At 43.6% G+C, this 72089-nt stretch overlaps 1 protein-coding gene across 2 annotated transcripts; it reads left to right on the forward strand.

Annotated features, from left to right (window-relative positions):
* The first annotated feature begins 24985 nt into the window (after nucleotides 1–24985).
* Nucleotides 24986–42020, forward strand: TMEM215 (transmembrane protein 215). Of its 2 annotated transcripts, XM_070066112.1 has the most exons (3): nucleotides 24986–25632; nucleotides 25874–26570; nucleotides 41853–42020. In XM_070066112.1, the coding sequence occupies exons 2-3, from the start codon at nucleotides 25921–25923 to the stop codon at nucleotides 41911–41913; spliced, it is 711 nt and encodes a 236-aa protein (XP_069922213.1). In that variant the 5' UTR covers nucleotides 24986–25632; nucleotides 25874–25920; the 3' UTR covers nucleotides 41914–42020. The 2 variants fall into 2 exon arrangements, with proteins under 2 accessions (XP_069922213.1, XP_051687446.1); XM_051831486.2 differs by lacking the exon at nucleotides 41853–42020 and having other exon boundaries at nucleotides 24989–25632; nucleotides 25874–31375.
* Nucleotides 42021–72089: the final 30069 nt, after the last annotated feature.

The following is a 72089-nucleotide window of genomic DNA, read 5'->3' on the forward strand; positions in this document are numbered from 1 at the left end:
TAATCATATCTTCCAAGAGGTCAGCTTGTAACTTCTGAAATTATCAACACAACCTGAAATAGGAATTTGGAGCTTCTCTCACGAATACTGAACCTCACCTTAAGTTAGTATTATGCCTTTGTACAATGGTGGTACAAAGCCAGCCCAATTAGCAAGAAATTTTAAAACATTGTATTACTTTATGTACTCTTTTTATTTTCAATGTTATGTATATATCTAAAACACGTAATATTTCAGCAATGGAAAGCTTTGGAAGCCAGTCGCATTGATTACTGAGGAGCTACCCACAATTCATTAGCCCAGGGCTTTGCTTCTGATAGTGGCACCATGGGGTAACAGGGGATAAATAAATAAGCTCTAAACTAATGGGGATCCTTTCAAATGACAACCACAATGTATCAAGACTAGGTTAGGAACATAGAAGTCAAGCAAATAAATTAGTGGGAGGAATGGTGCCAATTATAACTAGAGGCTAAGCAGGAACCAGGCTGGCCAGATGCCAGCACAGGCAGAAACAACTGGTCCCTTTCAATATCAAGAATCCCAGTTTGGTTCTCCCTGCAGTTTACATGAGGAGTGACTGATAGCCTGGTTGGCTAAGAATCAGCAAAGCTATGGAGCAACCACAACACCTGTGCACTACTCAAGTCAGGGTGTCGACAGGAAGACTGCTCTGGGCAGGTGACTGGATCGGCTAAAGCTGATGTGCTGCATGACTCTGACCCAGTAGTTTCCGCCCCACCCCCACCCCCACCCCCACCCCAGGTGTAGACACAACAGAAATCTGCACACATTTCACCAAAACACATGTCTGGAAATGCTGAAACAACACTATTCATAATAGTCCGAAGCTGGAAACAACCCAAATACCCATCAACGATAGAATGGCAGAGCCTTGCCACCATGTGTAGGAGCCCAAGGCAAAAGAAAATGTAATGAAACTGATGTGCATGGCTGATTTTTTTTTTTATTTTTTGACAGGCAGAGTGGACAGTGAGAGAGAGAGACAGAGAGAAAGGTCTTCCTTTGCCGTTGGTTCACCCTCCAATGGCCACCGCGGCCAGCGCACTGCGGCTGGCGCACCGTGCTGATCCGATGGCAGGAGCCAGGTACTTATCCTGGTCTCCCATGGGATGCAGGGCCCAAGTACTTGAGCCATCCTCCACTGCACTCCCGGGCCATAGCAGAGAGCTGGCCTGGAAGAGGGGCAACCCGGACAGAATCCGGCACCCCAACCGGGACTAGAACCCGGTGTTCCAGCACCGCAAGGTGGAGGATTAGCTTAGTGAGCCGCGGCGCCAGCTGCATGGCTGATTTTGTATGCACGCCAACTCCTTTTAGACCACAGTACTCAGATATGTGGTCAAACATTATTTTCAATGTTTCCATTAAGGTATTTTAAGGTGGGATTAACATTTAAATCTACACAAAGGGGACTTCCTAAAGTTCATGGAAATTTCACATTACCTTTGAATTCCACTTTCCCAAGAATTTTTGAAGCTCCATCATAGACTTTGAGAAAAAGCACTAGAATATAAGAATGGCTCCATACATGATAACTATGGTAAAGGTCTAAAGAGTGATTCTTGAATGAAATATACTCTTTAGCTAGGAAAATATGAGTATCAATACAATATTATTCCCTCAACCTGAAATTTTATACACCCAGCAATCACCAATCACATAGTAAATAGATTTTAGCCCCCGTGGTACATCTTGTGCTGGTAGAAATAAGCCATTTCTTGTGCAGGGTCCAAGACAAAGGAAAAATCTGAGACACACAGAATGACACCATGTGAGCTAAGAACAGAATTTAGGCCTCAAATGTTCTCACAAAGCCCACACTTTAATCAATGCCAGAACAAAAATAATGATCTGTGCAACAAAAACACGGCCTCTTCCATCTCTTTGGAGGAGAATTTGTATGCAATAAATGATTGACTTCTCAATGATGCACATGAAACAGATGAGCAGAGAAGAGAAAAAGGAGACAAAGAAGATTAGGGGGTGAAAAAGAGAAGGAAGAGGAAGCAGGAGAGAAAGGAGACACAGCACCATGCACATGTATCCTGGGGAAACTTTCGAAGTCCAACCTTCTCCAGGTGTTCTTGGGCTCCACTGCGTGAGCTTCCTGAACCTAAAAGGGCTTTGGTGGTGGGTAATTTTATGTGCCAGCTTGGCTAAGCTATGGCACCCAGACATTTACTCAGACAATCTAGAAGTTGCCATGAAGGTATTTTTTTAGGTGAGATTAACACTTTAATTGGTAGACTTTGAGTGAAGTGGATTATCCTCCACAGTATGGTGGGTGGGCCTTGTCTAATCAGTTAAAGGCCTTAATAGAGAAGCAGTGACCTCTGCAGAAGAGGAATTCTGCCAGCAGCCGGCCCTGGACTCCAAGTGCAGATTAGCACTCCAGCCTGTTCTGCAGAGTTAGTACTTGCTGGTCGCCACAATCAGTGTGCCAGTTAAATCTCAGTGGTGGTGATGATGATGATGATGATGATGATACATACAGACATGCATGGATGGGTTCAACCTATGGTTTTGTTTCTCTGAAGAACCTTGACTTATACACAGATTCTGCTTTAGTTAAATCTTTGATACTTTGTTCATCATGGAATTTCTGTGTTAATTTTGAGTTCTTAAAATACCACTCTGAAATGTTCATCTATCACTGAGGACTCAGCACTCTCTTGAACCTTGCACCTGAAGCTCTGCATCTCTTGCCTCACCTTAGCCTGACTCTTCATTTATGTGAAGCTTGATAACAGGCCAAGCTAGTTCACGCAGCTACAAGTCAACACAATGATTCCTTGCAGGGAGTAGGGAAGCAGTAACAATAAAGGCATGGGTGGGGTAGGGGAGTTTTTGGGGTGCTGAAATATTCCCCTTTCTGATTTGATTTATGAAGGCTCATTCAGATGGGCACTGATGATTTGTACTCATTTCTTTATGCCTTTAATACTTCAGTAAAAATTAATGCAGGGGTCAGCACTGTGGCATAGAAAGTTAACCTCTGTCTGCAGTGCCAGCATGCCATATGGGGCCAGTTCAAGTCCCAGATGCTCCTCTTCCAGTCCAGCTCTCTGCTGTGGCCCAGGAAGGCAGTGGAGGATGGCCCAAGTCCTTGGGTCCCTGTACCTACATGGGAGACCAGGAGGAAGCACCTGGCTCCTGGCTTCAGATCGGCACAGCACGCAGGCCATAGTGGCCATTTTGGGGGTGAACCCACGGAAGAAAGACCTTTCTCTCTGTCTCTCTCTCTCACTGTCTAATTCTGCCTGTCAGAAAGAAAGAAAGAAAGAAAGAAAGAAAGAAAGAAAGAAAGAAAGAAAGAAAGAAAGAAAGAAAGAAAGAAAGAAAGAAAGGAAGGAAGGAAGGAAGGAAGGAAGGAAGGAAGGAAGGAAGGAAGGAAGGAAAGAAAGAAAGAAAGAAAGAAAGAAAGAAAGAAAGAAAGAAAGAAAGAAAGAAAGAAAGAAAGAAAGAAAGAAAGAAAGAAAAGAAAGAAAGAAAGAAAGAAAGAAAGAAAGAAAGAAAGAAAGAAAGAAAGAAAGAAAGAAAGAAAGAAAGAAAGAAAGAAGCTAGTCTTCATGGGAATAGAAATATGGGCATCTTTAAAGGGCACCCAACAACTGGCATCCTCTTCTCTATGTGGTGCTAAAGAAATTGAGGAACAAAGCAAAGGGTGGCCTATGGGGGCCAAAATACTCTTTATTACAGATGGACACTAGCTGGAGGATGTGGTTCTCAAGCTCTAAGTTAAAAATGTTGCTAACTCCAACCTCTGAGATCAGCTGATTCTTTTTCACTGCATTCCAAGAACATTTGACCCAGGAAGGCCCATCTGGAGCAGCAGCAGAATAAATCTTCTATGTGAAAGGAGAAAGCAGAATCTTGTTCCTAAGGGCAGCTCACTTCCAGGAGAAAGAACAACGCAAAAACACTCAGTCCCTCTTTCCAGATCTTCCAGTTAGATAAATAACATGCCTTCTGAGAGTGGAGAGGGACCAAGATTGTGTTAGGAAAGAGAAATCCTTCATCACAGGAACCAGGAATAGGAACAAAACCCTTTCCCTCTAAGGCTGTCATTGGCTAATTAAGAACAATCGGAACTGCGGGGCCTCCCTTTCTCGCAAGGTCTGTGTGCTCTCTCATCCCAACTTCTCTCAACACACGGCTTCCTCCTTTCTTCTCTTCTCCCCTGGCTTCCTTCTCTTACTGTTAATGTTACACGCGGTCTGTCTGACATGGCGGCCTCACTCCCAGGTGAGCTCAGTCAGCTCACCCCTGCCCCCGGCAGACACACTTGCCCTCCCAGTGAGCCACTTCAAATTTACGGAAGAATACGAATGCCTACGCTGCCGGAGATTCAAGCCAACAGCCAATCAACTCATTCAGGTACTCAACCATATAACAAAGCTCACAGGAGACTTCTATATAAGCCAGGAAGCTACTTCACTGTGTTTCAAAGGAAGAGGTTACTTTCTAGTGAGTCAAATATTCCTGTTGTGGGGTGGGGGGTGGGGGGGACGATATAGGAAGGTAAATCAGTGACAATGAGAAATTGTCAACAATACGGGGCAGATGTTATATGCAGTGGGTAAGATTCCCCTTAGGATAACTGCATCTCACATTGGGGTGCTGGGCTCTAAGTTCTGGCTCTGCTTCCAGTTCCAGCTTCCTGCTGATGCACACGCTTGGAGGCAGCGGCTGATGGTTTAGGGACTTGGGTCCCTGCCACCTGTGTAGGGGACTCATATTGAATTCCAGCCCAGCCCTGGCCATTGTGGGTAATTAGAGAGTGAACCAGAAGATGGAAGATCTCTGCTTCTCTGTCTTTCAAATAACACAAAAATAAATAAATTTTAAAAATTCTTTCAGGGACCAGCACTGTAACTGGTTAAACCATCACTTGCAATGCCAGCATCCCATATGGGTACCAGTTCATGTCCAGGCTGATCTACTTCAGAAGCAATTCCCTGCTAGTGACCCAGGAAAAGCAGCAAAAGTTGGCCCAAGTGTTTGAGGCCCTGTCACTCATCTGAGAGATCTGGAAGAAGCTTCTCGCTCCTGGATCTTGGCTTCAGTATGGCCCAGCCTGTTGTAGCCACCTGGGGAGTAAACCAGTAGGCATAAGATTTCTCTATCTCACTCTCTATCTCTCTAATTTATTATAAAATAATTCAGGATGAAAAATAAAGTAGAAAAGTGAAAGGGACATCCATTTTGGTAAAGAGTTTGGCAGTTTCTTAAAAAGTTATAGACAGAGGTACCACATGACCCAGAAATTCTACTCCTAAGTATCTACCCAAGAGAAATGAAAATGCAGGTTCTCACAAGAATTTGTACACAAATGTTCATAACAGCATTATTCATAATAGCCAAAAAATTGAAACAACCCAATGTCCATCAACTGATACATGAATAAACAAAATGAGGCATAACCACACAAAAGAATACTATTTGACAGTCAAAATTACCAAAGTACTGTCTGCACCTCAATGTTTATTGCAGCTCAATTCACAATAGCTAAGGCATGGATTCGATCTAAATCCCCATCAACAGAAGACTGGATAAAGAAATTATGGGATATGTACTTTATAGAACACTATACAGCAGTAAAAAAAAAATGAAATCCGGTCATTTGCAACAAAATGGAGGAATCTGGAAAACATCATGCTGAGTGAAATAAGCCAGTCCCAAAGGGACAAATATCATATGTTCTCCCTTATTGGTGACAACTAACTGAACACCAAAAAGGAAACCTGTTGAAGTGAAATGGACACTATGAGAAACAGTGATTTGAACAGTCCTTGTCTTGACTGTCGATGAACAACTTAATACTTTATCCCTTTTAGTATTTTTTTGTTCTACTTAATACCATTGGTTGAACTCTTTAATTAACACACAATTATTCTTAGGTATTTAAATTTAACTGAAAGTGATCCCTGTTAAATATAAGAGTAGGAATAACAGAGAGAGGAGATGTACAATTTGGGACATGCTCAATCGGACTTGCCCCAAACGGTAGAGTTAGAAACGTGCCGGGGATTCCAATTCAATCCCATCAAGGTGGCATGTACCAATGCCATCTCACTAGTCAAAGTGATCAGTTTCATTTCACAACTGATCATAACGATAGGATTAAGAGTCAAAGGGATCACATAAACAAGACTAGTGTCTGCCAATACTAACTGATAGAATTAAAAAGGAGAGAACAATCCAATATGGGAAGCGGGATACAGAACAGACTTATAGAATGGCAGATGTCCTAAACAGCACTCTGGCCTCAGAATCAGCCCTTAAGGCATTCGGATCTGGCTAAAAAGCCCATGAGAGTATTTCAGGCATGGAAAGCCAAGACACTCTGGCAAAAGATCTCTGTGAGTGAGATCTCAGTGGAAAGAACAGGTCTTCAAAGAAGGAGGTACCTTTCTCTGAAGGGAGGAGAGAACCTCCACTTTGACTATGACCTTGTCTAAACAAGATAAGAGTCGGAGAACTCAGAGGGCTTCCATAGCCTTGGAAACTCATGACTGGAGCATAGGGAGATTACTGATGCCATAGACAGGAGTGTCAATTGGTAAAGTCAACAACAGGAGTCACTGTGCACTTACTTCTCATGTAGGAGCTCTGTCCTTAATGTGTTGTGCATTGGGATTTAATGCTATAACGAGTACTCAAATAATATATTTCACTTTGTGTTTCTATGGGGGTGCAAGCTGTTGAAATCTTTACTTAATGCATACTAAACCGATCCTCTGTAAAAAAAAAAAAAAAAAAAAAAAAAAAAGAAAAGAAAAGAAACTATCAACTCCCAACTTGACTCTCACTGGGATTAAACATGACAATAGGTCTGATCTGATTTCATCATCATTAAAAAAAAATCATCTATTATTTTACACTTTATGTTTCTGTGTGGGAGCAAACTGTTGAAATCCTTACTTAATGTATACTAAGCTGATCTTCTGTATATTAAGATAATCGAAAATGAATCTTGATGTGAATGGAAGGGGAGAGGGAGTGGGAAAGGGGAGGGTTGTGGGTGGGAGGGACGGTATGGGGGGGAAGCCATAGTAATCCATTATTCGTACTTTGGAAACGTATATTCATTAAATAAAAGTTAAAAAAAATATTACAAATAAGAAAATGGTGATGTTCAAAAAAAAAAAAAAGAAAAATAATAGTTGAAATTTTGAAAGCATCATAAATATATAAATAAAATAATTATATCTACATCATATTCTACCACCTGGAAGTAACCACTGTTAATATTTTAAGAGCATTTTTTCAGTCCCCTTTTTTATTATAGTTGTTTTAGTAAGCAAGGTTCTAATATATATAGAATTTTTTATTATGTGATTTTTTTATTTAAATATTGTATTGACACTATTTTCCCAGTTGTAATTTTACAGCTCAGTAGTATTCCCTCAATTCAACGTGCAATATTCTATCCAAAGATGCACTGACATTTTTCTTGCTGCTAAACATTTCAAGGTTTTCCAGAGTTTTATAACTGTAAATTATTATTTTACATAAGGGTTTGGCTCCACTGATTACCCCACAGGAGAAGTTGCTAGAATCTTAATGCTTGGGTCAGCTAGATCACAATAAGCCCCACAGCTCAGCACTCTCTGATAGAATGTTCTGTGGTAACAAAATGTTTTAAACCTGCACTGCCCAATACAGTCCCCAGTAGCCATCTGTGGCTACTGTTCACTCAAAATGTGGATAATATAATGAAGAAACTGAATCTTTAATTTTAATTCATTTTAATTTAAACACTCTCTTGAGACTAAGGCCTGCAGTATACAGCTGGTCTTATTTATTTAGCTTCTAGGGACTTCCAGAAAATGATCCCTCATTCTGTTTCCATAGACCTGGGCTCAAGAATTTACTCAAATGACTTGTGTGTGAGTCCGTGGAGTCTCAGGACCTAATGAGGGTCACGTTTTTGCCTCAGAAACTGCGCCCTGATGTCACCTAGGGCAATCTCCGCAGGCCTAAGGCCAGACCATGGCCAGGACTTCATTCTCCTGTACTGTATTCCTTTCTCCTGGGGCCGGTGCTGTAGCGCAGGGGGTAAAGCTGCTACCTGCAGCCTTAATAATCCCATATGGGTACTGGTTCGAGTCCCAGCTGCTCCACTTCCAATCCAGTTCCCTGCGAATGTCCTGGGAAAAGCAGCCACAGATGACCCAGGTGTTTGGGCCCAAGCCAACAGTTTGGGAGACCTAAAAGCAGTTTCAGGCTCCTGGCTTCAGTCTGGTCCAGTGCTGGCCACTGCAGCCATCTGGAGGGTGAACCAGAGGATGGAGGACCTCTCTCCATCTCTCCCTCTCTCTCTAACTTTAACTTTCAAAGTAAATAAAAATCTCTAAAGAAAATAATTCCTGGGGGCCAGAGCTGTGGCATAGCAGGTAAGGCCACCACCTATAGTGCCAGCATCCCAAATGGGCACCAGTTCAAGTCCCAGCTGCTCCTCTTCCAATCCAGCTCTCTGCTATGGCCTGGGAAAGTAGTGGAAGATGGCCCAAGTCCTTGGGCCCCTGCACCCAGAAGAAACTCCTGGCTCCTGGCTTCTGATTGGCACAGTACCGGCCATTGAGGCCAAGTGGGGAGTGAACTAGTGGATAGAAGACCTCTCTCTCTCTCTCTCTCTCTCTGTAACTCTTTCAAATAAATAAATAAATCTTTTAACAAAATAAAATAATTCCTTTCACTTTATCTTGTTGTATCCGCTACAGTTTTTTTCCTTGTGATTGCCACAAGACTTACATAAAACATCTGATAGTTATAAGTGTATTTGAAACTGATAACAACTTAAATTGCATCAAATCTAAAAACTCTATTTTTTATAATTATCTAAAGATTTATGTATTTGAGAGGTGGAGTTACAGACAAAGAGAGAAAGAGACAGAGAGAGAGAGAGGTCTTCCATCCATTGGTTCACTCCCCCAGATGGCTGCAACAGCTGGAGCAGAGCCAATCTGAAGCCAGGAACCTCTTCCGGGTCTCCCATGTGGGTGCAGGTCCCAAGCACTTGGGCCATCTTCCACTGCTTTCCCAGGCCATAAGCAGAGAGCTGGATTGGAAGAGGAGCAGCTGGGACACAAATCGGCGCCCATATGGGATGCCAGCCCCTCAGGCAGAGGCTTAGCCCACTACACCACAGCATCAACCCCCAAAACTCTATACTTTTCCTTCTCCCCATTCCACAATTTTGTTATTAATGTCACAATTTTTTTTTCATTTTTATTTGAAAGGCAGAGAGAAAAAAGAGAGAGAAAGATTTTCTGTTAGATAGGAAGTTAGAAATTAGCCTATGTGTGTGAGGGGCCTGAGGAGAACAAAGTTTCTTTGGAAAACAATGCAGCAACCTCAGAAGCAACCCAGTGTGTACTCTACAAAGTCCTGCCCAGACCCGAGGACTTTCTAGGTGGGCCCAGCCCTTCCCCCAAGGGACACTCCCCCAGGACACTCCTCTCTCCTCACTCCCAAATGGGTTACCTGGCCTGAGAACATGGAGCAGTAAAAACTCACAGCCTTCCAGCCAGCGCCACAACTCACTAGACTAATCCTCTGCCTTGCGGCGCCGGCACACTGGGTTCTAGTCCCGGTCAGGGCACCGGATTCTGTCCCGGTTGCCCCTCTTCCAGGCCAGCTCTCCGCTGTGGCCCGGGAGTGCAGTGGAGGATGGCCCAAGTGCTTGGGCCCTGCACCCCATGGGAGACCAGGAGAAGCACCTGGCTCCTGCCATAGGATCAGCACAGTGCACCGGCCGCAGCGCACCAGCCGTGGTGGCCACTGGAGGGTGAACCAACAGCAAAGGAAGACCTTTCTCTCTGTTTCTCTCTCTCACTATTCACTCTGCCTGTCAAAAAATAAATAAATAAATAAATAACATTAAAAATAAATAAATAAAAAACTCACAGCCGTGGGCGGAGCCAAGATGGCGGAATAGTGAGGGCGCGCACCGATAGTCCGGGAAATTTTAGTTTAATAAAAGGGGAGTTATGGTAGCCTCAGAAAAAAGAACCAGGAAAATATTGCAGAGGAACCCCTTCTGGATTGAGTGGTCGTGAATCGGAGGACCTACTGGGAGAACAAGGTCGCCCACCGTGCGGAAGCCGAGCCGCGGGACCGAGCTGCGCAAGCCGAGCCGCGGGACCGAGCCGCTGGAACGCGAGTGAAACATAAAGAAAAGATCCTAAAATGTGAAGAGAGAAACGTCAGATTACTCTCAGGGGATCTCCAATCAGACTCACAGCTGACTTCTCATCAGAAACTCTACAAGCTAGGAGGGAATGGCAAGATATAGCCCAGGTACTAAGAGAGAACAACTGCCAGCCCAGAATATTATATCCTGCAAAGCTATCATTTGTGAATGAAGGTGAAATAAAGACTTTTCATAGCAAACAGAAATTGAAAGAATTTGTTGCCACTCGTCCAGCCCTGCAAAAGATGCTTAAAGATGTGTTACACACAGAAACAAAGAAACACGGTCATCAATATGAAAGAAGGTAAAGGAAGGAAACCAAGGAAGGAAAGCTCACAGCAAAAGATCACAGGGAATTCAAAGCATATATTAGAACTTATCTTTGGCAAATGGCAGGGCAAAGTTACCACTTATCATTAGTCACATTGAACGTGAATGGCCTGAACTGTCCAGTTAAAAGACACCAATTGGCTGATTGGGTTAAGGAACAAAACCCATCTATTTGCTGCTTACAAGAAACTCATCTTTCCAACAAAGATCCATACAGACTGAAAGTGAAAGGCTGGGAAAAGATATACCATGCCAACAGAAATGAAAAAAGAGCGGGCGTAGCCATCTTAATATCAGACAACATAAACTTTACCACAAAAACCGTTAAGAGAGACAAAGAGGGACACTACCTAATGATTAAGGGATCAATTCAACAGGAAGATATAACAATTATCAATGTATATGCACCTAACTACAGGGCACCGGTTTATCTAAAAGATTTGTTAACGGACTTAAAGGGAGACTTAGACCCCAATACAATAGTACTGGGGGACTTCAATACTCCACTCTCAGAAATAGACAGATCAATAGGACAGAAGATCAACAAGGATACAGTAGATTTAAACGACACTATAGCCCAAATGGATCTAACAGATATATACAGAACTTTCAATCCTACAGCTAAAGATTTTACATTCTTCTCAGCAGTACATGGAACCTTCTCTAGGATTGACCACATACTAGGCCATAAAGCAAGTCTCAGCAAATTCAAAAGAATTAGAATCATACCATGCAGCTTCTCAGACCATAAAGGAATGAAGCTGGAAATTAGCAACTCAGGAGTCCCTAGAGCATACGCAAACACATGGAGATTGAACAACATGCTCCTGAATGAACAATGGGTCATAGAAGAAATCAAAAGAGAAATCAAAAACTTTCTGGAAGTAAATGAGGATAACAGCACAACATACCAAAACTTACGGGATGCAGCAAAAGCAGTGTTAAGAGGAAAGTTTATATCAATAGGTGCCTACATCAAGAAATTGGAAAGGCACCAAATAGATGAGCTTTCAATTCACCTCAAGGATCTAGAAAACCTACAGCAAACCAGACCCAAATCTAGTAGGAGAAGAGAAATAATTAAAATCAGAGAAGAAATCAACAGGATTGAATCAAGAAAAACATTCCAAAAAATCAGCCAAACGAGGAGCTGGTTTTTTGAAAAAATAAACAAAATTGACACCCCATTGGCCCAACTAACTAAAAAAAGAAGAGAAAAGACCCAAATCAATAAAATCAGAGATGAAAAAGGAAACGTAACAACAGACACCACAGAAATAAAAAGAATCATCAGAAATTACTACAAGGACTTGTATGCCAGCAAACAGGGAAACCTATCAGAAATGGATGGATTCCTGGACACATGCAACCTACCTAAATTGAACCAGGAAGACATCGAAAACCTAAACAGACCCATAACTGAGACAGAAATTGAAACAGTAATAAAGGCCCTCCCAACAAAGAAAAGCCCAGGACCAGATGGATTCACTGCTGAATTCTACCAGACATTTAAAGAAGAACTAACTCCAATTCTTCTCAAACTATTCAAAACAATTGAAGAAGAGGGAATCCTCCCAAATTCTTTCTATGAAGCCAGCATCACCTTAATTCCTAAGCCGGGAAAAGATGCAGCACTGAAAGAGAATTACAGACCAATATCCCTGATGAACATAGATGCAAAAATCCTCAATAAAATTCTCGCCAATAGAATGCAACAACACATCAGAAAGATCATCCACCCAGACCAAGTGGGATTTATCCCTGGTATGCAGGGATGGTTTAATGTGCGCAAGACAATCAATGTGATACACCACATTAACAGACTGCAGAAGAAAAACCATATGATTATCTCAATAGATGCCAAGAAAGCATTTGATAAAATACAACACCCGTTCATGATGAAAACTCTAAGCAAACTGGGTTTGGAAGGAACATTCCTCAATACAATCAAAGCAATCTATGAAAAACCCACAGCCAACATCCTATTGAATGGGGAAAAGTTGGAAGCATTTCCACTGAGATCTGGGACCAGACAGGGATGTCCACTCTCACCATTGCTATTCAATATAGTTCTGGAGGTTCTAGCCAGAGCTATTAGGCAAGAAAAAGAAATTAAAGGGATACAAATTGGGAATGAAGAACTCAAACTATCCCTCTTTGCAGATGACATGATTCTTTATTTAGGGGACCCAAAGAACTCTACTAAGAGACTATTGGAACTCATAGAAGATTTTGGCAAAGTAGCAGGGTATAAAATCAATGCACAAAAATCAACAGCCTTTGTATACACAGACAATGCCATGGCTGAGGAAGAACTTCTAAGATCAATCCCATTCACAATAGCTACAAAAACAATCAAATACCTTGGAATAAACTTAACCAAGGACGTTAAGGATCTCTACGATGAAAATTACAAAACCTTAAGGAAAGAAATAGAAGAGGATACCAAGAAATGGAAAAATCTTCCATGCTCATGGATTGGAAGAATCAATATCATCAAAATGTCCATTCTCCCAAAAGCAATTTATAAATTCAATGCAATACCAATCAAGATACCGAAGACCTTCTTCTCAGATCTGGAAAAATTGGTGCTGAAATTTATATGGAGGCACAAGAGACCTTGAATAGCTAAAGCAATCTTGTACAACAAAAACAAAGCTGGATGCATCACAATACCAGATTTCAGGACATACTACAGGGCAGTTGTAATCAAAACAGCATGGTACTGGTACAGAAACAGATGGATAGACCAATGGAACAGAATTGAAACACCAGAAATCAACCCAAACATCTACAGCCAACTTATATTTGATCAAGGATCTAAAACCAATTCCTGGAGCAAGGACAGTCTATTCAATAAATGGTGCTGGGAAAATTGGATTTCCACGTGCAGAATCATGAAGCAAGACCCCTACCTTACACCTTACACAAAAATCCACTCAACATGGATTAAAGACCTAAATCTATGACTTGACACCATCAAGTTATTAGAGAACATTGGAGAAACCCTTCAAGATATTGGCACAGGCAAAGAGTTTCTGGAAAAGACCCGGGAGGCACAGGCAGTCAAAGCCAAAATCAACTATTGGGATTGCATCAAATTGAGAAGTTTCTGTACTGCAAAAGAAACAGTCAGGAGAGTGAAGAGACAACAGACAGAATGGGAAAAAATACTTGCAAACTATGCAACAGATAAAGGGTTAATAACCAGAATCTACAAAGAAATCAAGAAACTCCACAACAACAAAACAAACAACCCAATTAAGAGATGGGCCAAGGACCTCAATAGACATTTTTCAAAAGAGGAAATCCAAATGGCCAACAGGCACATGAAAAAATGTTCAAGGTCACTAGCAATCAGGGAAATGCAAATCAAAAGCACAATGAGGTTTCACCTCACCCCGGTTAGAATGGCTCACATACAGAAATCTACCAACAACAGATGCTGGCGAGGATGTGGGGAAAAAGGGACACTAACCCACTGTTGGTGGGAATGCAAACTGGTCAAGCCACTATGGAAGTCAGTCTGGAGATTCCTCAGAAACCTGAAGATAACCCTACCGTTCGACCCAGCCATCCCACTCCTTGGAATTTACCCAAAGGAATTTAAATTGGCAAACAAAAAAGTGGTCTGCAGCCTAATGTTTATTGCAGCTCAATTAACAATAGCTAAGACCTGGAACCGACCTAAATGCCCATCAACAGTAGACTGGATAAAGAAATTATGGGATATGTACTCTTTAGAATACTATACCGCAGTAAGAAACAACGAAATCCAGTCATTTGCAACAAAATGGAGGAATCTGGAACACATCATGCTGAGTGAAATAAGCCAGTCCCAAAGGGACAAATACCATATGTTCTCCCTGATCGGTGACAACTGACTGAACACCAAAAAGGAAACCTCCTGAAGTGAAACGGTCACTATGGGAAACGGTGACTTGATCAGCATAGCCCTGACTGTTAATGAACAACTTAATACATTATCCCTCTTAGTGGTTTTTTTGTCTGTTCTACTTAATATGACTGGTTTAATTCTGTAATTAATACACAGTTATTCTTAAGTGTTAAAAATTAACTGAAATGTGATCCCTGTTAAACATAAGAGTGGGAATAAGAGAGGGAAGAGATGTATAATTTGGGACATGCTCAAGCTGACTTGCCCCAAATGGTAGAGTTAAAAACATACCAGGGGACTCCAATTCAATCCCATCAAGGTGGCATGTACCAATGCCATCTCACTAGTCCAAGTGATCAATTTCAGGTCGCAATTGATCATAATGAAAGGACTAAGAGTCAAAGGGAGCACATAAACAAGTCTAGTACCTGCTAATACTAACCGATGGAATAAATAAAGGGGAGAGTGATCCAACATGGGAAGTGAGATACTCAGCAGACTCATAGAATGGCAGATGTCCTAAATAGCACTCTGGCCTCAGAATCAGCCCTAAAGGCATTCGGATCTGGCTGAAAAGCCCATGAGAGTATTTCAGGCATGGAAAGCCAAGACACTCTGGCAAAAGATCTCTGCGAGTGAGATCCCAGTGGAAAGAACAGGTCTTCAAAGAAGGAGGTACCTTTCTCTGAAGGGAGGAGAGAACCTCCACTTTGACTATGACCTTGTCTAAACAAGATAAGAATCGGAGAACTTAGAGGGCTTCCATAGCCTTGGAAACTCATGACCGGAGCATAGGGAGACTACTGATGCCATAGACAGGAGTGTCAATTGGTAAAGTCAACAACAGGAGTCACTGTGCACTTACTCCTCATGTAGGATCTCTGTCCTTAATGTGCTGTGTATTGAGATTTAATGCTATAACGAGTACTCAAACAATATATTTCACTTTGTGTTTTTATGGGGGTGCAAACTGTTGAAATCTTTACTTAATGTATACTAAACTGATCCTCTGTAAAAAAAAAAAAAAAAGAAAAAAAGAAATTATCAACTCCCAACTTGACTCTCACTGGGATTAAACATGACAATAGGTCTGATCTGACTTCATCATCATTTAAAAAAAATCATCTATTATTTTTCACTTTATGTTTCTGTGTGAGAGCAAACTGTTGAAATCCTTACTTAAGGTATACTAAGCTGATCTTCTGTATATTAAGATAATCGAAAATGAATCTTGATGTGAATGGAAGGGGAGAGGGAGTGGGAAAGGGGAGGGTAGTGGGTGGGAGGGACGGTATGTGGGGGAAGCCATTGTAATCCATAAATCGTACTTTGGAAATTTATATTCATTAAATAAAAGTTAAAAAAAAAAAAACTCACAGCCTTCCTCCAAGCCAGGCACCCTAAGGGAAGCTCCTCTGCCAGGCCCCTAGGGAGCTCCCCAAACCTGGGGAGGAATTTTCCCAATTTACACTCAGCAAACCCTCTGTCCTGGAGGAGAAGGGGGAGGGGGTGAAGAGAGCCGGCAGAAAGACTCCCTTAAAGATCGGGAGCCTGAACAAAGACCACAGGCTCAGCTCTCCACCCTCCACTGAGCTGTCCGCCTGCCCGGCCTGCCTGGTGCATTCTCCCCATTCAACCATGCAACCTTGCCCTCCCCGAGTCTGAGTGACTGGGCACGCTCACTCTCTCTGTCCCTACTGTTCTGACGGATACTCTTTCCCCAATAAAAACCCAGCTACTTTGCTCTCTGTCTCACGCCTGAATTCTTTCTCGCGCAAAGACAAGAACCCCACCACTCACCTCCGCCAACACTTCCATCTGCTACTTCACTCCCCAGATACCTGAAACACCCAGGGGGCTGGGACAGGCTGAAGTCAAGAACCTGGATCTCCCACACTGGGGCCAGGGACCCAAATACTTGAGTCAACATCTTCTGCCTCCCAGAGTCCACATAAGTAAGAAGTTGGATTGGAAGCAAAGGAGCCAGGACTCAAACCAGGCACTCCAATGTGGGATGTGGGCACCCCAAGTGGTAACAACCAGTACCCCAAACAGCTGCCCCTACATCTTTTATATTATGTATTCATTAATAAATTATTATAGTTATAGTTATTTTAATACATTTGCCTTTTAATTTTCATATTAGATTTGAAAGTGATTTATATACTATTATAAGATTAAACAACATTAAAGAGTTCTGGATTTGACTATACCCCCACTTTCAGCAGTGAGTTTCATGCTCCTATAGGTTTTCATTTTGCATCCTCTTATTTCAACTTAAAGAACTTTCTATAGTATTTCTTGTAGGGAAAGTCTGGTAGCCATGAGTTCTCTCTGCTTTTGCTTGTCTAGGAAAGTCTTTTCTCTCCATTTCTGAAGGACAGCTTTGCCAGGTAAAGCATTTTAGCCATCCGGGACTTTTTTCTGCACTTTGACTATTTCATCTCGTTCTCTTCTGGCCTGCAGGCTCCTGCTGAGGAACACACAATGGTCTGATAACGATTCCCTTGTGTATGAGATAAGTCATTTTTGCTGTTTTTAAAATTATATCACTTATTGATTATAACGCATCCTTACAGTCAGTCTCTTTGGAGTTCATTGGGCTTCGTGGATTTTGATGTTCACAGTCCTCCTCAGATTTAAGACATTTTCTGTTACTCTTTCTTTACAGTAAGCTTTCTGCTGCCTTCTCTTTCCCTACTCCTTCTTGAACTTCCACCTTGCATATGTTGGCTCCCTTTGTGCTGTCCCAAAAGTCCCACTTGCTTGCTTCATTCTTTTTCATCCCTTTTATTTCTGTGCCTCTGATTCCAAATTACCTATCTTCTTGCTTTTAAAAAAAGACTTTAGCTTTTTTAAAAAATGTGCCAATACAGAAGTTATAGGCACCAAGAAACAGAATGGGGGCAGGCATTTGGCAGAGCAGTTACAATGTTACTTGGGACACCTACATCCTATATCAGAGTACCTGGGTTCAAGTCCTGGATCCTCTTCCTCATTTGAAGAGTACAATGGATCTCTCTCTCTGGCCCTTGCAGCCAATTAGTGAATGAACCATGGATGGAAGACTTCTTTCTTTCTCTCTCTCTCTCTCTCTCTCTCCCCCTCCCTCCCTCCCTCCCTCTCCTCTCTCTGTGTAACTCTTTCAAATAAATCTTTTAAAATAAATAAATAAGTTTATCTTTTAATTCTTTTTTTAAAGATTTTGTTTATTTATTTGAGAGGCAGAGTTACAAATAGTGAAAGGGAGAGAAAGAGAGAAAGGTCTTTCCTCACTGGTTCACTCCCCAGATGGCCGCAAAGGCTTGAGCTGCGCCAATCCAAAGCCAGGAGCCAGGAGCCTCTTCCTGGTCTCCTATGAGGGTGCAGGGCCCCAAGGACTTGTGCCATCTTCTACTGCTTTCCCAGGCCACAGCTAGAGCTGGATGGGAGGAGGAGCAGCCAGTTCCGCAGGTGGAGGATTAACCTACTGCGCCACGGCACCAGCCTTTATCTTTTAATTCTATTTTCTATGATTTTGGTGTATGTGTGTCCCCTGTTGGTCCTGCTTTTCTGGAGAACCCTGACTAACACGTTACCCTGTATCCCTTTCTACCCACACTCTTCCAAAGTTGAGAACTGTTCACTGCCCAACTGGGCCCCAGGCAGGAGAGGTTCACTTGGTGGTTAAGGCAGATGAAGGGTGCTCACCCCCAACCTGTAGTCAAGTCCCTTGGTCTTTACAGGGTAATTATTTCAAAAGCAGCTAAATAGCTGACCCTTTCTATTTATTCCCCTGGACAAAAACTATCGGCCTATGTTTGTATCTAGCCTTAACTCTCATTCAGCAGGCTAATAATCATTTTGTCCTGTTCTCTGATGGAAACACAGAGAATACCCCCAACATAATTCCTAACAAATCAAAGCATGAAATACTGTGGAAGTAGCCTTTTCCCCATCTCTTCTGTAGTCTCTCTCTTAGAAAAGTGACAAATGTGTTCATAACTGACTTAAGAACAGGAGATGAGAGTCACAATGTGTTGATTTTATCCTTTTCCAAGAAAAAGAAAATATAGTTACATAGTGACATCAGAAGCTTCCAAGGTTCCTAAATTATCCCAAAACAGGATCTACCTTTTTTCCAAAATAGATCATTTTCTCAAAACCAGTGGGTCTTTACTGCTTCCTTTATCTTAAACAAGGTTCTAACAAATACTCAGTATTGTTCCAGAGATTTCTGCTCTTCTTTATTGATAAGTATGACAATTTTTGTACCATATCAGACAGCTTAAATTATTGCATTTATTTATCTTCACATGCAGTTAGTGAAGCCTTGTTTTTTCTTGCTTTTCTCCTTCAAATCACTTTTACTATTTATATGTATGATTTCCCAGATGAACTAGAAGAGTCATTTTTTTCAAGATCCAAATCAATTCCCACTGGGCTTTTTTTCATTGGAATTTTGTTGTCTATAAATTAATTGGAAAGAGTTGAAAATCTTTTGTCAGTCTTTGGGAAACATGCCATTCGTTCCATTTTTCTTTAATGAATCTCATTAAAACTTTCTGGTTTTCTAACTTTGGCCCTATGCATTTCATGTTGCTATTGTCCCTTAGTTGAGCATATTGTGTGGCATGTGTGATGCCACCCTAGATACATCCCCAAGCCCTATTAGGAAATTCAGAGCTATGGATTTTGCTCTCAGACAGTTTAGACTCTACCAGGATGGCAAGTGGTAGGAAGCAGGTCTTTCTTAGATTGACAGCTCAGCCACCAGAAAGTCACCCCACCTCCCCCCCCGGCCCCCACCCTGGGTACTATCTTCCTACCATCCCTATTGTTACAGCAAAGGGGTTCTTGTCAATCATGTCATCTACCACCAAAGTAGACCGTGAATGGGCATCTGTCCTATGATTATCCAAGGAATTCTTGTCCTGGGATTTTAAGATTAAGAGATTATGTCAGCCACCTCTAGTGACTAGATTGGTAAAGCATACACACAGACCTGCTGGTCCCATGCTTTCCCATGTGGATACCAGATAAAAACAAGAAATACATTGTAAAGAAAGGGAAGAATGAAATAGACACAGAGAGGAAAGAATTTAGCATCAGAGAGAAAGCCTGGCAGTATCTGAGTCTCTATTTCACCTCTTTCGGCCACATTCCTGCCCTTGGGTTCTTGGAAAAATCTGAGAAAATGACTCTTGTTGTCTGAATTAGGCTAGCCCCAATGAGCTTCTGTTTTCTTACAGAATAACACCCCTAATAAAAAAAGGTATATAGAATCCATGTCCTGTGGGTTTGGGTTTTTACCCCTAGAATTCAAAACCCAAACCCAGAAGAGACAGAAAGGCTACAGTAGGACAGAAAACCATGAAAGAGAGTCCAGAAACAGAAAAGACTGGAAAATAAAGAAAAGGCCCAGCTTGAATTGGCCATCACAGCCACAGCCACTGCAGTCCAGGCACATTTGCTCCCGCTGTCACACTCGGAAGGGACTGGTCCCTCACCACGCTGTAAGGTCCCTGGTGCTAGACGATTTCTCCAGAAGAATGGAAAACACTCATCAGTCTCAGAGGCAAAGACAGTTTACTTTGTATGGAGCTAGGCAAACATTCCCGTATTTATCCTTTGGAAGCTCAGAATTTGTTGCAAAGACCCCAGGCTCTCGCGAGGGTAGGATAGCTAGTCTGGCTAATGACAGAGTGAGGCAGAGGAGGGGTCTGGGAGATAAGGATGCTAGCCAAATCCAGAGGGTACATTTTCCCAGCCATCATGAGGTTGGCCCTGCTCTTGAGCCCCTCTGCTATAATACTACCCATGTCCCAACTGGAGCCTGCTCTGTCCACCTGAATCCCAGAGCCTAGACAACATGGGCCAAGGATACAGTTGGCCCAGAGTCGCCATGTAGTGGAGGCCCAGAGATACCACTCGATCCAGCCTATCCTAACCGATACACTTACCTCGCTCTGAGATCATGAGTTCTATAAACACAGACTGTGCCGTGTTTGACTTGTCTGCCAGCAACCAGCACAACGCTAAGCACATAATAACCACTCATATAATATTAAATGAATGAAACCTTTCTGGATTTCACTTATAAAATAAGGGAGCTCAAGTAGGCATCCTACAAAGTGTCAAATGCCACCATTCCATGATTTTTATAATTTCAAAAATAAAAGGTTCTGTTTCCTCCTGAAATATCCTTATACTAAAGTCTCATTTCAACCTGAATTTCCCTTTTTTCTAAGGAAGAACTTTTATACATAGCTGTAAATATGTACAACATTGTAAGACCTCTTAAAATTTTAAAATCCTACTGCAGTTGGCCCATACAGGCAAGAAGCTAAGTACTAAGAATGCCCTATGTGTCTCTGAGCAATGTCTCCCACCCCCACCCACTACTGCTGCTGACCTCCACAAGTAAACCTGCTGTTCAACCAGCTGAAATTATCTCCAAGAAGGAATTGCTTTGAGAAGGAGGCTTATAATTAAGCAGTAATTGAGGTTTCCTGTGGTTTTATGCCTGGGTGTTATCTAATGCCTAAGTAGATGGACTGCCTGCCTTTAAGGTCAGAATGGAATTAAAAGTCTGTACAAGCAACCAGGAGTCAGCAACTTTGCTTCTTTAGGACAAGCTTAATTTTCTTTTTATTTTTTAATTTTTTAATTTTTTTTTGACAGGCAGAGTGGACAGTGAGAGAGAGAGAGACAGAGAGAAAGGTCTTCCTTTTGCCATTGGTTCACCCTCCAATGGCCGCTGCGGCCAGCGCACCGCGCTGATCCGATGGCAGGAGCCAGGTACTTATCCTGGTCTCCCATGGAGTGCAGGGCCCAAGCACTTGGGCCATCCTCCACTGCACTCCCTGGCCACAGCAGAGAGCTGGCCTGGAAGAGGGGCAACCGGGACAGAATCCGGTGCCCCGATGGGGACTAGAACCTGGTGTGCCGGCGCCGCAAGGCGGAGGATTAGCCTAGTAATTTTCAACACCATGAGAGGACTTCAAAACCTTCATAGAAAAACAAAATTAGGGGCTGGCGCTGTGATGTAGTGGGCTGGGTGCCATATGGGTGCCAGCTTGAGTCCCGGCTGCTCCACTTCCAATCCAGCTCTCTGCTATGACCTGGAGAAGCAGTAGAAGATGGCCCAGTTGCCTGGGCCCCTGGATGAAGTTCTTGGCTCCTGGCTTTGGATCAGCCCAGCTCTGGCTGTTGTGCCCACTTGGGGAGTAAACTAGTGGATGGAACATTTTTTTCTCTCTCTCTCTTTCTCTTTCTCTCTTCCTCTCTCCTTCCTTCTCCCTCTCTGTAATCTCGCCTTTCAAATAAACAAATCATTAAAAACAGAATTAAAGAGCAAGTTTATGTTGGTGCAAAACAATTTTGAAATTCAAGCATAATTTTTTCATAATATGCATTTTCCATGAACTTTCTGAAGACCCCTCTTACCTGTGGATTTCAAAACTTTTGCACTAAAATAAGATTATCTTTTAAAAAAAGATTTACTTATTTATTTGAGAGGCAGAGTTACAGACAGAGATGGAGAGACAGAGAGAGAGAGAGAGGTCTTCCATCCACTGGTTCACTCCTCAAATGGCAGCAGTGGTGAAGCTCGGCTGATTGGAAGCCAGGAGCCAGGAGTCTCCTACGCAGGTGCAGGGGCCCAAGGGCTTTCCCAAGTGCCCAAGGCCCTACTGCTTTCCTAGGCCATAACAGAAAGCTGGATCAGAAGAGAAGCAGCCAGACAAGAATCAGTGCCCATATGGGATGCTGGCGCAGCAACTGGAGACCCAGCTTACTATGCCACAATGCCGGCCCCATATCTTTTAATTCCATTTTCCACAAACTTTTTTTTTTGTGAGAGAGAGAGAGAGAGAGAGAAAGAAAGAGAGGAAGAGAATGACCTAGAGTTCCAATCCACTCCCCAAATGCTCAGAATAGCCAAGGACCAGGCCTGGGAGCCAGAAACACAATGCAGGTCTCCCAGGTGAGCGGCAGGAATCCATCTGCTTGATGAGCTAATACCACCGCTCCCATGCTCTGCATATCAGGAAATCGGATTTAGAAGCTAGAGCTGGGAAACAGAGCCAGGCAGTCTGAAGCAAAATGTGGGCACCTTCGCCGCGAGACCAAATGCTTGCTCTTCCATGCACTTTTTGAAGCACCCACTTATCTTCAGAGCTTCTACACAACACTGACGTCAAGTCAACTCTACAGAAATGACAGCCAAAAAACAGAGCTGAACAGGACCTCAGCTAACTCTTCCTCCAAAATCTTTGTTTCACAAGAAGTTGAAACCCAGGAAGAAAACGTGATTTCCCCAGGGTCTCTAATAGGAAAGATCATCATCAAAGGAATTCAGGTGACTTGGGTGACATCAGATGTAGGTTCTTAGCTGGCAATGGCAGGAGTGACAGGATGAGAGGCAGACGGGGGCATCTGGCAGAAATATGATGAATTGGATTTACACCATGGTAAGCGGGAGGAGTCTGTACACCACCCAGACAGGGACACCAGGCACCTAACTGAAAACGATGGATCTGAAGCTGAGGAGCCATCAACCTCTTCAGGCTGTTTGAACCCATGATAGAATGAGAAGGGAGAGAAGGGAGATCAGCCAAGGGGAGCGACACAGACAGACCAGCAGAACATCAGTATCTGATGGGTTGGCAAAGTAGCCCACACATGAGTGACTGAGAAGCTAGGACAAAAATCAGGATAGAATAGGGACAGTCATGGCAGGGGAAGAGACGGTTCCAAGAAGGAGACGACCTCCAACCTCCAGAAGTCGGAGTACATACGGCTTCCCCAATGTCACTGTTCTGATACTCTTTCTCCCTCTTTTTCTATTAAAAAAAAAAGGAAAGGAAACTCTTTTTCAGAGCAGCAATGAATCTGGAAAATCAATAAGAAAACTTCCTTTCCCAGGATCGCTTGCAGCTCACAGCAGGAAGCTGGAATCAGGAGTGGGGCTGGGACTCTAACCGGGGCACTCCGATATGGGATGCTGGGATCCCACCCAGGGTCTTACATCCACCTCAGGAGTCTGGCTCCTGATGCCCCCAGCTGAGTGAGAAATTTGGGAGTCAATCTTGGCCCCTCCCTTCATCTCTTCCCTGTGCTCCAAGGCACTTGGCTCAACGTTTAAACCTCCTTCTGGGTGCTCCTCCCTAACCACTGTCCCCAGCCTGGCATTGCTCAGGCACACACCAGGTCTTGCCTGGCTTACTGAACTGCTTTCCTAGCACATCTCCCTGCTCCCAGACCTGGTGTCACTGTGGAAGACGGAACACGTCAGTGTCAGTCCCGGCTTCCAACACTTCCACGGCTCTTCACCGCTCACTGGATAAAGGCAAAAGTCCTCAGCCCCACAGACAGGTCCTGGGTGATTTGGCTTCTGCCCTGCATGAGGGCACTGATTATGGTGACATGTCACGAATGTACAGGTGCTCACATCCGAGGGGACTTCACAAGTTCATGCAACATGGAATTAAAGGATAAGTTTATTCGGGTGCAAAAAAAATTGAAATCCATGTGTAGTTTTTCATAATATGTATTTTCTGTGAACTTGCTGGATGACCCCTCACATATACACCTGTGTGTGTGTGTGTGTGTGTGTGAGAGAGAGAGAGAGAGAGAGAGAGAGAGAGAGAGAGATGTGCTATTTTTCAAACAGGCTTGTACCAAGAATTGTGCTGGGAACTTTCATTTATTTAATCTTCACAAGGCTCCCTCGTATGTGGTATCGAGATTCTCATTTTACAGATAGTTCCACTGATTCTCAAAGAGCTCACGTCACTTGCTCAGAAACACACAGCTAGATTAAGCGGCACAACTGAAGGCCAAAATCCTTTCCCCCAAGGCAGTCCCTTGACATGAAAGAGTTTACCCACACCATCTGCTCCCCAGCGCCCTTCCATCCCCTAGCGGGCCGCCCTGTTGAAGAATCACAGCTAGTACTGGCCATGACCATGAAGTAGAGGGCTTCATCCACCTCCACCTACCGACGAACATGCGAGAAGAAGATCTGGGTTTTCCACGCCCGCATCAGCAAGCGAGAGGATGGCCCAGGCCTAGAGCTGCAAGGCGGGGCGGTGCTCCCTGCCCACAAGTCAAGGCGGGGATGAGCACCTCCAGGTCCAGGAGCCCTCCTCCCTCGCCCCGGTTTGCGTGGCTGGCATCACGCCTGTTGAAGTGGGCTCAGGACCCCACGGACGCCCTCTCCAGAGTCTGCAGGTAGAAGGCCAGCGGGAGGATCTCCGGCGACTCCTGCGAGGCCTAGGCCAGGCCTTGCCCCCACCCCTCACCACCCACTCAGCCTGGGCGTTAGCCCCATACGCTCTGGCCGAGCAGCCTGCCCCTGGCTAAAGCCCTTCCGCGCGCCGCGCCCCCAGCACAGGACCCAGAGCCGTCCGTGGGCACTGGCCGCTGGAAGGGTGCAGCCCTGAGAGCCAGGGGCCTTGAGGGAGCCTCTGGGGCTGCCGCCAGTGTGGTCGGTCCACCAGGTTTGCAGCTGAGAAGGGTGCGAGTACCCGATGGTCATCTCCTGCTAGCACCTAATCTGCGAGCGCGGACAGGGAGTCCAGGCACAGACATTCCAACCACCGTCCCGTGGGCAAATCGACCTGGGGTTCGCTGTCCCGCCTCCGCCTCCCGCAGCCTTGTACTAACCCAGCCCTTCCCGGGCCTGGGACTCCGGTTCCGCCGCCCAGCTCAGCGCTCTCGGCAGCTGTGCGCCGAGACCCGACGACGAGACCCCGGGCCGCCCCTTCCGCCGGGTGACTCCCCCATCCCACCTCCACGCCGCCCCCTGAGATCTGACCCCTCGCGCCCCCGCGCGTCCCTCCGGAGTTGCGAGCGTGCTGTGCCAGTGATGTAACGGGGCCAGGCTCGCGCGCCGCGCTCCTCTGCTCCAGACTAAGTCCATCCTCCCTCCAGCGGGCGCCTGGCGCTCCGTGCACAGAGCGGGCTCGGGGCTGCGCGGTGGCGGCTTGGCTTCCGGAACCCCGGGGACCCACGGGCTCTGCCTGGACTCACCCTCGGCCACATTCTACACCCCGGAGGCAGAGTCAGTAGGGAGAACCAGCCTGTCCTGCCAGAACCCGAACCCGGGGAGCGCACCCACGGGGCAGCTGTGGTGCAGGTTCCGAAGGAGACTCTGCCCAGCTGCTTTCCCTTCTCCCGGAAGCCGCCAGGAGCTCAGGTACCTCGGGGACCCCCGTCGGCACGTGCATTCTTTTGGGGGTGGGCGTAGACTTCCATAGTGAGAGAGGGAGTGAGGGAGAGAAAGGAGACAGACAATGCCAAGGAACCGTGAGAAAGATAGAGAGACTGGGGGAGACAAGGGGAAGAGTCTGAAGCAAAGAGCAAGAAGGAGACAGAGTTGGTGGGTGGAAACTTAACTTCGATTTTTTTTTAACCCACTGTGATTTCGGCTCTGACAGGAGAGAGGAAGCCCGCTCCCTGGCCCCCAACCTGGATGGAGTGAAAGATGCGGCCTGATGACATTAACCCAAGGACTGGGCTGGTGGTGGCCCTGGTCAGTGTCTTCCTGGTCTTTGGTTTCATGTTCACCGTCTCTGGGATGAAGGGGGAGACGCTGGGGAACATCCCCCTCCTGGCCATCGGGCCGGCCATCTGCCTACCAGGCATCGCAGCCATTGCCCTGGCCAGGAAAACCGAGGGGTGCACCAAGTGGCCCGAGAACGAGCTGCTGTGGGTGCGCAAACTGCCCTGCTTCCGGAAGCCGAAGGACAAGGAGGTGGTGGAACTGCTGAGGACCCCTTCAGACCTGGAGTCGGGCAAGGGGAGCTCTGATGAGCTGGCCAAGAAGGGGGGCCTCCGGGGGAAAACGCTCCCCCAGGGGCAGAGCGAGGTGCCCATGGCCAGCTCCATCACCACCCCTACACCCACAGAGGAGGGAGAATGTCAGAGCCTGGTCCAGAGTGGGCATCGGGAGGAGACATCCAGATACCTGGATGGCTACTGTCCCTCAGGCAGTTCCCTCGCCTACAGTGCCTTGGACGTCAAGGGCTCAGCCTGGGACAGATCCGACTGCCCTGAGCCGGAGGACAGCATCTTCTTTGTGCCCCAGGACAGTATCATCGTTTGCTCCTACAAGCAGAACAGCCCCTATGACAGGTACTGTTGTTACATCAATCAGAGCCAAGGCAGGTGGGACCATGAGACCATAGTCTAAGCTTTGCATACCAGGGCTGCCATGCTGATGAACATGACAGCCAGCTGCCAACGGAAGGCGACTGCTCTGCTCCAACAGCCTTCAGGCTGTTAGAAATGGACCTGGTATGTGACGGGTGTGCAGACTTCTGGTGCCTGAGAGGCATGTGTGGATATAGGCATTTTGGAGAAGGCTGGTGAGGGGAAGGATGCTGGGGAGGGCAGGAAGCACTTGGATTGCTTCTTCACAGACTGAAACAACGTTGACTGTTTTGTAAAATAACGGAAAGAGTGCCTAACTCTGGAGTGGGCTGCAGATGCAGGCATCAGAGGAACCCAGGGACACTGAGCTGCTTTGTCTGAAGAAACCAAAAGAAAAAAGTCAGTGCTCCATTATATGAAATCAGTTCTATCTGGCGAAAAGCTTTTCACACCTTATGTTGACTGATTTAAAAAAAAAAATCAAAACAGAATAGTCAAATCCCCCTTAGAAGGGATTGTTTTTGAGAAAGGGGAATTAAAGACAGTTGAATTATGTAATTGAGTTTTATGGCATTATCCTTTGACCAGATCATGATTTCAAGTAAAGTAAGTAAGTATGACCAGCTAGGTGAAAAGTAATATTTTTGGATGAAGAGGTTACTTCTTAAAGTTTTGTCTAAATTGATTTTCTGGGTCTTTCTCTGAAATGCTTTTTTTAAACATCGATTATCATTCATGTATAATTTCCTCACCAGGTGCAGAATGACTTAATGTAATGTTTTCATAGATTAGAATTTGTTTTCATCAGGACAGAATGAAGTTTACATATGTAGCCAAGTGTCTGAGAGATATGAACTGGTAACCCTGATTTCTACATGCCTTTTAAAATCTCAGAATTAGAAAGTCAACACCTTAGTCCTGAATGCTGTGCAGAATTTGTTTGAAATGCAATGGTTAAACCTTTGGAAGTATCATTATTTGTTCATGTATTCAATACCGCCACAGGCTTCTGTTCACCAATGAAATAAGGCTTAAACTATGAGAGGAAACTGAAGCCCATATTGTATCAAGTTCACCTTGTCAGTGAGCATTACATGATAAAAATCTCTATTTTGTACATTTTCACTGCTGAGGAGGAAAAAAATTCACAAACAAAATCACAATGGCAACTTAAAATTGTATTTCCTATTGCACAAGTTCAACCACAATAGATAAGAGGCAATCAACCACAATACCATTTGTTCTCTTTTGAAGAGAAATATTACATTATTTTTAGGAATGGCAGTAGATTTCATCTTGAAGATTAGGATAAACAATGATTTTAGGTAGTCAATTTGTCACCTTCTCCTAAGAGGAAAACTGAGGACAATAATTTGGGGCATCCTTCTGTGTATTTCAAGTCTAACTCTGCAATTCTTAAGGGTAGCACTTGTTCTGTCTTAAGAATTGTGCTGTTAAAAATTACTATTTTCACATCAAGTTCAAGAATAAAAGTATGTAAATCTTTTGAGTTGGGCTTCAATGTCAGAAAATGAAACACATGATTTTGGGCCAATTTTATCTTCTTGTATCTGTTTCCTACTCTATGAAGGCAGGCCCTGACTTACACCAAATTATTTTTATCATCCATTCCCAGTTTATTCTGTGATATTATGTCAAAGACACCTTTTATATTACCAGTAAATGAATTACAGCAAAATGCATGCCAAAGTTGTGCAATTCATGTTAAAATTATGAGATGCAAATGGAATCGCTACTACTCGAAAGAATTTTATAGGTACATGAAAACAGATTTTCTTATCAATTTTTTAATTAAACACAATATATTCCTGGGAATAAAATTTAAATGCTAGATGTAAAATATTTTTGAGGAGAAATTTATACAAGTTAGTGTAGCTCAAAGTAATCTAATATACAGCCTTGCACTAAATGTAACTGACTTTGGATTGGGGGGTTGGGATAGAGTTTCCTAAAATCACAGAACCCTTTAATTATTCTAATGCATTTTGGAAGCAGGAAATCAAATTTCTATAAAGGTAAACAAAATTGGATAACTCTTAGGAACAATGACTTCCTCTGATGTTATTACTATTGTGGACACCATTAGAGGCGAAGAGAGACCAAGATGGGGAGATGTTCACAGGGACACAGCGACGCTTCCTTGGGGTCTGAAAGCAGATGCTGATACTGTAAGGTTTGGTTTGGGTTTGAAAAAATTACCTCCTGATTTTGGGGATCCAGCTCAAATTGTTTCCCAGCACACACACACACACACACACACACCCCAATTTCCAAATCAAGGGTCAACCACTGGTTTAGAGAAAGAAGAGAAGTTCATTCCAATCAGCAGCTGCAGCAAATTATTCATATAAATATATGTGACATGTGATCACTGTTCCTGGTAGCCCTCAATAGCTCCCAGATACAAATTCAGGTAGCCATTGATTTTCATCATTTTGCTATTAATCCAAATAATCATTTCTACTTGATTTTAAGTAGGCATTTTATTTTTGAAATTTCTCTGTTGACTTTCTGTTGCTCTCCATTTCTATTTATTAGCCTGTGTTCTTTTTCCAAACTGTGTCTTGATTACTACATGTGAATTCAGTCAAGATATCCAAGCTGGTGCATATTAGACAAGTGTTTCAAGGTTTATTTTCCACTGCAATCATGCTGACAAACCAAATCCTGACCTGGTCAGTTCAGGTTCCTCCAATCCCTGTTAACCATTGCCTTTGCAGAAGTTTTGATATTATCTAATTTAATATCCATTTGACTGGCAAACATAGGAAAGGCAGGCTCATCCTTTTAAATGATTTTTCCCTTTTGTAAAGCTCAATCTCTACTTATTTATTAATACATACCATCTGCACCCACAGTATCATTTATTTGTTGAATTCACTATTGTTGCCACTACTATATTTTGTCACATAAAAATTTTTTGAAAATTCACAATCCAGTTATACTAACAGAACTACTATATAAGAATACATCATAGAAAATAGAATTTAAAAATGGATTTATTTCCAGGCAAAAAAATCTTCAAACCCATGCATATCAGGGCTCTCCAAAAAGTCTATAGAAAATACATATTATGGAGAAAAAAACAATGCATGGATTTTGAAAATTTTCACATCAAAATAAACTTACCTTTTGCTTCCATTTTTCCAAGAACTTTTAGAAGTACCCTAATATTTTCTTTTGATATTGTATTTCTCATGCCTCCTCCACCTTCACATACAGCTTCCCTATTATACATCTGTTTTTCCTTGTCTCTTCTAATTATATCCTAAGGATGTTTTCATGTCTCTATATAGTGTTCCTCATTATCAGGCAACAAGTGTAATATGCTATTTTGGTGTTGTTTTGTAATTTATCATGCCATTCCTTATCACTCACCAGATTTCAAGTTTTATGAATAGTTTTGTGTATGTTTCTATTGTTGATAACTCTGCTATATTATTTGTTGTATTCCACAGAGATAAAACTTTACAACTGAGAAGCTATCTCCTTGAAAACAAGAGATAGTGGGGTAGAAATGTGTAAAAAGATTCAGAGTCCTCCATATTATTGTTTTGGTCTTTTCTTCACTCATGTGGCTCTAAGACATAGGGTGAGAGACACCATGATGCGTCCTCAAAAAGATCCTCCCATCAGGAGCAGGGCTAGTATTTTTAAGAGTAAGATGAGACCTCTCCCCAGGTACGACACCCCTTGTGTCTTTCTCGAAATGAGTCTACACAGGTGGCAGTCTTCAGGAGCACAATGTTCAACAAGCAAAATGATAAATGGACTTAAACAGTAATAAATACCTTGTAATATTCCAAAAGCATTTTCGTAAAGTACCTCACTGTATGTTTTGTAATATATTTCATATGTATGTGTATTGCTACTTATGAGTGACTTACAAATGACCTGAAATTTCAGGAACTCAAAAGACTCTGTCCATGAGTTTTCTGTGTCAACTCTTTACCAAGAAAAATTAAACTGAAGATGGAAATGCGGACAAATGCTTGGCTCAACCAAACAGCTCAATAAAGGACTGAACTCCTTTCAGCCTCCTGTCCAGTTGACATAAAATCAGTGTAAACCCCCTAAGTCTGGGAAATAGCTGATTTCTCACAGGGTCTTCACTCTAGGGTCCCCCAACTGAAGAAGTCTATACAAGTTGAGTACCCCTTCTCTGAAATGCTTGGGAACAGGAATGTTGCAGATTTCAGCATTTTTTAGATTTCGGAATATTTTCGTAGGCTTTACCAGGCGGTCACCCCTAATCTGAAAATCTAAAATCCAAAATGTATTGAAAAACCAAAAGGTTTGGGGTGTTGGAGTACTTCATCAGGTTTTCAGATTAAGGTTGCTCAGCCTGCACATGATGCAACCCAGATACTCAAACACGCACGGACTACGTTCCTTGGCCTTTGGAAGTTGTGCCTGGGCCTGACCCTTGTTAGGGATCTTTTCTTTATCTTTCCCTGTATTCCTCCTCCTAACCCCAGATTAGAGCCCGCAGACTTGGTATCCTTGGTGACAACGTGAGGCTTTGCATGCTTTCTCCCTAATAAGATACAGAGTTAGAAAATGGACCAAATATGAAATGGAACATGAAGCTATTAAAAACCTCTTGTGTGCTCTTTGACAAATCTCCAGAAAGTTAAATATAAAATATAGTTTTGCAATTAATCACTTTCTTATTTTTCATGGTAATGAACTACAGTATATAAAATAATTCTTTAGTCTAAGGCAAAGCCACATTTGCTTGAAAATAAATGGACTTTTGAAAATCACTTGCTGTATGTAATTCAACATCAAGAATACGGGCAGTAACGTTCTATGGAGGTGATTAGAGCCCCTCGGAAAGGCCCACTCTGCACCTGTGCCCCTGCTTCCTACCACAGCTCGCTGCAGCAGCTTCTGCTATTCCTGATTTTGCCCTGTAGCCAATCACCCTGAGCCTTTCCCTCAGCCTTTTTCTCACCTAATGCCCTAACATCCTTCAAGGACCAGCTGCTACATCTCCCACAACCTTCTGGGTTTTCTCACTGAGAACTAAAATGTCTGTTCTTCTCTGGTCTGACCAGGCTGCCCACCACTGTCACTGCACACGTTAGTTAAACATGTGTCCATCTCTCCAATCACAATGTGAGCTCTTTGGGGGCAGGACCCCACTTATCCATCTTTCTACCTACCTGCCCCTACCAGTGCATACCCTGCCTTGTTAAGTGACAACTCTACCTTGCACCATTTAGGTTACCCTCAAACCTACCTCCCTTAAGAACTGATTTAGTCAGCAACACTGGGGGTTAAAATATGCTTCTGTGGGTTGGGGCCTCATATGTATTATGCAAATACATTGTTCCTTTGGGGGAACCACATCTTACATAACAAGGAGAAGAAAGAGAAAAACCTGTCCAGAACATTCCCCCTCCCTCCATGACTGACCTAACTACTGCTCCCCTCCCCTTTCACCCAATGAGTCAGGGACTGCACCAAACACCTGACAGGCGCTGGTGGTTCCAGGAGGATGTGACTTCTAATCTTTCCAAGGGAAAGAAGGCAAATCAATGCACTCAGGCTAACCCTGCAAGTAGGTCAGCAAAATGTAATTCCCCAGCTTTGACTCCTACCCCTCTATTAAGCTTCCCTCCGATAATTCTCACCAGAACTTTCAGGACCACCTGAGTATTCTCTCGGTTGATATTGAAGAGCTGAGTTGCAGATCCTCATCCCCTACCCCGGTGCAGTTCCCTTTCTTCATAAAGGCTGTGAGAGACTTAGACACCTTGGCTTGTGATTCGGAGAAGCCCTAGTTTGGTCTGAAACAACACGATGGTGCTGTTCAGCAATTTCCGAGAGCAGTAGTTGAGGTCAGGCTCAATAACTTCTGACTTGTAAAATTTGTTCTGTGAACTCCTGACTGTCTGTGGAATATTGACATTTGATTCGAGTTAACACTTTTTCTTGACCACGGTGAATGCCCGCATCTCCTTCGATGATAGTAAGACCCTCTTTGAGAAGGGGTAGGCAGGAAAGCAAATGGAGAGGCTGTGCTGAGCTGTCAGCAGAGGGGAGCGAGCCAGCAGTCCCCAACTGAGCCAGTCCCTGCTGTGGTATCCACTCCTCCTCCGCTCCCCCTGGAAATCACCATTACTCATCTATAACAGAAAAGCAAATGCTAGCAAATGCACCAAGAGAAAACAAACCAAACAGAAAGACGTTTGAAAATGTAAAGCAAAGAGCAAAATGCTAGATAATTTTGATATATTTTTAAATGCCTAAGCAAATAAGTATGTATACTTAAAAGTATATTCCCAAAAAATGGAAAAATTTAGCTAGAAATATCCTGCTAGACAGAGTTAAAAGAAATACAAAATAGCATCCAACAAGAGCAAATGAGTAAAACAAAGCAAAAAAAAAAAAAGACCAGGAAGTACAATAAAAACCAAGAAATTAAAGGAATATAGAGTGAACAAAGATTACAAAGCTGAAGGTGGTTCAGTCAAATAATTGCAAATGTTCAAATTCCATCAAACTTTCCTACTGAAAAATTGCAAGCCACAATACGGAAGCCAGGGCTGAGAGTCTGACAGCATGATCCAGGCTGGAGCTAGAGCAGAGCAGCAGAGACTGAGCTCAGTCCCAGGCAGGACCCCACACACATACACCAAGGCAGGCGCTCACCCTTCACACTGCAGGAACACAGAGCCCAGCTGGTTTTTTGGCTCAGACACCAGGAGCAACAGGCCACAAAAGCAAGAAATAAGCAACAGGATTGCATTACAGTAAGAAGCTTCTGCACAGCAAAGGAACAAAGGAAACAACCAAAGAATGAAGAGATGACACACGGGGTGGAGGGAGTGGATTTTTGCAACCCAGACATCTGATAAGAGGTTACAATTCGAAAAACACAATGAACTCAAACACTCAACATCAAATCCCGGATAACTCAATTTTAAAATGGGCAAAGACATTTTTCAAAGAAGACATACAAATGGCCAATAGGTATATATGAAAAAAAAGTTCAATATCATTAATCATCAGAGGAAAGCAAATTAAAATGACACTGAGATATCACCTCAGATCTCTTAGAGTGGCTTGTTATCGAAAAAGATAAGAAATGTTGGCAAGGATGTGGAGAAAAGGGAATCCTTGCACACTGTTGGTGAAAATGTAAATTAGTATGTAGTTTCTTCAAAAAAAAAACCCAATAAATACAGTTAGCATGTGATTGAATAACCCCACTATTGGGTATATGAAGTCAGCACATCAAAGAGTTATCTGTGCTGCTGTGGTCATTGCAACATTATTCACAAATTGCCAAGATCGGGAAGCATAAACGTAGTAGACATATGCAGTGGACACCATTCCACCAGAAAAAGGAAAGGAGGAAATCCTGCCAATGATAGCAATGTGACTGAAACTGGGGGCCATGATGCTAAGTGAAATAACCACACACAGGAAGACAAATACCACACGGTCTCACTCATATGTGGGATCTAACAAAGTCTAACTTGGAGTAAAGAGGAGGAATACACTTCTGAGATCTATTAATGACCAGAGATAATAACAACATGGTGTATATTTCAAATTTGCTACTAGACTTGATGTAAATATTCTCGTTACAGAAATTGGTATTTTAGGTGATTGTGTTAATTAGCTTGACACAGTCTCCAAACATACACAAATATCAAAACATCACATTGTACCCTATAAATATATAGAATTATCTGTCAACTACAAATAAAAATAAAATGGCCAGGTTACTATGGAGATATATCAGAAATCTGATTATAGACTTTCCATCCCACTCTTGGGAATTTACCCAAAGGAAATAAAATCAACATATGAAAAAGTTACCAGTACCCCCATGTTCATTGCAGCTCAATTTACAACAGCTAAGATATGGAGTCAAACCAGATGTCCATCAACTAAAGACTGGATAAAGAAATTAGGGTATACATACACTATGAAATACTATACAGTGGTTAAAAAAAATGAAATCCTGTCATTTGCAACAAAATGGATGCAATTGGAAACCATTACACTTAGTGAAATAAGCCAGTCCCAAAAAGACAAATCCCATATGTTCTCTCTGATCTGTGGTTAATAGAGTTTCTAAAAGGTAATCTATAGGAGTGAAATTGACACTTTGTGATGTGATGATTTTGAACAGCCCTTTTCTTGACTGTTGAGGAACAATGCTTTTTGTTTGATTGGTTTTGTTTTATTTTTTCTTTATACTATTTGTTGAACTCTCTACCTAGTGTAGGGTTAATCTTATGAGTATGAAGTTAACTGAAAATAGATCTTTGCAAAGAATAAGAACGGGAATGGGAATAGGAAGAAGGGTAGGAGTATAGGTGGGAGGGAGGTAGAGGGGGAAGAATCACTATGTTCCTAAATCTGTATATATGAAATTTCATGAAGTTGGTATTCCTTAAATAAAATTTAAAAATAAATAAATAAATGCACATATACATAAAATTAAAATAAATTGCCAGGTTCTGCAGGCTGGAGCTGGCCAAGGCTCTGCACTAGGGTGCAACTGGAAGCACAGGGCCACAGCCTGATTTACACCCCTGACCCAGGCATGCTCTTCAGCCACATCCTGTTACGTGGCGCTATGCCACGCAGAAAGCCCACATAGAAAGGACGTCGTGGCTGCTCTGATGCTGTCCTCTCCCCAGTTTCTTGATGCATTTATGGACCTGGCCATTTCTAATCTGGATGATGCTGCCAGCCTGCTTGCCCTGGGAAGGTTCTGGACTCGGTGCGGGTGCCCCTGCAGTCCCTGCATGATGGTGTGGAGGCCCGCCCAGGAGCAGCCACCAGAAGCTCTTCAGAAGTCTGGTCTCCCAGAATCTGGCTCTGTCTGGGACCTTAAGACTTGGTTCCTCATTAGAGACAACCCTCCATGAACCTGCAGAACCTGAGAGGAGGATGTTGGACCTGAGAATGCAGGGAGGGGCAGAGAACACTTTCCTCTCCTGGGCCTCAGGAATGGTGGATGATCCCAGATTAAAAGAAGGAGATATGTGTGCAGCATGGTGTGAGCTAAGGGGCCGTCCAACTCATGACATCAGGGACAAACACCCCTGATGCCTCCCAGGGGCCCTGGCAGGTTCCCATGCCTGCCTCCTTCCAGGTACATCTATATACAACCTAGCAGCCCCCAGGCAGGCACGTGTACAATCTGGGACCACACGCAGCCCAACATCTTCAGCCCATCACGTCCAATTTAACCAGGAAGTAGTAGTAGGGGCCCGATTGGTCACCGCACCTTGCTCCTTGCAGGGAAGGAGGGGCTTGTGAAGCAGGTGAGGGTCCTTCCCAGCCTCCACGTGGCTGCTCTCCTGGTCCGGTACAGCCAATGCTTCCTGGAGAGGACAGAGGCAGAGAACGCACTGTGTCTCCTGAAAGTGGCCCCGCTCTCACCCAAGGGTCTACCAAAGCCGTGCCCCCTGAAAGTGGGAGGCCTTCTAAGCCAATCCCATTCCTGGTTCTTCCCCCGAACACCAGAGGGAGCTGTTCTTAAATGAAAATATCTGCTATAAGGCTAGCTCCTGCAATCCCCATCCCCGGGGATACTTCTCATTATTATAGACAGTTTGATACATGGGGAACTTTATTTTCTCATTACGGACAGGCCAACAATAATTAGGATGTTGACCAGATTTATATCTCTGTGAACCAACATTCCAACATTTTATGTGCTTCAAAGTGTCCTTTAATTTCTCTCTTATTCCAGCTGCCTGGAATTTAAGTGCCTTAATACACAGATATATCTGTCATTCTCAAGGAGTCTCCCATGAAATGTTTGTTACATAATACGTTGTGTGTGTGTGTGTGTGTGTGTGTGTGTTACATAATAAAATATTTTGACAAACAGGCATGGGAAATGCTGGGTTACACTAAGATAAACAAAATTTTTTTTTTTTTTTTTTTTTTTTGCTGTCTGTATCCCCAACATTCAGAATAGGACCTAGAACATAAAGGGCACTGAATAAATACCCAGTGTTGACTGGAAGAAAAATCATGTAGGGCCATTTACTAACATTTATCATGCTCTGGGCCATATGACAAAGGGACTTAGTGTGCAGTATCCCATGTAGCTTCTCTCAGACTAGCATCCAGTGAACTACACATGTGAGATCTTGCCCTAATGCCTCAATCTAGAAGCACTCGCCTGTAAAACCAAGCCTCCAGAAACCAGAAAGATTGAAGAACTGAAGGCACATGGGAGAAGTTACATAACCTCCAGAGTCACCCTCATTTTCCTGGACGTGTCGTTTCCCCAGGAACAGTCTCCTAATAAACCGCTCTTCTCCCAGCAGGGAGAAGACGGAGGATCAGGGTGAAGATGAGCTGCAGACATGTGCTACTTCTGGATGTTAACTTCCCTAAGTGTGCCCAACGGGGGGTCCAGGCCCTGCCTTCACTCTAGATAGCAAAACTGGCGAGGAGTTGTTGTTAGAGCTCTAAGAATCTGTAAGATGCAGAGGCAGTATAGCATGGGCACAACACTCCACTGGAAACTGACATCTCTGCCTTTCCTAGTCCCAACCCCATGAGGCCTTTGAACCAGAGCTCTGACCCTTGCCCAAGACTTGAGCAAATATCGTTGAGGCGGGCCAGTAGTTCTCACACTCCAGCATACATCAGAATTACTGGTAGGGCTTGTTAAAACACAGGTTGCTGGTACTCACTTCCAGAATTTCCAACTCAGCAGAAATTACATTTTTTTACACTTGATCTTAGCCAAAAGGCCAAGAAGCAATAGAAATTACATTTTTAAAAAAATTCACAGCCTGTGCCACTTCCTTTCGTGTGTGTGCTTTTCATTGGTTTTTATAGTCCAGAGGCCGGTACAGAATGTGGGTGCAGTTATGTCCCTGGAGCTACTCTGGGATCGAATGTCTGGCACATGGCAGGCACTTAGTAACTAAGAAACTAGATTAATACATAAGTCAGTGAGTTAATGCCTAAGACTGGAACTCCACCTCAGGAGAGTATACCCGACCTTCTATGCTGGGACTCAGCTCTGTCCTTCCCTGCATCTTGCTCCATGTTCCCACGACTCCTTGCCTGTCACCAGACCTTGCAAGTGTGTGCCCAAACCCAGTCCTTTTAAGAAGTGACAAGAAACACATGGGAGCCCAGGTGGGACTGGCCCTCTCTGGACCAGGGACCTGGACCCCCAGTCTGCCTGATAAAAGTCCGCTCCATCGTGGTGGTATCACTTGTCCCAGCCCTGCCTGATGGACTCATCTCCCTATCAAACCATTCCTGAGCACACAGCGGGACCCCAGAGGATGATTCACAGCTACACTGGAGTTGCAGGGAATGTATCTGAACCAGGTTCCAGTGGTGACCTTGGAATAGAGATTGGGATTAGAGATCTTAGAAGCCTTCTCAGAGAGCCAGGGGGAAAAAAAAAGAGAGTGATTTGCTTTATCATTTTCCTTTGTACTGTTTTAGTGCATGGACCCCAACAGCTCATTTTTTTCTTCCCACCCTGTGACTGGTGCCTGCGAACTGTATAGAACAGAAAATAAAACAATGGCCCTGAGAAAGCAATAGAAGGTTTGATGGCGGATGGGGAAAATAAATTCCAAGAATGAGGGTCTCCTCAGGAAACTCAGATAGAAAAATTAAAATTTGTTGCTTATCAATTTCCCAACACTTTAATATTCTGCATGATGCAACTCCACGGGGGCAGCCCAGATAACCCCCTATGCACAGACACCTCACAGAACACTGACCCCTCGATGTTAACGCACAGCCTTCCCACTCTTTTCTTTTGCAGCTTCTGCCACTGTTTCCCTTGGAAACCAAATCAGCAGCTGCTCACAAAGACATCTCTCTCCCTCCTCACTCATCAGTCCCAGGGACTAGCAGCCTATTTTCTTCCTTGTTGAAAACATTTGATGTTGGGGGATGGTGTGCACATTGGGGACAATACAAGAACAGTGCCTACCTGGGTTAATACACTGTGCCATCCGTCTAGCATCCTTTTTCTCCTTCATTTTCTATGCAACACCAGCAGTTTCTTCTCTGTGTTACAATGATTTGAGCACACAAATCTTCTCTACTAGCTATTAGGCTACTCAAAGTCTAGGGAGGACACAGTCTTCTGTTTGTCTTTCCCAACAGAGTACTGACAAAGCACTCTGTTTGATCAAAGGAAGTTGGATGGTGTAATTATTGATTAGCATGGCTATAGTCCAATGATCCAAGTTTTACCAGACATCAGTGATCCCTTCCTAAGTCAACTATTACTATAATCATTGCTAAATGTTCATTTTTCTTTATTCATTCCACAGTTATTAACAGGAATTCTACTCTAAGAAAGAGAATTTCCTTCTTCTCCTTCTATTTATTTGCATATGGGTATGGATTCATGGGTTGTTTTATGCAATAAATTATGATCTATTACTACCATCTTTTTGAGCCATATTCAGATATGATTGACAAATAACTGTCATTTTTAAATTTGTGTACTTATTTTACTTGAGAGTCAAAGAGACAGAGACAGAATGGCAGAGTTCCTATCTGCTGGTTCACTCCCCAGTTGCCCACAGCAACCAGAGCTGGATCAGGTCAAGGCCAGGAGCTAGGAACATAATTCAGATCTCCCAGATTGGTGGCAGAGACCCAACTATTTGAGCCATAATCTGCTGCTTCCCTGTGTATGTATTTGCAGGAAGCTGGAATCAGGAGATTGAACCAGGACTTGGACCCAGATACCATGATATGTGGTATAGGTATCCTATTAGAAGCATAATTAACAGCTAGGTAAAACACTTGCCCTTCAATTTTTAATTATCCATTCATAATTATTTTATGGAGTGGGTGATAATCTGTCACTATAATTTTTAAATAATAAAATTGTCCCAGATTTGGTCAAGGGGACCTCTTTTCAGTTGGCTCTTACATGTCTTTGTTACGTTCCTATGTTGCTTTAAACAATTCTTTATTTTGGGGTCCTGTGTTGTGGCATAGTGGGTTGAGCTGCTGCTTATAATGCCAGCATTCCATATTGAGTCCCAGCTGCTCTGCTTCTGATCCAGCTCCCTGCTAATGTGCTCAGGAAAGCAGCAGAAGATAGTTCAGGTCTCCACATGTGAGAACAGGATGGAGTTCCAGGCTTCTGGCTCCAGTCTGGCCCAGCCCTTGTTGTCATGGCCACTTGGGGAGTGAACCTGCAGAAGGAAAAGACCTCTTTTCTTTTCTCTTTTCTCTGTTTTCTTCCCCCCCTCCCACCATTCTCCCTCTCCTTCATCATCTCCCTTACTTTTTCTCTGTAACTCTTTCAAATAAATAAAATAAATGTTTTTAAAAAATAAAATCCAAATTAGGGAGCACTTTACAAAATAACTAGCTTGTACTTTCCAAAGTACACACTTGTATGCTTCAAGTTCATAAAAGACAAAGATTAAGAACGGATCTTGATTAAATGAGACTGGAGACATGACAGCGAATGTAAAGTATAATCCTGGATCAGATACTCAACCAAAGGGGGAAAGCAACCACTAGTAAACATTATTGAGACAGTTAGCAAAATTATAATAAAGCTTATAGATTACATAATAGCACTATATTGGAGTTAATTTTCTGGTTTTGATCACTGTGCTGTGATTATATAGAAGAAAGTCTTCATTTTCAGGAAATAAATAGCAAAATATCTTATGATTAAAATAGCATGATGTCTGCACCTCATTCTCAAAGTTCAGAAGAATGATGCTATGGTTTGAATGCGTCCCCTCGAAAGTATGCCTTGGAAACTTAATCCCCAGTACAACAGGACTGGGAAGTGGGACCAAAGAGAGGAGTTCAGGTTATAAGGGCTCTGCCCTCACAAATGGATTCATGGGGCCGGCACTGTGGCACAGCAGCACAGCAGATTAAGCCATGGTCTGCAGTGCCGGCATCCCGTATGGGCTCTAGTTTGAGTCCCAGAGGCTCCACTTCCAATCCAATTCCCTGCTAATGGACTGGAAAATCAGTGGAAGATGGCCCAAGTGCTTGGCCCCTGCACCCATGTGGGAGACCCAGAAGAAGCTCCTGGCCTTCGTTGGCCCAGTTCCGGCTGTTGCAGCCATTTGAGGAGTGAACTAGTGGATGGAAGGCCTCTCTCTCTCTCTCTCTCCCCCACTCCCGTAACTCTTCTTTTCAATTAAATAAAGTAAAGCTTAAAAAAAGAAGATTCATGACCATTACAAAAGAAGCTTGAAGCTTCAGAATCACTCTCTTGCCCTCTCTTGTCCTTCTGTCTTCCTCCATGGGATGGGGCAGGAAGAAAGACCTTGCCAGATTCTGGCCCCTTGATCTTAGACTTCCTAGCCTCCATACCTGTAAACTAATTCATTTTTGTTCATTAAAATTAACCAGGTATTCCCTTATATTAGCAAAAATTGAACAAGACAAAATACCAGATATTCTGCTATAACAGCAAAAATGGAACAAGACAAATGATAAGACAAATATAACCTCAGTGAAAGCGAGATGGGAAACTGAATGAAAGGTATATAGCAGCTTTTATTCTGGTCTTGCAAATTTCTACATTTGAAATCAAAATCAGAAGTTGTGGAATCAGACGTTGCAAAAACTGGGTTGGATAAAAGTTGATAATAATGTCAGTTTATTTTCATTTGTTTATGCCCCACCATATTCTAAAAAGGACTAAAAGTAATTTAAAACCCTATATAGTCAATGTGATTTTTAAAATGGTCTTCTGCAGGATTTTTCTAGAGGCAGACACTGAGCCAAGGATGTTAGTTTATTTGAAACACAATCCTAGAAAGCATCAGTAGAGGAGTGGAAAGTGAGAAACAACCAAGAGGTACTACTGAACAAGTTGCAGCAGTGGGCAACTTGGACTTAGTTCTGCCTGGGACATAGTGTAGAGCAAACCTTAGAAACGGCCCCATTCTGAAGAGCAAGGAAGCTAGCGTACTAATCTATCCATTCCATTAGCTATCCATTCTGTCATTAGCTGAGGGATGCTCTCAAGAAGGCATTAAGTCCAAGGTACTGCCTTGTACACAGCTGAGCAGGCTACAGTACCCAGGGAGAATTCTTTTATATATATATAATAATTTGACAGCCAGAGTAACAGAGAGAAGGAGAGACAGAAAGATCTTCCAAATGGCCACAATGACCAGGGCTGGGCCATGCTGAAGCCAGGAGCCAAGAGCTTCTTCTGGGTCTTGCACGTAAGTACAAGGTCCCAAGCACATGGGCCATCTTTTTCTGCTTTCCCAGGTGCATTAGCAGGGAGCTGGATCAGAAGTGGAGCAACCAGGACTCGAACCGGCACCTATAAGAGATACCAACACTGCAGGCTGTGGCTATAACCTGCTGTGCCACAGCACTGGCCCCCCAGAAAGAACTCTTAAGGAAGAGTCCTAAGGGCTGCATATGGAAGACTGCCAGGTTAGTGTGCACTTATACAGTACTTGGCAGCTGTGAGTGGGTCCTGACTACATCTACTACCATACACAAGCAAATCAAGGACAAAAGAAAGGGATGAATCAGGTGTGGTTGGTGCACAAAGTGAATAACTTGAAGTCCTATGACTAGAATATGCACTTTCATCAGTGGTCAACAACAGATGTGTGAGATAAAATGGCTACCCTCAAGTTTGTTGTCACTAATTTCTAAATGTTTTCCATAGCAGTAAACAAATAAATTTGCATCCATTGCTTTTTTTGGGGGTAAGAGTTCTAGAAGTATGCTATCATGAAAAGTTGTGCACCCTCTTACCCGTAGAAACTTCTCTGCTTCAAAACTTAAGGGTTCACCAGGATTTGGTGAGTGACTTGGTTTTTCCTACCAGCATATCGTACTCTTTGAGATTTTGAAGTTATAAACTCTCAGCTTGAATATTCTTAGACTAGAAATATTTTAAAGTAGATTCTCACTTGGCAGTTTCTTTATCTTGTGGATCATGGAAAGCTCTTCACATTCATCAACGTCCTCAAAAGGCTTCTCTTTGCGACTCATCCACACTTAATCTTAATTAATTAATCAACCCTTCAGACCAGCTCTGACAAGGACTCAGGAGGAAGGTCCTGGGTCACTGGCTCTCTAAAATGAATTCTTCACATCCCATGACACTGCTGGGTCCTGTTTTCAAAGGATCTTTGCCAAGTGCCATGCCCCCTCTGTCAACCAAGGAAACCCTACAGTAAGAACATGAATTAAAAAAACCAGGTCTCACCCTGAAAAAATTATCATTCAGTTTCTGGTCCAGCATGTAAGGAGATTCAAAGTCATCGCTCCACCCAAATAACAAGTAAAAATTTGGACAAATTAAAAATCAGTATCTTCTTAGATCGAGCTGCTGTTCCCCAAACCTAAAGAGAAAGATAATGCAGAAAAATCACAATTTATCGAAGCAGAAACCTCTACAGGCATGAGTACCAGGGTAAGAAAAACCTGAACCTTAACTGACAAATGGCTAGAGGCTCAGGGTAGACAAATCTGAGAGAGAAAAATTCCAGATAGACCCCCCACAGTTTTCCAAGTCTTGCCTCCTAGAGCTCTCCCAGTTTAATCATAGTAAATCAGAACAATCCCTTGTGCTTCCAGCAGGGAAAGAGAAGATACACCAGAACATTCTACCCTTAAGGCCTACCCTCAAGAGAAACCAAGAGTCTAAACTTTTAGAGATTTATCAGAGCCTGACAGACCTAGAGGGAGTGAAATAATACCCAGTTCTAGTCTTGGTAAGCCATGCTGTCACATGTATGGGGAGAGGAGATTGAGTGGCACTTGTGAAGTTCACCCCACAGGGACATCATCTCCCTAAAAGGCTGAGAGACCTGACCATAGAACTACATGTACTTCCCCTCCCTTTAAACCTATCACCACTTCATTAAGGACCTGCTGAACAGAGTTCCTTTCACCCAGTGCACTTGCCAAGATTTCTATTAAAAATTACAGGACATTCTAAAAGGCAAAACAAACAAAAATATCCCTTTTTGAAGAGACAAAGCATTAGAACCAGACTCAAGTATGGCAGAGATTTCTAAATTATCAGACTACAAATCTAAAACTAAGAGCTTGGGGCCAGCACTGTGATATATTGGGTTAAGCTGCCATCTGCAGCACCAACATCCCATATGGGTGCCAGTTCAAGTCCCAGCTGCTCCACTTCCAATCTACCTCCCTCTAATGGCCTGGGAAAGCAGCGGAGGATGGCCCAAATGTTTGGGCTGCTGCCACCCATGTGGGACACCCAGATGAAGCTCATGGGTCCTGGTTTCTGCCTGGCCCAGCCTTGGCCATTGTGGTTACCTGGAGAATGAACCAATGGATGGCAAATCTTTCTCTTTCTCTCTGTCTCTCCCTCTCTTTCTGTAGCTCTAACTTTCAAATAAGTAAATATATCTTTAAAAAAATAAAACCTAAGGACTCTAGTCAATGTATAAGAATAGATAGAAACTCTAAGAAAAAATCAAAAAGAGAGCAGGTGTTTGTACAACAGTTAAGGTGCCACTTGGGATGCCTACCTACCATATCAGAGTGTCTAGCTTTAGAGTACAGCTTTGCTCCCAAATCCAGATTTCTGCTAATACAAATTCTAGGAGTAGGCAAGTGATGGCTGAAGTACTTGGAGACCTGGACTGAGTTCTCAGCTCTCAGCTTCAGTCTGGCCCATCCCCAGCCATTGTGGACATTTAGGGAGTAAACAAGTAAATGGAACATGTATATCTTTGTCTATGGCTCACTCACACACTCTTCTCTGACTCTCTCTGCTTTTCAAATAAATTAAAAAATTGATTCATGGAAAATGGAATTAAAAGATAAAAATAATTTTAAAGAATCAAAAAACAAATGCTAGAGCAGTAATTTTTTTACAATTTGTTTTTACTTATTTGAAAGGCACAGTTACAGATATAGGTAGAAATAGACAGAGAGGGAGGTCCTCCATCTGCTAATTCACACCCCAAATGGTGCCAATGACCTGGCTCTGGGCCAGGCAGAAGTCAGGAGCCAGGAGCTTCTTCCAGGTTTCCCACATGGGTGCAGCGGTCAAGCACTAAGCCACCTTCCACTGCTTTCCCAGATGCATCAGCTGGGAGCTGGATTGGAAGGAGAGCAGACGGGACCTGAACTGGCTCCCATATGGGATGCCGGCGCTGCAAGCCAGGGCATTAACTCACTGTGCCACAGTGCTGGCCTCTGTAATAGTAATTAGGAAATCCTTTGATGGGCTCAACAGCAGACTGGATATCAGTCAGGGAAGAATTTCCAAGATTGAGAATATGTCAATAGAAACTTCCATGGAATGGGAGAGGGAGCGGGAGATGGGAGGGTTGTGGGTGGCAGGGAAGTTATGGGGGGCAAAAAGCCACTGTAATCCATAAGCCATACTTTGGAAATTTATATTTGTTAAATAAAAGTTAAAAAAAGAAACTTCCAGAACTAAAAAGCAAAGAGAAAAAAAGATAGAATAGAAAATCCAAGAACTGTGTGACAACTACAAAGTATATAAAGTGCTTAGTGGGAATTTCAAAAGGAGAAGAAAGAAAGGAACTGAAGCAAGCTTTGAAGCAACAATTACTGAGAATTTCCCCCAAATTAATGGTGGACCCAACCACATATCCAAGAAGATGAGGGAACATCAAGCAGGATAAGTCCCATCTCCTCTGCCTCCCCAAAACGCCAAAGCATATCTTCAAGTCACAATAAAATCAAGATAAAAATCTTGAAAGAAATCAGAACATATTACCTATAAGGAGAAAAAATAATCACATCTGACTTATCCTCAGAAATCACACAAACAAGAGAGTAGAGTGAAATATTTAAAATGCTGAGAGAGAAAAATCACCAACCTACAATTTTTCATCCTGTGAAATTATTCTTCAAAAATGAAAGAGAAATAAAGGCTTCCTCAAACAAAAAAAAATAGGGTGCTTGTAGCCAGTAGACCTGTCTTGCAAGAAATGTTAAATGTTCTTCAAAGAGAAGAAAATTATATGTCAAAAACTATAAGCTACACAAGGAAAGGAAGGGCATTAGAGAAGGAATAAATGAAGGTAAAATAAAAGTATCATTTTTCCTATTTCTACTTGAACTAACAGATAAGTTTGTTCAAAAACAAAAACAACAACAATGGATGCAATGATTATAGCTGATTAATAAGTGAAATGGATGATAGCAGTAATACAAGGGACCACTCATCAGAAGAAAACTGGAGTAGCTGTATTAATTTAAGACAGAAAAGAATTCAAAACTAGATAATCATCAGGGATAAAAAGGGTTCTATGGACTGAATTCTATCCCCTCTAAATTTATACATTGACAACCTAACCACCAATGTGACTGTATTTGGAGATAAAGCTTATAAGCGGTACAGTTAAATGAGGTCATAAGGGTGGAGCCCTAATATAATGAGGTTAGTATTCTTCCAAGAAGAGACATCAGAGACTGGCATTGTGGTGCAGTGGGTTAAGCCATCTCTTACAAATGCTGGCATCCCATATTGGAGTGCTGGTTCAAGTTCTGGCTGATCTGCTCCCTAACCAGCATCCTGCTGGAAAGGCAATGGATGATGGCCCAAGTGCTTGGACCCTTCCCACCCTTGTGGAAAACTCAGATGGAGTTCCTGGCTCCTGACATCAGCCTGGTTCAGTCCTGGCTGTGAAGCCCTTTGGGAAGTGAACCAGCAGAAAGAAGATTCATTTTCTCTCCCTCTCCCTCTCCCTCCCTCCCTCCCTTCTTCCCTTCTCTCCCTCCCTTCTTCCCTTCCTCTCTCCCTCCCTCACTCTCCCTGCTCTCATACAAAAAAGAGCTCACAGAAGCACACAACAGGATGGTGGCCATCAAATCAAGAAGGAGGGTCACTAGAAACTGACCATACCGGGAATTCCAGCCTCCAGAACTGTGTAAAATTAAATGGCTCTTGTTTAAGTCTCCCTGTATGGTATTTTGCTATGCACAACCTGAGTCAACAAAGGCTGGGTGACTTTATATAATGAGAAAAGTGTCAACTCACCAAAAGACATGATTCTTAATGTGGACATGCCTTGAAGCAGAGCATCAAAATGTACAAGGCAAAAATGGATCAAATTATAAGAAATAGATGAAACCATGATTATAGTTGGAGATCTCAACATCACTTTACCAAAAATGGGCAGATCCAGGGGCTGGAAATGTGGTACAGTGAGTTAAGCTTCTACTTGCAACACTGATATCCCATACTGATGTACTAGTTCCAGTCCTGGCTCTCCACTTCTATTCCAGATTCCAGCTAATGCACCAGGAAAGGCAGCAGAATGTGGCTCAAATACCCGGGTCCCTGCCACCCAGATGGGAGACTCTGAAGAAGTTCCTGGTTCCCACCTTTCAAACAAACAAATAAATAAATCATTTTAAAGCATACTCTTAGAAACAATTCTGCCGGCGCCGCGGCTCAATAGGCTAATCCTCCGCCTTGCGGCGTCAGCACACCGGGTTCTAGTCCCGGTCGGGGCGCCGGATTCTGTCCCGGTTGCCCCTCTTCCAGGCCAGCTCTCTGCTGTGGCCCGGGAGTGCAATGGAGGATGGCCCAAGTACTTGGGCCCTGCACCCCATGGGAGACCAGGAGAAGCACCTGGCTCCTGCCATCGGATCAGCGCGGTGCACCGGCCACAGTGCGCCGGCCGCGGCAGCCATTGGAGGGTGAACCAACGGCAAAGGAAGACCTTTCTCTCTGTCTCTCTCTCTCACTGTCCACTCTGCCTGTCAAAAAAGAAAAAAAAAAAAAAGAAACAACTCCATTCCCACAAATTCCTTGAAAGACACAATCTGCCAAAACTCACACAGTAAGAAATAGATAAACCAAATATTAAAGAAACTGATCAATAACAACGTTCCAAATCACAAGGACAAGGCCCAGATTGGTACACTGGTGAACTCTTCCAGGTATTTAAAAAAGAAATTATACTAATACCTTCAATCTCTTTCAGAAGAAACAGAATGAATATATTCTTATGAAAATATTCAGAATGAATATATTCTAATTATATATAATATAAATATGAAACAAGCATTACCCTAATACCAAAACCAGACAAAGATTTTAGATGAAAACTATATACCAGTATCAAAGGGAGCACATAAACAAGTCTAGTATCTGCTAACACTAACCGATAGAATAAATAAAGGGGAGAGTGATCCAACATGGGAAGTGAGATACTCAGCAGACTCATAGAATGGCGGATGTCCTAAATAGCACTCTGGCCTCAGAATCAGCCCTAAAGGCACTCGGATCTGGCTGAAAAGCCCATGAGAGTATTTCAGGCATGGAAAGCCAAGACACTCTGGCAAAAAGATCTCTGTGAGTGAGATCCCAGTGGAAAGAACAGGTCTTCAAAGAAGGAGGTACCTTTCTCTGAAGGGAGGAGAGAACCTCCACTTTGACTATGACCTTGTCTAAACAAGATAAGAGTCGGAGAACTCAAGGGGCTTCCATAGCCTTGGAAACTCATGACTGGTGCATAGGGAGATTACTGATGCCATAAACAGGAGTGTCAATTGGTAAAGTCAACAACAGGAGTCACTGTGCACTTACTCCTCATGTAGGATCTCTGTCCTTAATGTGCTGTACACTGAGGCTTAATGCTATAACGAGTACTCAAACAGTATATTTCACTTTGTGTTTCTATGGGGGTGCAAACGATTGAAATCTTTACTTAATGTACACTAAACTGATCTTCTGTAAAAAAAAAAAAAAGAGAAATTATCAATTCCCAACTTGACTCTCACTGGGATTAAACATGACAATAGGTCTGATCTGATTTCATCATCATTTAAAAAAAATCATCTATTATTTTTCACTTTATGTTTCTGTGTGGGAGCAAACTGTTGAAATCCTTACTTAAGGTATACTAAGCTGATCTTCTGTATATTAAGATAATCGAAAATGAATCTTGATGTGAATGGAAGGGGAGAGGGAGTGGGAAAGGGGAGGGTTGTGGGTGGGAGGGACGGTATGGGGGGGGAAGCCATTGTAACCCATGAGTCGTACTTTGGAAATTTATATTCATTAAATAAAAGATAAAAAAAAACCTATATACCAGTATCTCTCATGAACACAGCTGCAAAATAAACAAAACCTTAGGAAATCAAACAAAGCAATGTATTAAAAACAAATACACCACAACCAGGTAGAATTTATCCTGGATATACAACAAGGTTGCTTCAATATTTGAAAATCAAATGATGCAATTCATCACATCAGTAGACTAAAGGAGAAAAATCATAAGATTAGATCAATAGGTACAGAAAAACCATTTGACAAAACTCACATCCTTTCATGAAAAACGAAACTCTCACAAACTAGGAACAGAGACTACCTTCCTCAACTTAATAAATAACATTTACCAAAAAAAAAAAAAAAAAAACCCTACAGTTAACATCATACTTAATTGTAAGAAACTAAAAGTTTTCCCACTATGATCAGGAACAAGGCAAGGATGTTCCTCTTACCACTCCTTTTCAGCATCAGACTGCAAGCCCTATCTAATGGCAATAAGAAGAGGAAATAAAAGGTTTACATATTGAGAAGGAAGAAATAAAACTATTTTGTTTGCAGGTGATAAGATTGTCTATGTAAAAAACCTGAAAGAACTGATTGTTTAAAACTCACAAGCATTAACAGCAAGGTTGCAGGATATAAAGCTAACACACAGAAGTCAATCATTTTCCTAAAAACCAGCAATGAACAAGCGGAAGCTAAAAACACTATACAGTTTACATTGTCACCCAGCAAAATGAAGTGCTTAGTTGTAAATCTAAACAAAATACATCCAAAAATGTCCAAAAATATATAAGCAAAATTACAAAACTTTGATGAAAGAAACCAAAGAATAACTTGATTAATGAGAGAGAGGATGTATTCATAGATTGGAAGACTCGATATTGTCAAGCTATCACTTATTCCTAAATTAATCTGTATATTCAATTTGATCACAATCAAAATCTCATCAAGTTATTCTGTGGCTATCACCAAACTGATTCTAAATTCTATAGAGAGAGAACATTCAACACATTGAAGTAAAAGAACAAAGTTGGAAGACATACAATCCAGCTCCAAGATTTACTATACAGCTACAGTAATGAAGACACTTGGGTGAAAGACTAGATAAATAGGTCAATGGAACAGAAGAGAAAGCTCAGAAATAGGCTCACATAATTATAACAAACTGGTATTGTTTTATAAATGAACAAAAGCAATAATATGATGGAGGAAATATAAACTTTCCAACAAATAAAACAACCAAATGTCCAATGAATCTAGGCATAGACCTAGCCATTTCACAAACATTAAGTCAGGATGGATCAGAGACCTAAATGTAAAGCAGAATGCAATAAACCTCCTGGAAATGAACACAGAATGTGTAAATGATCTAGAGTATGGTAATTACTTTAGATACAGCACCTGAGGCATGATCTATGAAAGAAATAATTGATGATCTGGATTTCATTTAAATGTATAACTTCTGCTCTGGTAAGACAGTTTGGAGATAATGCAGACTAGCTGCAGATTAGGTAAAATATTTGCAAAAGACATGTCTGATAGTGGGCTGTTATCCAAAAATATAAAGATGACTTAACAACTGGCAGTAATGAAACGAACAACTTGATTTAAAATGGGTAGAAGGGGCCAGCACTGTGGCATAGCAGGTAAAGCTGCCACCTACAGTGCCGGCATCCTATATGGCCACTGGTTCAAGTCCTGGCTGCTCCACTTCCAATCCAGCTCTCTGCTATGGCCTGGAAAAGCCGTAGTAGAGGATGGCTCAAGTCCTTAGGCCCCTGCTCCTGTATAGAAGACCTGGAAGAAGCTCCTGGCTCCTGGCTTTGGATCAGCACAGCGCCAGCCATTGCGGCCATCTTGGGAGTGAAACAGCAAATGGAAGACCTCTCTCTCTCTGCCTCTGCCTTTGTGTAACTCTTTCAAATAAATAAAAATCAATATTAATAAAATAAAACAAAATGAGAAGATCTAAACAGCCACCTTACCAAGGAATATATAAAGATAAAAAGATTCTCCACATCATTATGTCATTAGAGAATTGCAAATTAAAGCAAGATATCTGTATACTTGTAAGAATTACCAAAATCCCAAACCCTGACAACACTAAACACTAACAAGAACAGGAACTCTAATTCATTGCTGGTAGAAATGGGAAATTTCATAGCCATTTTGGAATATAGTTTCTTGCCAAATTAGAAATCCTGTTGTCAGATCCAGGATGGCTGAATAAGGAAGATATGCTGATTTTGGCCACAGAAAGATACCAGAAGAACAGGGGAAGGGAGATTCTGAAGGGACAGTTGGAGAGCAGTTTTCAGTAGAAAGATGACAGAACAGAACAGAGACTCCATGGAGCCAAGACAGTGTAAAAACATGCAGCAGCTGGCAGTATGCTACAAGGGACTGGTGGACTTTGGGGACATGCCATCTTCCCAAAGCGAAGTGAGAGGAGGCTACAGCAGCCTGTGTGTCACTGATGATCTTGTCTGAGAGAACTCAGCGGTTCCTACTGACGTTGAGTCTGACCTGGAGAGCTGGCAGGGAGCAGGATGGCCACTTAGTTCCAGGAAAGGAGAGCACATCACTTCCCCTCCCTCCCCCAACCAAATTGCCCGGCAGCTGGCAGGGAAAGCACCATCCTTCCAGGACAAGGAGAGTGTAGGCTACAGGGGCTCATTGCCATGGGCGTATTTTGTCCAAGGGATAACTCCATACTGGCCCCTGACTTTGAGTCTGGCCTGGAGAGCTGACAGAGGCCAGGGAGTCCACTTAGCTCTTTGAAGGGAGGGCACATTTCTTCCCAACCATCCCAACACCAAAGCCCAGACATGACTTGCCAAGGCAGAGCACCAACCAACTTTTTTGGGGCAAGCAGCTTGCAGATCCCATGTACCCTGTGACTGTGGGAGCCCAGCACCCTGTAACAATGGGAATCCTGTGGCTGTATGAATTCTGCATAGGCTGGGAAACTTAGATGGGTGTGGGGTGTGGTTGGGTCTATGGGCAATCACCCAGTCCAACTCCAGAAGCTCAGGACTCCTTGAGTGTTGGGGAGGAACCTCACAGAGGGCCTGGCACACACACAACAGAGCACATAGATCCTTTCTATGGTTCATGTGATTGAATGAGTGGGGTATGCAGGCATGGTAAACTCACCCTAGGAGGTTGGTTCACCATGGCACAGAGAAGGACCAAGACTGTTGAACGTGCCAGCCAGCACAACCATCCCCTCCCCCTACTGATGATAGACACCCAACTTGGGTGTCACTCTGGACTCTTGCCCCCCTCCAAAAGCATGTGACAGTCATCACTGTGAAAGTTCAGTAGTTGCCAGGGATTTGGGGTAGGCGAATCAGCAGGCAGAGCATAGGGGATTTCTAGAGCAATGAAACATTCCATATGACATTTGGTGTAGATACATGTCATTGTATGTTTGTCAAACTCCATAGATCGTACAATACCAAAAGCGAACCCTAACATAAACTAGGGACTTTGGGTAATGTTTTGTCAGTGGAAGTTCATCTGTTCTAACAAATGTGCCACTCCACTATGAGATTTCGATAGTACATGGAAGCAGGGTGGAGGAGATACAAGAAATCTGTACTTTCTGATCAATTTTCCTGTGAAACTAAAACTACTCTATGAACTTAATCTGTTTAAAAGGAAAAAGAAACCACCACTGCTTTTAGCTGAATAGATATCATTACAAAGCAATTCTGCCCTCTGGAAGCTAATAAGAATCCATACAGTTCCAATAAGGATGTTCTAGGGGAAGGCACTTTTTTTTCTGCCAAGGACCATTTGGCTATTTACAACAACATTCACAAGCCATACAAATCATCAAATTAAAAACTAAGAGACTATTGGAACTCATAGAAGAGTTTGGCAAAGTAGCAGGGTATAAAATCAATGCACAAAATCAACAGCCTTTGTATACACAGACAATGCCATGGCTGAGGAAGAACTTCTAAGATCAATCCCATTCACAATAGCTACAAAAACAATCAAATACCTTGGAATAAACTTAACCAAAGATGTTAAAGATCTCTACAATGAAAATTACAAAACCTTAAAGAAAGAAATAGAAGAGGATACCAAGAAATGGAAAAATCTTCCATGCTCATGGATTGGAAGAATCAATATCATCAAAATGTCCATTCTCCCAAAAGCAATTTATAGATTCAATGCAATACCAATCAAGATACCGAAGACCTTCTTCTCAGATCTGGAAAAATTGGTGCTGAAATTTATATGGAGGCACAAGAGACCTCGAATAGCTAAAGCAATCTTGTACAACAAAAACAAAGCCAGAGGCATCACAATACCAGATTTCAGGACATACTACAGGGCACTTGTATTCAAAACAGCATGGTACTGGTACAGAAACAGATGGATAGACCAATGGAACAGAATTGAAACACCAGAAATCAACCCAAACATCTACAGCCAACTTATATTTGATCAAGGATCTAAAACTAATTCCTGGAGCAAGGACAGTCTATTCAATAAATGGTGCTGGGAAAATTGGATTTCCACGTGCAGAATCATGAAGCAAGACCCCTACCTTACACCTTACACAAAAATCCACTCAACATGGATTAAAGACCTAAATCTACGACCTGACACCATCAAGTTACTAGAGAACATTGGAGAAACCCTTCAAGATATTGGCACAGGCAAAGAATTTCTGGAAAAGACCCGGGAGGCACAGGCAGTCAAAGCCAAAATCAACTATTGGGATTGCATCAAATTGAGAAGTTTCTGTACTGCAAAAGAAACAGTCAGGAGAGTGAAGAGACAACCGACAGAATGGGAAAAAATATTTGCAAACTATGCAACAGATAAAGGGTTAATAACCAGAATCTACAAAGAGATCAAGAAACTCCACAAAAACAAAACAAACAACCCACTTAAGAGATGGGCCAAGGACCTCAATAGACATTTTTCAAAAGAGGAAATCCAAATGGCCAACAGGCACATGAAAAAATGTTCAAGGTCATTAGCAATCAGGGAAATGCAAATCAAAACCACAATGAGGTTTCACCTCACCCCGGTCAGAATGGCTCACATGCAGAAATCTACCAACAACAGATGCTGGCGAGGATGTGGGGAAAAAGGGACACTAACCCACTGTTGGTGGGAATGCAAGCTGGTCAAGCCACTATGGAAGTCAGTCTGGAGATTCCTCAGAAACCTGAAGATAACCCTACCGTTCGACCCAGCCATCCCACTCCTTGGAATTTACCCAAAGGAATTTAAATTGGCAAATAAAAAAGCGGTCTGCACCCTAATGTTTATCGCAGCTCAATTCACAATAGCTAAGACCTGGAACCGACCTAAATGCCCATCAACGGTAGACTGGATAAAGAAATTATGGGATATGTACTCTTTAGAATACTATACCGCAGTAAGAAACAACGAAATCCAGTCATTTGCAACAAAATGGAGGAATCTGGAACACATCATGCTGAGTGAAATAAGCCAGTCCCAAAGGGACAAATACCATATGTTCTCCCTGATCGGTGACAACTGACTGAACACCATAAAGGAAACCTGTTGAAGTCAAATGGACACTATGGGAAACGGTGACTTGATCAGCATAGCCCTGACTGTTAATGAACAACTTAATACATTATCCCTCTTAGTAGTTTTTTTGTCTGTTCTACTTAATATGACTGGTTTAATTCTGTAATTAATACACAGTTATTCTTAAGTGTTGAAAATTAACTGAAATGTGATCCCTGTTAAACATAAGCGTGGGAATAAGAGAGGGAAGAGATGTATAATTTGGGACATGCTCAAGCTGACTTGCCCCAAATGGTAGAGTTAGTAACATACCAGGGGATTCCAATTCAATCCCATCAAGGTGGCATGTACCAATGCCAGCTCACTATTCCAAGTGATCAATTTCAGTTCACAATTGATCATAATGAAAGGACTAAGAGTCAAAGGGAGCACATAAACAAGTCTAGTACCTGCTAACACTAACCAATAGAATAAATAAAGGGGAGAGTGATCCAACATGGGAAGTGAGATACTCAGCAGACTCATAGAATGGCGGATGTCCTAAATAGCACTCTGGCCTCAGAATCAGCCCTAAAGGCACTCGGATCTGGCTGAAAAGCCCATGAGAGTATTTCAGGCATGGAAAGCCAAGACACTCTGGCAAAAGATCTCTGTGAGTGAGATCCCAGTGGAAAGAACAGGTCTTCAAAGAAGGAGGTACCTTTCTCTGAAGGGAGGAGAGAACCTCCACTTTGACTATGACCTTGTCTAAACTAGATAAGAATCGGAGAACTCAGAGGGCTTCCATAGCCTTGGAAACTCATGACTGGAGCATAGGGAGATTACTGATGCCATAGACAGGAGTGTCAATTGGTAAAGTCAACAACAGGAGTCACTGTGCACTTACTCCTCATGTAGGATCTCTGTCCTTAATGTGCTGTGCATTGAGATTTAATGCTATAACGAGTACTCAAACAATATATTTCACTTTGTGTTTCTATGGGGGTGCAAACTGTTGAAATCTTTACTTAATGCATACTAAACTGATCCTCTGTAAAAAAAAAAAAAAAAAAAAAAAAGAAATTATCAACTCCCAACTTGACTCTCACTGGGATTAAACATGACAATAGGTCTGATCTGATTTCATCATCATTTAAAAAAATCATCTATTATTTTTCACTTTATGTTTCTGTGTGGGAGCAAACTGTTGAAATCCTTACTTAAGGTATACTAAGCTGATCTTCTGTATATTAAGATAATCGAAAATGAATCTTGATGTGAATGGAAGGGGAGAGGGAGTGGGAAAGGGGAGGGTTGTGGGTGGGAGGGACGGTATGGGGGGGAAGCCATTGTAATCCATAAATCGTACTTTGGAAATTTATACTCATTAAATAAAAGTTAAAAAAAAACTGTAATCAAGATTCTAAAAGTTTAGGGCCAGCATTGTGGTATAGCAGATTAAACTACCACCTGTGATGCTGGCATCCCATATGAGTGCCAATTTGAGTCCCAGCTTCCAATCCAGCTCCCTGCTAATGTGCCTGGTAAAGCAATGGAAGATGGCCCAAGTTCTTGAGTCTCTGCACCCACATGGGAGACCTGGGAGAAGCTCTGGCTCTTGGCTTTGGACCAACAATGGCTGGTCCAGCATTGGCCATTGCAGCCATTTGGGGAGTGAACCAGTGGATAGAAGATCTCTCTGTAACTTTTTCAAGTAAATAAAGAAATCTTTATCAATAAAACAAAAAAGATTGTTAATGCTTGATCACCACCCCTCCCCAAAAAGGAATCTCAGGCTTAAGGCAATCAGTTCTGAGTGCCTGCTTCTGACACCCTCCATGTCACCAGTGACTGATACAAGGTCAGCAGGTGGTGCAGTAGCAAAATCCTCCCCCAGCCTCACACAGGAGACAGAGCTCGTGGGTGCCATGCCACAGTAATCAGTCAGGCTGATTACTCCCGACTGAGGATCAGCTCACTGCCTACACTGGAAAAGCTGCGCACTGTCTCAGTGTCCAGAAATGCACAGAAAACAAGTGACATGCAAGAATAGCATCTTCACAGACATAAACATGGCCCAGAGAAGGACATTCTCCATTCCCAGAAGGAAGGAGGAGGAAGGAAAATGGATAGCATATACTCGTAATTACCAATAGTGCCATAGCTTTGCCTGTCTCTCCTTGAACCGCTTGACTTCTACATCTGAAGTCTATCCTAAACCAATTTTAAAAAAAAAACCCATGTACTTCAACATACTTGCATGGTTTCCTATTTGTGCTACAACATAAACACAGATTGAAGAAAATCCTGAGGGAAAATCTCCCTTAGGGAGGACATCCACCCTGCGCCAGCCCTCCTAATCCCACAGCTCCAGCCAACAGCCCACCATTTGTTTTTGTAACCACACAGATTTGACATCTGAATTACCACTTTTATCTTTGATTTCTCCACTCCCCTCACACCTCCTCATCAACCCAGTCCCCATATTCTCTCAATTTCTCTACAGTAAAAATGGTCACGTCAAGTCTTCCTTTCTCCAAGACTTGGCACAGCCCAGATCACTGACTACAGTGATGCTGATGACATTTGCTACAATAGTTTATCCTATCACTTGTCCTGACACATTTCTCTTTTATTAGAATATATAGAGATATTTAGATATAGATAGTAAGTCATTGCTATGTACCTCAGTGGAGTTTAAGAACTTTAATATAACTCAGGGAGATAAGCACTGTTTTCCATCTCACACAGCAGGATCCTGAAACTGCCTGCACAAAAATTCTAAGTTGTTAGCACCCACAGATGTAAGATGACTAGAGAAAGAAGTGCGTGGATTCTAGTGAGGCCCCTTCAGGAGCTGCCTTAGATCACGCCCACAGCCTGATGTGTAGCAGGAACCCTCAGAACACCAGCCATGTGATTACCCTCCAGTGCCGACACACTTAGACAAAGAAGAAACCTTACCCGGGGTCCACTGGACTGTGCCTTAGGACAGACCTCCCAAACTTTGGCAAGCCCTCTCTACTTTGACCAATGATCTCTAAGTGAGGAGTTACAGCTCTTCCATTGCTTCTTAAAACTTGAAAAAAAAAATGGCACCTTCTTCTCAGGAAACTCACATTGGCTAAGGTGCATATGCCTTTGGCTGGAGTTATCCAAACTCCAGGGAGTTACAAGGGTTCACTCCTGCTAGTCAGAGCCTCTGATGGGCAGTTATATAGACCTCTGAATGATAAACAGTCGGGAAGCATATTGAATGTGTCTAATAATTACTTGTGCAGTTTTACAAGGAAAAAAATTAGAATTCTCAGAGTCCTTGATAGTGGCGAGAAGTGGGATCCCTGGTCTTGATGACTTCTGGCCATTTTATTTGCTGATCCTGCTCAATATCAGCTTTACAGAGAGCACAGCCATCCTAATCCCTTCAGTTTGGCCTGATGAGGCAATAGACTACCTTGCCTGGTTGCTGGTGTTACCTGCTAGAACTGTTAGTATAGCCAAACCTCTGGGCCCATGGTGTCAGCTTTCCCAGTTGCAGCACCTCAACCATCCGCCCCTGCAACCAGATCTCAAGACAATAGCCAAACTTGCAGCCCACAAGGTAGTAAAAACAGGAGATCAGGACACCTACCTCTGCCTGTCTCATAAAGTGAAAGGCTCACCAGTAGACTGCTCAGCTCTTATAAGTCATCCAGTCCCAAGGAAGGAAATCAGTTAATTCGCATTGCAATGTGGAAGACAAAGAGCATGTCATACAAAAAAGAAACATAATATACTTTATAAACAGCCAAAATAATCATGCAGGATGAGTCACCAGTCACAATTTATGCAATTTTAAGTTGTCTTAGTGCGTTAGTCAACTTTTTGTTACTACAGGGAAATGCCAGAGACAACTAACTTTATAAAGAGGAAAAGTTTATTCAGCTCACAGGTCTGGAGGTTCACAGCCCAAGACTGAGCAGGTCCCATTGGTCCAGGTGATGGTGTTCTTGCTGGCAGAATCCCAAAGTGGTCCAGAACATCACATGGCCAGACACAGGGCATGTGCTTGCTGCCTGTGTCTACGAGGTCTCTTACTGTGCCACCAGGATTGAACTGTGGGAACTCTGCCCTAACAACCAAGTCTAACTCAATCACCTCCCAAAGGCCACACCTTCAGACTTCATCAATGGGTGAAGTTTCCTCTTGGCACCACTAGCATAAGAGTTTGGAGACCAAACTTTCAGTGCCTGGGCCGAGGTGGGATACTAACATCCAAACTAATATCCAAACTTAGCACTTAGCAAATATTTATTCAATACAAAAAGCATCTTTTGAAAAACCACAAGACACCAGATGCATCAAGAGGATTAATATGCAATCCTTACTCCCCAGGCATTTAACAATCTACATAAAAAATGATTGGTTAATACACAAGTGGCTAGCAGGTTAGATGACCGAAACTGGGTACAGTCACCATGCAGTTCCCACAGGAGATTGGGTCCAGAATCCCCTGTAGATGCCAAAATCTGCCAAGTTCCTTATATAAAATGCTATAGTGTTTGCATACAGCCCACATACACAGCCTCCCACATACTTTAAATCATCTCTCCATCACTTACAATACCTCACTTAATGTAAAGAGTTGGACTTAGGCTGGTGCTATGGCTCACTAGGCTAATCCTCTGCCTGCGGCGCCAGCACCCCGGGTTCTAGTCCCAATTGGGGTGCTGGATTTTGTCCCAGTTGCTCCTCTTCCAGTCCAGCTCTCTGCTGTCGCCCAGGAAGGTAGTGGAGGATGGCCCAAGTGCTTGGGCGCCTACACAGCATGGGAGACCAGAAGGAGGCTCCTGGCTCCTTGCTTTGGATCAGCGCAGTGCACTGGCCGTGGCGGCCATTTGTGGGGTGAACCAACAGAAGGAAGACCTTTCTCTCTGTCTCTCTCTCTCTCCCTGTCTAACTTGTCTAACTCTGCCTGTCAAAAAAAAAAAAAAAAAAAGAGTTGGACTGTAAAGTGTGGGGCATAATGACAAGGGGAAGTGTACTTGTTCAGTATGGACTTTTCTCTTCAAATATTTTCAGTCCATGGCTGGTTGAATCCATGTAGGCAAAACCCTTCCACTATCAAGGGCAGGTTGGGCTCCCTAGGAAGTAACCATGACAGTATTCTCAGGGCTCAAAGAAGGAAGGGGATTCATTAGGATTCACAGAAGAGCTGGTGCTTGAGAAACTCCCCCTGCAGAGCCGGGGAACGGCAGGAGCCAAAGCCTAGGTATGAGTCCCAGGAAGCAGGGGAGCTGCTCTGGGACCCATGAGCCATTCAGTTGCCTGAGACATGCATCGAGCAGAGACAAACGAGGGTGGAGAGCGACCTGGGGCTCTGCCTTAGAGAAGCAAGGATTGAGGTATAAAAGAGCATGCATTCCCAGAGCCACACTGTTTAGGTTCAAACCCCTACTCTGCCTCTAACTAGCTGTGTGACCTTAAGTTTAATTTCTCTGGGCCTCAGTTTCTTCAGCTGTAAAACAGGAACAATACTGGTGTCTATTCATAGGGTTGTGAGAATGAATTGGGTTAACGTGCGTAAAGTGCTTAAAACCATGCATGTAGAAAATGCAGCCATCTTATTATTGCCCGGAGAGTCTGAGAAACCAGGGTGGAGTGTTGACACTCAGTTTGGACAGACATCAGGGAAAACTTGCCTTAGCTAGGACTCAATAAGACTGCAATTGGATTTTAAGACAGTGAGTCTGTCAAGGTGTAAGAGACGAATGAAATGAGTGAAAGTTGGGAGACAAGCAAACAAACACAGCCCAAGTTGTGGGCTCCAGTTGTGAAGAAAGATGGTGCTCTCCTTGAAGATAAAGTGGGCAGGTTCTAGGGGGTCCTTGTCTGCATTCCTCAGGCTCCTCTTCCTCATTCAAATTACTTGATTAAAATGTAGAGGAGGGGCGGATGCTTAGCCTAGTGGTTAGCACCCCCATTGTCACATTGGCGTACCCAGCTTCAGCACCCACCTCGGGCTCCTGACCACAGATTCCTGCTAATGCAGACCCTGGGAGGCAGCAGTGATGGCTTAAGTAATTGGATTCCCATCACTCACAGGGAAGAACTGGATTGTATGCCCAGCTTATTGCAGGCATTCAGCGAGTGAACCAGCTGATGATACACCCCTCTCTCTCTCTCTCTCTCTCTATCTCTATCTTTCTCCTCTCCCCTCTCCCCTCCCCTCTCCCCTCTCTCCTCTTCCTCTCTGTGTCTCTCTGCTTCTCAAATAAAAAAAAATCAAAAAGGATTTAATACCTGTAGCAAGAATCTTCTTTCCAAAAGAAGGAAAACACTTGATAAAATGACTCGATATATCAAAAGAAAAACTTGCATCTGAAAGCATCCAGTTTGCTTCTGTAGCTTGAACTGAGACTGAAAGTAAACCAAGGTCATCATTTTCAACAGGACACAGAGATCTTCATGGAGGCAGCACAGAGGCTTCCATCTTCAGAAGTGCTGAGAATTGGGGCCTGCTCTGTGGTGTAGCGGGCAAAGCCACCACCTGCAGTGCTGGGCACCGATTCGAGTCCTGGCTGTTCCACTTCCAATCCAGCTTTCTGCTATGGCCTGGGAAAGCAGCAGCAGATGGCCCAAGCAGTGCTATGGTATAGCAGGTAAAGCTGCTGCCTGCAGTGTTGGCATCCTATATGGGCACCGGTTCAAATGCCAACTGCTATACTTCTGATCCAGCTCTCTGCTATGGCCTGGGAAAGCAGTAGAAGTCCTTGGACACCTGCATCTGCATGGGAAACCTGGAAGAAGCTCCTGGCTCCTGGCTTCAAAGGGGCCCAGCTCTGGCTGTTATGGCCATTTGAGGAATGAACCAGCAGATGGAAAATCTCTCTCTCTCTCTGCCTCTGCTTCTCTGTAACTCTGCCTTTCAAATAAATAAATAAATCTTTGAAAAAAAAGGTGTTTAGAATTGCTAAAGACAGGCATGTCTACAGCATCATCCCCAAATCTTGGTCCTTACTTTGTGCTACTCACATGAAATAATTAGCGGTGAGCCCTATTCAGATACCACCTGTCCCATCAAATTTAACAACACATCAGGAGTAATTTTTTCTATTAGTGAGAAGCCACTCACTAAGGAGGCTCCACAGGACAGTAGGACTGGAGCCTGGAGGGGAGAATGATCTGGAACTCAGCACGAGACTTGTCGTGAGCAGGAGCCAAGGGAAAGCCCATGGCAGGGGCAGAAGTCACGTAAAGTTGTAGAAAGGGGAGCAAATGGGCTTAGAGATTATATGTGTCAACCCCAAAATTTGGGGGGTTGGGCTTTTTTAAAGATTTATTTATTTATTTATTTATTTGAAAGTCAGAGTTACAGAGAGGCAGAGGCAGAGGGGGAGAGAGAGAGAGAGAGAGAGAGAGAGAGAGAGAATGAGAATGAGAATGAATGAATCTTCCATCTGCTGGCTCACTAACCCAAATGGCCACAATGGCCAGGGCTGGGCCAGGCCAAAGCCAGGAGCCAGAGCTTCATCCAGGTTGCCCACATGGGTACAGGGCCCCAAGTGCTTTGGCCATTTTCCACTACTTTCTCAGGTGCATTAGCCAGGAGCTGGATCAGAAGTGGAGCAGACAGGATTCGAACTGGTGCCCATATGGAATGTCGGCAATGTAAGTGGTGGCTTTACCAGCTATGCCACAGCACCAACCCCTCAAAAGTTCTTTGAAAACCAGCCCTGTCCTGACAGGTTTTACAAAACCCACACCTGCTCCTCAAAGTGGACGGCCTTGGTCCTCACTGCCACCCGACTTCATGCACTCTCCTTTTGGCTGCATGTGCATTCCTACAAGTGACCACTGCCCACTCAGTCTCCCAGGGAAAAAGAAAAAGAGAAAGAGAGGATGTTCAGGATTTTCATCCTCCATGATTTCAGATGGCCTGAAGTGAACACATGCCAGCCGCTCCATATGGTCCAGAGACACTAATAACCTCTCAGACTCCAGGCTCGTCCACATTTCAGCAGAAGAGTGGAGTAGGTTGATCTATGTGGCCAGAAAGAGTAAAAAACAAACAAGCAAGCAGCTGTATAGCAAACAAATGACTTCAGGTCGAGTTGAGAACAGACGATTGCTAACTGTTCTAAGAGTTAAAAGAGCTCCTCTCTGGCCCTTGAACAGGGACAGCAGTGCCACCCACCTCTCTGGGATCTGCAGCAAACGACTTTTCTTCCAGCCAATAGGTAACCATTTCTCCTTTCCCCAAGGAAGGAAAAAATACACAAGTATTTAATTAGGGAAGAAACAGCCAGCTCAGCCAGCGAGGGAGCCATCAGATGATAGACTCACGAACTCATCGGAGGTGACAGCACACACACATCCCCATCCTTGGGGATGGACATCCCCGAAGGACAGCTCATTAACCCCACCCCCATCGCTGTTGAGTCCACTGCCTACATTCAGGGCAGAGACAACCACTTCCCGGACACCCCAACACACCAACTAATGAGTCACCGTCGCCCACACACCACTGCTGCCGTGGCTAACAACTCCCACGTGTGCTGCCCAGCCAGGGAGGGAGAACCAAACTTGGGCTCTACAGCTACTCGGCCCTTCTGGCAGCGCTAAAAGAGGCTGATGACCCAGTAACTCTCAGGACTCACATCTTTTTAGCTCAGTTACTGAGCAGATCGTATTCCCATGTGAAAAAGTAGTGCCTTGGCATCAAGCATGGATCAATAGCCTCTCAGCTCTGGGGTTACCTATGTTTGGAAGCTCTCCCTGTCCATTCGCTTTGACACAATCTGGAAGAGACGTATTATCTGCCTGTATTTGCCAGTCAGACCCACTAAATTAATTGTGATTTATTTCAATAGAGAAACATTCATGCAGGTAGATAGATCCCTGTGCAAAGAGAATTGCAGAGTTAAGCCACAGGAGTGAGTTGCTTTTCCTGGGCATTTCTATGTGGGTTACCATGGTGCTCTCTCTCTCTCTCTCAGAACATATTTCATATTTTTTCATATTTTAAAGATACAAAAATACCATCAAAACTATTTGGGTGCTCTTGGGAGGGAACCACCCACAAATAATGCACAGACATCCTGCATTATTTTGTAACTACTTACTTTGGCTTCCAGCAGAACTTGTTACTTAGTCTTTGAATAAGGCACACAATCATGATTTCTGTGGTTTTCAGGCTGGACAGAGAGGTAGCCTGGTCACATTGGAGAGACTCCAGGGGACAGAAGGACCCTTTCCCTGTGTCTCCTCTATGGCTGGAGTCAAGGACAGGGGAACTGGAACCCATCCTCAACTGGAGCGAGCCCTACCTTCTGCCCCAGGTGTAACCATGTCTAGACTGGTTTCAATCACTTTCATGCAGGCACTCTCATCACCTTTTCTAGGGATGGACCCTCTTGTAAAAGAGAACTTTCCTTAGAAGGCGACACCCTGAGAGTACCTCATCAGGACAGGCTCGTGAATAGAATCTTTCTTTTAGAGGAGGCACCACAGGTAGACTGGATCCTGTGGCTGGGAAAGGGAAAGACGCTGAAGCCAGGCGAGAGGCTTTGGAAGGGGGAATATGAGAAAAACCAGCCATATGTTGTCCATTTCACAATTTCACCAAGGATCACTGGCCCCGCCTCTCTTCCCCCGACCCCCTGGGACCCCAAGAAGGAGTCCCTCAAACAAGGTCCGATAGTTCATAAAGAGTCAGAGTTGTAAGGAAACCACTTTGTGAGCTGAAACAAGCATAAACAATGATTTAGCTGCTGTAGAATCCAAACCCTTACCTAGGCTAATCATTTTGATCAAAAGTTAAAATAGTTCCAATTCTGAGACTTTTTCCCCTGTGGCAGGGACAGTATACACAATGCTGCACATTCAACCCATGAGTATAGGGAGTACAGTGACCCAAAGGACTTCCCTTGTAGGGCTTCTCTCCCATGCCTACCTCCAGAGATCCACTTGGCCGGTGTCAACCCTGCCCTGACTTGTAAATTCCCGGAACATACCAGTATGTCTGGGAATACACCAGTCTCCAGGGTGCTCCTGGATTTGACATGCACTTGAACCACACTGGGTGTTCAGAGCTTGAGGCCAGAAGAGGAAGAACACAGTTACACTAAACCACGCAACATCCCCTGCTTTTGCCTTGCCCTGGAAACTTGAGCAATTCTGGAGCACGAGCACAGGGATTCAAGCACAAGGCTCTCCCCTACCTCAGGGCACATGCCAGCACACATCCCCAAGTGCTTCACATAATACCCTGCACCAACTGCACCTTTCCCACAGCAGGTGTATGGCAGGGAGCCACTGGCCCAGGAAAACCTTGCATAATCTAGAGAAAAGTTGCTCTTTTCAGATAGTTCTTCAGGAACATCTACCTCTTCTTATCACGTCTCTGCATCTGGCTACCTGAGATAAGAGCGGTCAAGGCAAGAGCAAAGATTCTAATAAAAAGTCCTGAAAATCCTCACTCCCACTCGAACCATACATTTCATCCAAGATGGTGGGTCTACCTTGTCAGGCATATGCCATAACATGATTTCTGATTAACAATGAATCTGTACTATTAACATTTTTATTTAAGTAGACTAATTCAATTTTTTCATGAAGAGTAGTAAGGTTTAAGGGGTCAAAAGTATCTTAGTACCAAAGTAAACGCCATTTTTTTCTTGACATAATCAGTGGGGCTAAAAGACAACTGGAGCATAAGTAACTTTTTCCGAAGGTGTTTAATGATATTTAAATATTTTTCTCCTGACCACCTAAAATCACCTAATCCGATGACCAAGCCCCTCCTCCATACACCTACCTACACACACACACACATACACACACACTCTTCCACTCATGCATCACCATGGAGAAGCTTTGCTCTGTCATTAGCTGTCCAACACTGGGTCATAGCAGTGAACAGAGGCTGGGACTTTGGAAGGTTAAACCAAAGGGGTTAAGTCTGTGTGTGAAGTGGCCCCCTTTCCAGCTCTATTCCAGAGCACTTCTCTCCCTCACTGTTTCCTGGGCCCACTGCGTGGCCACATAGGCCAAAGGCTGCCTCCCACTCATCAGAGCTCCCAGCCCCAATGCTCAGCCCTGGCCCTTGTGAACAAATAAAACCAGGGAAAATCCCAAGAAGGCATGGAGAAGACAGCTGAGGCCAGCCTGGCCTCATAGAAAAGGATTCTGACTGGGGCCGGCACTGTGGCGCAGTAGGTTAAAGCCTTGGCATGAAGCACCAGCATCCCATATGGGCGCCAGTTCGAGTCCTGGCTGCTCCTCTTCCCATCCAGCCCTCTGCTATGGCCTGAGAAAGCAGTAGAAGATGGCCCAGGTCCTTGGGCCCCTGCACCCACGTGGGAGATCCAGGAGAAGCTCCTGGCTATTGGCTTCAGATTGGCACAGCTCCAGCCATTGCAGCCATCTGAGGAGTGGACCAGCGGATGGAAGACCTCTCTCTCTGTCTCTACCTCTCTCTGTAACTCTGTTTTTCAAATAAATAAAATAAATATTTTTTAAAAATTCCTGATCTTTAAAAAAAAAAAAAGAAAAGGACTTTGATTTCCATAGGAATTTTTGAATCTTCTCTAACCCAGAGTCTTAAGTTCCAGAAAGGGGGAGGGGGAGGAGCCCAGGAGACCTCACCATGTGCCTCCACTGCCTGGAAGCCCTGAGTGATGAGGCAGAGGAGTCCCCAACTCAGAAACGGTTCTGCTCACTGGGCGGTTTGCCCAAAGGTCATTGCTTTCCTCTAACACAGTCGGTCCTAAATCTGTTAACAAGTGACAGCGCTGAATGGCCCAACCCCTCTGCTTTCATTACCCTGCCCACCTGATGATTAAGTTGGTCAAGATGGAAGAGAAGCAAAATCTGGATAATTCCCTGAAAAATTGCTCCCTGAATAATTGTGTTAAACATACAAGCTGATCACGATGGACCAAAAATACATTGCTCCCCAAAAGACAGATAATAAATTTAAAACAGCAATTACCAGTTTTCTATTAAGATCCTCTTTTGAAGCTCCATAGAGACTTTACATCTTATTAATAATTACTGTCATCTTTTTGGCCCTTACTTATGTGCCAGGGATGGCACTAAGATTTTAACATGTACTACTTCACTGAATCCTTACAGTGATGTGGGAGCCACAAGGAGGCAAGAGAAGGCCAGCAGCCTTTTCCCACTGCAGCCTGCACCATCTAACCCCACCACTTCAGAGCCTATCCCACGTGGCTACAGGCTCGGCACACCCATTTTCCAGCCTACACCTGAGCCTCACTTCCCCTCATGCAGGAGATGTCATAAAGACTACATGTATACTGCATCCCATGGGGAGACGCCATGACACCTTCCTGGGGCTCACCACGTGCACTGGAGTCCTGCCCAAGTCCGCCCCATTTGAACAATCAAGGCACCACCTGCTACCCTCAAGGGACAACCTGAACTGTGGTGAGCACAGTTGCCATTCTTTCCTCGTGGAGAGAGGTTACCTACCCTCCTGTCTGGGTATGTACTATCTCTTAAAATAAATCTTACCTCCCTGCACCTTTATCGATGTGTCTGCTTTGAATTCCTCTCTCACATGGAGACAGAACTTGAAATAAACCTGGCCAAGACACTGTTCCCCACAGTAGCATCCCCAAGAAATTGCTAGCCTCATCCCCATTTTATGGACTAGAAAACTGAGACTAAGAAAAGTTTATTACATACACAAGAGAACACAGTTTATTGCATAGCTGGGAACCTGAAGCCAGGACCTTAAAAATTCTTCAATAATATCACCCTGAATCCCAAACCATGCCCCCTCATAAAGTCACAAAAAGAAGGAAAACGGCGAGCTTAAAGACCATTTTCTAGATAAAGCAGAGAACACATTTTCTTAAAAGGGAGACCTGATTTTGCACTTTTACCAACCCAGGAGAGGATCTGAGAGCAGGCTTTTAGTAGAATTCTAATCTTTTGCTACTTAGCCCTTTCACTGTTAAAGAGCCTCCATTAATGAAAGAAAGTCACTTGGAAAAGGGCATAGGCCCTTGAGTATCATTTTTTTAAAACTAATACAGCAATGACCTGGGTGGTAATGCATCATAACAATCCAACTGGAAATTTTCCACTTGGCTTTTGACCAAGTCAGCCTTAATGTTCCCCTCGGCTCTGACTAAAATTTAAAAAAAAAAAAATATTTTAATTTATTTCTTTACATTCCACAAGGCTTTTATACGTTTATTATTAACACATAACAATTGCATATATGCCAGGGGTACTTTGTGATATTTCAAGACACTTCTACAGCATGTACCGATCAAATCACAGTAATGGGCATTTTCATCTCCTTCCCATTGCCTCATGCTTGGCACCTTTGAGCTCCTCTCTTCCAGTTCTTCATAAAAGACCTAACAGGTTACTGTGAACTATAGTCCCCTGACTGGGCTGGGGAATATTAGCACATGCTTCTTGCTTCTAATTGTTTCAGTCTAAACTTTAAACAGCTTTCCTCCTAGCCTTGCTCTCTTAGCTAACTTCCTGCTATAATTCTTTCTGGCTCTTCGGAGATGCAAATCTTCATCCAGCCTCACTCCACTTTTATAGCCCAGGAACATCATTCTGGAGGATCTGGGAGCTGTCCCCTTGATATGTAATTGACAAGAAAGACAGTGCCTCCATCTCCCAGACTCTGTGGAAGGGTAGCAGCCTAACCTCAACAAGGACCAGTTAGCAAACACAGGTGGCCTAATCAACATCAGCCAGCCCACTCTCTAGCATACTGTAGCACTTTTCCACCAGCTCACCCAGGGCTAACACTGCTGCCGCTTCTGGCTATTCATGAAACACACAAGAGGTTCTTGTGAACTGTAGTCACCCCACCACGCTATAGCAGGCTGGATCTTACTCCTTCTCTGTTCCTCTGGCCTCCCTCTCCCACTTTCCCACTCTCTGGGAATGACAAGTCATCATTCAGATTGACTTTTTAAATTTTCATATATGAGGACATGTGTTATATGTATCAAATCATTACACAGTTCCCCACAAACGTGGACAATTAAAATAAAATTAATAAGGAAAAAAGAAAATAGGAAAATAATGCTGCCTCCTGTTTCAGTTCCATCTCTGCCCCATCACAACAGATTTGAACCGGCTTGCCTTACTCTGCCTGGGCAATTTTTCTTTGCCACTTTTGATTCAGCATAACCCATGCCAACCCGTCATCTGTCCACTGGCAATGCTTGTGGTGGCTCAGGAACTGCAGGTTCTCTTACAAGGCGATGAGGTGGAAATGAGTGTCTAGGGGCTACAGGTACTGAGCATTTCTGGTGCACGTCTTCTACCCCACTGGGATGCCTGGTGGGGAGGAAATCAGCCAAGCGAGGCAGAAAGCACCACACCCAGCCCTGCTCAGACCTACACCCTCACCTGCGCCCCTGTCACAGGGCTGAGAGGAAGTCCACTTAGGTTCATACGAGCTGCTTCAAGGACACAAATACTTCCTTCACTGAGCTCAAATAGAGCACATCTGGACAGGTGTAGCCTCCACTATCTTCCAAGACCACGACAAACGTCATGAGCCCCATCAGCTCACTGAAGTAATAACCTTACACTTCACAAAATTTCCATCCGACAAGGGTTGCCTTTTGTACTGAACCCCAGTGGATTTTCCCACCCCCAAACCCTCCCCTCCCCACCAAGCTTCACAAGTTCTCATCTGAGCAGATGTGAATTAATGCCCTGAACTGGATCCACTTGGAGCTGAAAAAAAAAAAAATTAAAAGTGTGAAAGAGTTTTTCAAAAGGTGGCAGGCCAGAGGAACTACCACGTAGCATCAGGTGTGAGAAAACACACAGCAATTACTCCCTTGAAATAGCCTAACTTGAACCCTGTGCCAAGGGGGGCATCCACCTTTCCTGGGTGACTCCATCCAGGAAGTTGTGCTCACAGTGTCTCCAAATAGATAACACCAAGGCATCAATTCAAGCAGCCACCGACCCTGGCCAGGGAGAAAACTCATCGATTCAGAACCTACACGTTGGAACAGGCATTGTGGCACAGCGGGCTAAGCTACCGCTTGCAACACTGGCACCTGATATCAGAGTGCCAGCTTGAGTCCCAGCTGCGCCACTTCCAACCTAGATCCCTGCTAATGTGCTGGGAGGGCAGTGGAAGACGGCCCAGGTGCTCAGGCCCCTGCACCCACATGGAAGAGGCAGATGAAGTTTCTGGCTCCTGGCTTCAGCTCAGCCCAGTCCCAGTCGTTACAGCCATCTGGGGACTGCACTAGTAAAAGGAAGATCTCTCTCTTTCCCTCTCCCTCTTCTTCTTCCCTTTTCTTCTTTTTTCCTCTCTCTTTCACTCTGCCTTTCAAATAAATAAAATATATTTTTTAAAAAGTTAAGTCTAGGGTATGAAAGAAAACATGAAGCTACCTCTTAGCATAGATCTATTGTGCGCCAAGTGTTTTGCATTCTTATTTTAATTCATTTTCCTAACAATCTTAAATATCACCCTCATTTTAGGTCTCATAGCTGGGAGAAGGTCAGAGCTAAGCTTCAAACTAGCATCTGTTTAATTCCAAAGCCTCTTCTCTTTTCATTTGCACAACACTTAACCATTCGAGGTAACTGATTAGTCTTTAACTCTTGTCATTTTGTTCCCAAATAGAATGTAGTCAGCTTCTTAGGGATGTGCTCTGTGGTCCAGATAGCAAGCAGTAGAAGGTAATAAGTTGAGAAAGGGATTGAAGAAGACTTTTCTGGGGAGGTAATACATCTGCTTCAGATGGGTTGACACTTGTTTCTCTGTAAATCCCCAGGCAGAAGAATCTCAGGGACATTTGTCATTGTTGGCTTGCTACTTGGGAGAGAAGTCTGAGATAAAGACATGGATGTGGGAGTTTCCCTCAACAAAGAGTTGTTGGTAAACCACAGAAAGCAAGAGTGAAAAGACAAAAGGCCAAGGACAAAGCCCTGGTGCCAGGAGAGAAGAGGGAAATGATGCCCTGGAGAAGGAGCAGTCAGAATACTAGGAAGAGGGGAAAGAGAATGAGGAGTGAGCAAAGGGGAGAGACAGGGAAATTGTCCAGGGTCCCACACCTCACTCAGCAAGCTCAAGTGCAGTGAGAAGTTGCAAGAGGCTATGGGATTAGGTAATGTTTCAGGGAAGAAAATACTATGTCACGGTCTAGGGATTATTGAAAGTTGCAGACAGAGGAAACAATCAATGGAGATGACCCAAAGAATCTGGTGTTGTAACAATGGCTAATCTTTACATAGCACAAAACAAAAGCCAGACACCACTGACATACAGTACCTCACTTAATCCACAGAGCAGCTCCATCCATTTTGATGAGTAAGAAAAAAGAGCACAAAGAATGGAAGTACTTTACCCAAGACCTGACCTGTAGCAGGTAGCAACAATCAGATGTGAACTCAGTCTGGTTTCAGACCCCAACTGTCTTGCTCTCTGGATAAATTGCTTCCTAAATAGAACAAAAAGAAGACAAGATGAAAGCTAAGAGAGGGGCCCAAGACAGATTTTCTACACATGGTTGACTTTTGATTGGGACAGTTTTAAGTTTGCTTTTAGGCTGAGAGGAAGGGATTCATGGAGAAAGTTTGAAGATCCAGATCCCAGAAGGAGAAGAAAATCAGTGGAATAAGGTCCCACAATAAGAGGGTGAGATCAGAAACAATTCTTTATCTGTTCTTAATTCTTTGAATTTTCAGTGAAAGCTTGTGTACCTGACTCTGCTTAGCACTGGGGGTAAGAAAAAGGGATGCAGAACAGAGAGGAGACACAATACGAACTTGCAGACAGACCAAATTTATTCAAAGAAAATAAACTCGCAGAGGTCAACCAACTGCCAGCGTGCACACAGACTGAACACATGGCAGAGGGCCCTGACCCCAGGGTCTGGGCCTTTTTATATCTCAGGTGGGCTAGGAGTAGGGGTGGGAGGCAGTAGTGATATAGGCAGGCAGATAGAATCAAATTGATTAGATTTGTGAACTGGAGCCCATGCCTTCATCCTGCCCCCTTTTGTGATCTCATGCCCCTACCTGATCCTACCTGTACGCCCATCTGCCAATCATACTATGTAACCACTCCTCTTTGGAAGTAGATAAAAGGCCTGGAACACTGTGAGCCCCTCCCTTGTTGTCCCATGCCTTCAGTGGGTGGCCTTTTGGCCACTGCTCTGCCTCAGCTTTCCTGACCGCACGCTTGCTCTGCATGGCTCCTAGTCTGCTCCTAGTATGGACCCAGCCTATGCTTCTACACTTCTTCCTCCCCTAAATAAAGCCCTCACTTTCCTGTGTATTTCTCTCACTGAATAAAACTTTAAAAACTTACCATGTAGCCTGATTTATTTTGAGCTGATATTCGGAATTATTATATGAGTAGATGGCAAGAACCCACCAGAATTATTAGTCTTAAAATTATTAATAAGGCTGGCCAATGTCATTAGGTAAAGATGAGCTTCTCCATACAGGTTCTTCAGGTCTGGCCCACTGGCTTCCAAACCTGAGGAAGCATGCAGGGGGTGGGGTGGGGAACAATACAGGGTGTGAGACTGAACCGGTCTCTTGAAAGAAGGCAAGGGGTAACAAGACCCTAAAATGGCTGAGGCTTAAATCCTTTTTCCATCCCTGGAGATTCAACCATGAACAATAGAGAAGAGGCTCCAAACCCAGGAAGCTTCCACGCTAGCAGTGGGGAGATGCACAAAGAAACAAGGAAATAGACAACACAAACCAGGGCATGTGTGGTGAAGGAAACAAATGAGGTGTTGAGATAGACGATAGCCTCCCATAGACAGTGCTGGTAAAACTGAAACCTGAAATTGGGAAAGAGCTTTGTGGCAATGGGGGGAGAGAGGAGCAGAGGGAGAGAGCCAGGGAGTAAGTGGGATGAGGCCACAGAGGTAAGCAGAACCACCTGGGTGGTTTTTTGGAAACATGTGAGTAGGGGTCAGTGTTGTGACATGGCTGGT

Source organism: Oryctolagus cuniculus, chromosome 1 (genome assembly GCF_964237555.1).
Source record: "Oryctolagus cuniculus chromosome 1, mOryCun1.1, whole genome shotgun sequence".
NCBI lineage: Eukaryota > Metazoa > Chordata > Mammalia > Lagomorpha > Leporidae > Oryctolagus > Oryctolagus cuniculus.

Coding starts and splice junctions, on each gene's coding strand:
- TMEM215 (XM_070066112.1), top strand. CDS start 25,921: ATGCGGCCTGATGACATTAACCCAAGGACTGGGCTGGTGGTGGCCCTG. Junction 26,571..41,852: donor CAGAACAGCCCCTATGACAG/GTACTGTTGTTA, acceptor CTGCTTTCCCAG/GTGCATTAGCAGGGAGCTGG.